Source organism: Prunus dulcis, chromosome 2, assembly GCF_902201215.1.
Source record: "Prunus dulcis chromosome 2, ALMONDv2, whole genome shotgun sequence".
Taxonomy (NCBI): Eukaryota; Viridiplantae; Streptophyta; class Magnoliopsida; order Rosales; family Rosaceae; genus Prunus; species Prunus dulcis.
This window is the reverse complement of record NC_047651.1, coordinates 2,599,305-2,657,002: the sequence shown is the minus strand read 5'-3', so window position 1 is coordinate 2,657,002 and position 57,698 is coordinate 2,599,305. Positions and strand designations below refer to the sequence as shown.

At 35.3% G+C, this 57,698-nt stretch overlaps 2 protein-coding genes and 1 pseudogene across 4 annotated transcripts; 1 reads left to right on the top strand and 2 right to left on the bottom strand.

The window, feature by feature from the left end:
* The first annotated feature begins 13,389 nt into the window (after positions 1 to 13,389).
* Positions 13,390 to 20,384, top strand: LOC117617702 (annotated as a pseudogene).
* A 3,413-nt stretch (positions 20,385 to 23,797) lies between these two features.
* On the bottom strand, positions 23,798 to 36,705 carry LOC117618922 (crossover junction endonuclease MUS81). 2 transcript variants are annotated; one of them, XM_034348694.1, is made up of 15 exons: positions 36,439 to 36,705; positions 34,859 to 34,947; positions 34,689 to 34,767; positions 34,467 to 34,553; positions 34,254 to 34,379; positions 33,395 to 33,629; positions 31,516 to 31,720; positions 31,288 to 31,415; positions 30,323 to 30,471; positions 29,583 to 29,640; positions 28,364 to 28,522; positions 26,746 to 26,825; positions 25,740 to 25,977; positions 25,214 to 25,300; positions 23,798 to 24,031 (listed from the first exon to the last, which is right to left on the bottom strand). In XM_034348694.1, exons 1-15 carry the CDS (start codon positions 36,639 to 36,641, stop codon positions 23,927 to 23,929), a joined length of 2,028 nt encoding a protein of 675 aa, XP_034204585.1. In that variant the 5' UTR covers positions 36,642 to 36,705; the 3' UTR covers positions 23,798 to 23,926. The 2 variants fall into 2 exon arrangements, with proteins under 2 accessions (XP_034204585.1, XP_034204586.1); XM_034348695.1 differs by having other exon boundaries at positions 23,798 to 24,028.
* Positions 36,706 to 48,146: 11,441 nt separating this feature from the next.
* On the bottom strand, positions 48,147 to 50,491 carry LOC117620385 (pentatricopeptide repeat-containing protein At1g05600-like). Of its 2 annotated transcripts, none has more exons than XM_034350569.1 (2): positions 50,199 to 50,491; positions 48,147 to 50,065 (listed from the first exon to the last, which is right to left on the bottom strand). In XM_034350569.1, exon 2 carries the CDS (start codon positions 49,739 to 49,741, stop codon positions 48,230 to 48,232), a length of 1,512 nt encoding a protein of 503 aa, XP_034206460.1. In that variant the 5' UTR covers positions 49,742 to 50,065; positions 50,199 to 50,491; the 3' UTR covers positions 48,147 to 48,229. The 2 variants fall into 2 exon arrangements, with proteins under 2 accessions (XP_034206460.1, XP_034206459.1); XM_034350568.1 differs by having other exon boundaries at positions 50,300 to 50,491.
* Between the last annotated feature and the right edge of the window lie 7,207 nt (positions 50,492 to 57,698).

Sequence of the window (57,698 nt, the reverse complement as noted above, 5' to 3'; positions counted from 1 at the left end):
TTGTGTTGTCATACAACATTTATCCAATGGCCCAATTGGCTTTTAGGTATTTTGTCATTCTTCTTTTAAATTATATTTAAAACCCAATTCTTTATGTCAAAGTTAATTTCATAATTGACTTTTAATTATGAATTATAACTTAACCATTAAGTTACACTTATAGTCTTACTATTTGACTCAGTCAATCATTTTAACTTTGACTTTGACTTTTGACATTTGACTCGTAGTTTCTTTTCTCTTCATTTGTTCCTCTAATCTCATTCAGTGAGCAATCCGTAGGTTCCTTTCAGCAAGGTAGACTCAACTTCTCTAAGTTGACTTGTTAATTAAATTTCACTATTTAATTCTTCCTTAGTGAAGGTCAATTATGATTGAACCTTTCAGGACTTCCAAAAACCATGGTTAACGCCTAGTAGCATGTCATGGTTATCCGAGCTAAATAAGGTGTAGGGAAGAACTTATTCAAATTGGAGTGACTATGCAATTGAATCATTCTCTTATACAATACTTCTTATTCAGATTATTAGATAATACAATCTAATGTCGAATATCCTAATGTGAATTATTCCTTTATATGATTATTCTGGTAAGATTTAAAGACTTCTTCTTTCAAAAATCCACTACTCTGCGTAGAAATTTGATCAATCATATTCTTGGAGTATTATCTCTCCTTACTGAGATTAGAGATCCTTTATTGTATAATTATTTGTTTCCCAGACTTTATTGAGAGTCCTGATAAACACCTTTAGGTCATGTCTTCCACAACACAAATGTATAGTGCCCTCAAAGACAAACAACATAGCCACAAGACATCTATGATGTCTTAGGTCAAAGAATTAGTTTGCACTATTGCAATCTATGAGTTCTAGTTTGACATGTGAGTAAAGACTTTCATTCTAGAACTCATGTATTTGATTGCATTCAGTGTACTTGTTCTCTTACAAGCACCTACACACATATCTTGGTGTCGCTTCACTCAATGACTTGAGACCTCGTCATTCTTTACATTAAGATAAGATACTATGTGTACTGGTCTTAGCAGAATATCAACACCCAGTTAATACTCCTATGACCACGAACATATTTAGGATTAGGGATCATGATAAGTCTCGATGTATACAATCTCATTACATAGTTCTCATGTTCACTTATATCTTCCTAGGACTACAGTTGTTTTACTGTTATGATAATATATCAAATATCATAGTTGAAAACAACTGGTCTTTCCCATTAAGTTATTACAAAAGATGTCCTTAACATTAATTATCATATACTTAGTTGCTTTAAGGGCATACCACTAACAAACAGTACATATATTTTATGTTTTTTTTTTTTTTTTTTTTTTTTTTTGTAAGATGAACAGCCCATATATATATATATATATAGTGAGCTTATATTAAGGGATCCTTGAAATAAGCTTATTTGAGGGACACCCTTGTAGGGCCCATTACACATTGTTTTTCAATGATTCAAACCGTCTAAGTTCTAGATATTCCCTCAAATATCATTTCTCAAAAAATCACTTGAATCTGAAACTATTTGATCAATCAATTAGATGATTGTTATTTTAGTATTTTCTTGAAGCATTCGTCTATTTTGTTGCTTGCGATTAGATGCCTTAATGATTTTTAATTTTTCTGATTTTTTGCAAGGAATATGAATAAAGACTTGAAAAAAAGACGGTTTGGATCGTTGAAAAATTTGTAGGGTATCCTAAGGGAAGCTCTCTATGTATATGTATATATATATATATATATATATATATATATATATACACATAGAGTTTCTATTGAGATATCCCTTAAATAAACTTATTTGAGGGACATCCTTATAGGGCCCACTCCACATTAATTGTATTTCATTAATTCAAACTGTTTATTTTTTAGATATTCATCCAAAGATCATCTTTACAAAAATCACTTGAATCCGATATCATTTGACCGCTCAATTGAGTTATTAAAATTTTGGTACTTTCTTGAAGCACCATATTCATTGATTTTGTAGGACACAATTGGATGTCGAAACAGTTTCCGATTTGTCTAATTTTTGTAAGGATGATCTATGAATGTAGATTGAAAAAATAGATGGTTTGCATCGTTGAAACAAAATTCATAGGGGAGCCTAAATTATTTGAGGGATCCCTCAATAAAAGGGGACTGTATATATATTTTGGTTGCGGTTATTGATGGTTTCAATTCAGATCTCCAATACCGTTTTTACAACGCCACCTAGCACTACTACAAAAAGTGAAAAAGACGACCAGAAAACAACGACGGTCTAAGTGAAAACCGCCGTGGTTTATAAAAAGACGACGGTTCTAAAAACACCGTCGTTTAATACCACCTTAGACAACAAAAAATTGGAGATTCAAATGGCTGTTCAAAAACAACGACGTACCTAATTAAACAACCGACGCCTATTTGAAACAGATTTCCGCAGTGTAAAATCAAAGCCAACAAAGAACGGCGGAAGTTATGAATCGACCGACGTAGAAATTAAAAACGACGATTTCAATAAAAACCGCCGTTTTTACTCATAAAATAACACGACGAGGTTTTCGTATAAGACGCCGTATAATTACAAACAAATCCACGTCTTTAAAATAAAAAAATATCGCCGTATTAAAATAATTTACAACGACGTACAATATAAATATATCGACGTCATTATCATATAGTTCTACGACGTTATCTTTAAATTGTACTATAAAATTTAACGTCGTATTTATTCATTTCATACGTCGTAAATTTAATTTAAACTGTCGTCTTAATATGAATTTTTGTTAACAATTTTTTTCTTTGATTTTCTTATCCTACGCCGGTAGATCTACTTAATGACAAGAATTGAAATAACCACGACGGTTTATATAGAAAACCGCCGACATAATCAGATTTTTCTGAGAACCCAAGGGTTACGAAATCTTAACAGATGGAATTCTGTTCCACATCATAATCTTAACAGATGACACAGATTTGCAATCAGAGAGACAATTTTTTGGAAGTTGATGATGTGTGTGCGTTTGTGTATCTACAAAAATTATACCTAACGTCTTTGCAAATTTGCAATCAGAAAGACAATTTTCAACGACGGTTATATTACACCTAACGACGGTTAAAAAATCAACGTCGCTCAACAAATATATTACGTCGTCTTAGTATTACTTAAGACGACTAAAAACGACGACAGTAAAACAAAAACAGTCGTTGTTCTTATATTCTTATTTTATTTAAATCCACGTCGGTTATATTAAACATAACGACGTTAAATGAAAGGATTCCACGGCGCATAACAAATATTGCGTCGTGTTATTTAAAAACGACGAAGTTATATGTAACCGCCGTATTTCTTTTTTGAAATGGTTTTATATATAAGCAACTTTTCGACTTACACATGCAATGTTTCCAAACCCGATTAAAAATTTCAATCTCCCAGAGAAAACTTTTCGTCTTTTTTCCTGTCAGAGCACTGTCAGAGTATCTCATCGTCTTCCTCTCGTCTTCTTCGTCGTCTCTGAACTTAAACATCGATCGCCTTCCTCTTGCTTTCATTGCACGCAAAAGGTAAACTTTCATTTTCACTATTTTGGTTACTGTTTTGCATGCTCATACGTTTTTTGTTTGAAAAATCTTTTTACTTTTTTTCTGGCCAAAATCATTTTACTTCTTTCCAAGTTTGATAAAATATACAGAAAAAGAGGGAAAGTTTCCAACTTTGAAGACAACTACCTCAACTAAATATGACGACGGTAGTTCTTATTTACGTGGTTAAATATGTAGACCACGACGGTTCGTCAGTCGTTCTAGCGTCGTCTGAAAATTGACAAAGTTGTTTTTAAAATAATAGTCTTTTTTTTACTTGCTTGTTTAATTGCAGGTTTGATTTCTCTGAACAATGGTTTTTGTTTTTCCCTTATTTGATAAAATATAAAGAAAAAGAAACTAGGGTTGGAATCTAATATAGACGACATTATTGTTTTACGTCGTGTGAATGTTAATACCACGACGGTGTATTACTATTGGCGTCGTATGAACATAAATACCACGACGTTATATAAATAATGGTTTTACCACGACGGTGTATTTCTATTGACGTCGTGTGAACATAAATACCACGACGTTATATAAATAATGGTTTTAAACTCGTATGAACATAAATACCACGACGGTTTATTACTATTGACGTCGTTTAAAATCGTATCATACGTCGTATTTTATTAATAACCGTCGCTTGTGTTCTTAATCTTTTCCTGAAATATTTTCATTTGCAGTTTTGTCTGTTAAAATGGTTTCTCAACAACAAACTAAGGATTCTGGCTCCAAGAAGCTTGGAATGGTAGCTCCTCAAGACAAGTCTTCGAAGGAGATGAAGTCTTCGAAGAAGATGAAGTCTTCGAAGAAGATGAAGTTTGCTTCATCATCTGCTGAGACAGAAAGCCAGACAACAATCTCTGATGATTCAAAGACTGGTCGAGGTATGAGCACAATGCCTCGTGTTGTGAAGAGAAAGCTTCAGAAACCGAGGCCAATTGTTGAGTACAATAAAAGGGGGAAAGGTATTGGCCAAGCACATAGTGAAATGCAGTCGTACATTGGTGTCTTGGCACGCTCCCGAGTTCCCCTTGTGGACAAGAAATGGTCCCAAATCCCCAAGGATGTTAAGGAGCAGATATGGGAAGCAGTTGACATGGCTTTTGTCGTAGGTCAAGGGGGGCAAGAAATCTGTTTTAACTTCAGCTGCCAAGAAATGGAAGGATTTCAAGTCTACACTAACGAGGCATTATATCCTTCCATACACCAATGACAAGGAGAAATTAAGCCATCCCCCGGAAACTTATAAATTCATAGAGAAAGCACAATGGGATGCCTTTGTAGCTTCAAGGCTTTCCAAAGATTTTGAGTCTGTGCATTCTCAACATGCACAGATTAGGGAGAAACTCGAGTACAATCATCGATTGTCTCAAAAAGGATATGCTGGATTGGAGGATCAATTGGAGGAAACCATGCCTGGGGTAGAAATTGATCGATCTACCTTATGGAAGAGAGCTAGACAGAACAAACATGGTAACATCCCCGATCCAAAGGTGGCAGAAAAAGCAAAATTAATTGTAAGCCTACTCACTCTGTTTTAAATTTTTATTAAACTGTCAAAAATTCTTATTACGCCTTATGTTATATTTTTTCGTCGTGTGAATGATATTACCACGTCGAAACTTTTTAAAACACGTCGTTAAAGGTCTAAATAGGAATCACTCTGTTTTCTGTAATTATAGCATAAGACTTCGGTGGTTCATTTTCGCGTCGTGTGAATTATATTACCACGTCGAAACTTTTTAAATAACGTCGTTAAAGGTCTAAATAGGAATCACTATGTTTTCAGTAATTATAGCATAAGACGTCGGTGGTTCGTTTTCGCGTCGTGTGAATTATATTATCCGTCGAAAATTTTTAAATAACGTCGTTAAAGGTCTAAATAGGAATCACTATGTTTTCAGTAATTATAGCATAAGAAGTCGGTGCTATAACTACCGTCATGATAAGTTATACTAACGTCGGTTTATATGTTTTTGCGTCGTCTGTGATTATATAATACGTCGTTTGTACATAAATAACTGTCGTGTTTTTTGTATATCTTTGTTTTAGGATGAATTGCAGAAACAAGTCTCGGAAGGCAAAGTCAGAGTAGATGGCAGCAAAGATGTGCTGACCATGGCTTTGGGCCCCGAACATCCTGGCAGATTGAGAGGAGTAGGTGCTGGGATTTCCCCAAGGCAGTATTTCAATTTACCCAAACCACAGAGGGTTAGTTTTGACGACCGTTTGAAGGAGAGTTTAAGAGTTCTCCTTCAAGAAGAGACTAAAAAGATGGAGGCTAAGGCAAAGGAAGAGGCCTTAAGGATGGAGGCTAGAACAAAACAATTGGTAGAGGTTGAGAGGGAGCATTTCCTTAGTCAGCTTTCCCAATTAATTCCTAATTTTGATCCAGGCATGCTTAAACAAAGAATTAGCCAAAGCCCCAAAAATCCTATGTCTGACAAAGCTAGCTGCTCTAGAGGTGAGGTGAAATCCCTCCATTATGAGGATGATAATGCCAAAAATGGGGAACATCAGCAAGAAGAAGAGAAGGAAGAAGAAAAAAGAGATGAAGAGAAGGAAGAAGAAAAAAGAGATGAAGAGAAGGAAGAAGAAAAAAGAGATGAAGAGAAGGAAGAAGAAAAGGAGAAAAAAGATGAAGAAAAGCATGACGACAAGGTATGTTCACATAATTTTGCCTTTTTTATTTGTTTTTCAAAATTTCAGACGTCGTTATTTTTTTTTAAACCGTCGTTTGTTTAAAACGTAGACGGCGGTATTTTTTTAAGACGTAATAAAATATTCATTACGACGGTTTTTCACCGTCGTTTAAATTCTTTTCAGACGACGTGTTTTTCCTTAAACCGTCGCCTTTATTGAATTACCACGTCATCTTTTTTATTTCTTTAAACAGGTTATTGAAGTTGGTGATTATTCAAATATGGAGGCGCCATCTTCTTTAAAAAGCCTTTGTCGTTATGTGGAAACGACACTCCTTCCTGAGGATAAGCCCCTGCAATTTACAATTGATAAGGAGGTGTTTGGTGGTGATCGCGATACCTTCCTCCTGCATGAAGATATTACACAATTTGCAGGCATGGAAGAAATTGGAGCTACTGTGGTGGCTGTATATATGAGGTTCGTAATTCTAAAATAATACGGCGTTGGTTTATATTTCGTCGTCTTAACTTACTAACCACGTCGTTAGTGTGTACCGTCGCGATAATCATATTATAACGTCCTCATCTATTTCAGTACGTCGTGTGAAATATTATAATACGTCGTTTTGTTATACATAACCGTCGTATTTTTTTTTTGTGCTGACTTGTTTATATTATTTTATGTATTTAGGTACTTACACGATGTTTTGAAACAAGCAAATATGTGCAGCATGGTTGGCTTTATCGACCCTGCTACAGTCAGTGCCAACTCTGGCACAATAGCTGACAGATCACGACTGGTAGCAGCTCGACTTCGGAAGACAGACGGTGAACAGATTTTCATGATGCCTTACAATCCAGGGTTAGTCTCCTTAGGATTTTGTTTTATGATTTTCAATAAATGACAGCGTATAAACTAACCACGTCGGTGTTTTATTTTATTGAGTCGTTTGAAACTACTAACCACGTCGGTATTTATTTATCGTCGTGATAAATATATAATGTCGTCGTTTTCTACTTTATTTCGTCGTGTGAACTATTATAATACGTCGTTTTTGTAAATAACCGTCGTTTTTATATTAATTTTGTGCAGCCGTCATTGGATCTTGCTGATTGTAAGAGCAAAGAAGGAGACCGCCTATTTTCTGGATCCTCTGCCAGGTCATCGTGTGGTCGACGAAGAGGCGAAAAACATCGTGAACAGTGCTATAAAAATGTATAATACCCACATAGCCCGAGCTGGACGTAAAAATGTAATTTGAAAAACTCTCTCAGGCACACCAAAGCAACCCAGCAGTGTCGAATGCGGGTATTACGTTATGCGCTTCATGAGGGACATCATCATGGATCCTTCCTTGGGGTTTGAGAATAAGGTAAGAAGAAATTACCTTCATACATTTCACGTCTTTTTTTGTATTATCAACGACGGTCATGTAAAATTACCGTCGTTGAATAGATATACTACGTCGGTTATGAAAAATATCGTCGTCTATGATTGAATTTCTTTTTATTGATAAACCCTAATAGTCATTGTTTATGCAGTATGCCAAGGGAAACCAGGAAGCTTCATACCCCCAAGAAGCCATTGATGAAGTCCGAAATGAATGGGCAGAGTTTGTTTTCCAAATTATTAAACAGGGCAATTATTGAACACTTGATATTTATGTATAATGTACAAATTTTCTCTATAATATGTAATGTAAAAATTTGTTGAGGTTTTCTTAAATTAAAAAAAAAAAACATACAAATTGCGTAACCGACGTGTAATACTTTTCCAACGACCTAATAAAGTCAAAAACCGCCGTATTTTGTTGTTTCGTTTTAAACAAATACGACGTAAAAGGATTGTTAGACGACGTTCTTTGAACAATTGAGTCGATTATGGTTTACAACATCTTCAATTTCTTAAGGGTTCAGAGTAGTACTTTGTAACTACAGCGGTTAAGTCGTGGAATATATATTTTACGTCGTATATTTATATAGCCACCATGGTTTCTCATTTTAACGACGTCATTTTAACGACTTAGTAGTCTATTACAATTTACAACGTCTACAATTTATTAAAACCGACGTGGTTTGTTGTTGTGATAAGAATATTTTATTATTTTCATATCAAAATATTCAAAATAAATATAAATAAATCAGAAAAATGAAAAGTCAACTCCTATGAAGTCATTGATATATTTTCTTCCACATAAACCTTGAAAAAAATCATTTTGAATAACAAAAATTTAAAATGACCATCCAAAACCAAATTGTTTTGATGAGTCATAAAAACACTTCTAGTTTTATGGTTTAGGTTTTAGGGTCTAGGGTTTAGAGATTAGGGTTGTTATTTATTGGGGTTTATTTTTAAAGTATAATTTTTGGGTAGTCTAGGGTATATGTTAGACTTTAAAACCATAAAACCTTTTATAAACTTAATTTTTTAAATTGTATAATTTAGTTTTTAAGGGTTTAGGATATTAATTTTTAACGACGGTGTTTGGGTCGTGGAATAAATATTTTACGTCGTTCAGTAAAATATCCGACATGGTTTCTACTTTAAACGACGTAATTTTAATATGTTAGTCGTCTATTATAATTTACAACGCCTACAATTTATTAACACCGACGTGGTTTGTTGTTGTGATAAGAATATTTTATTATTTTTATATCAAAATATTCAAAATAAATTTAAAAGAAATCAGAAAAATGCAAGGTCAACTCCTATGAAATCATTGATATATTTTCCCCCTAAACCTTGAAAAAATTCATTTTGAATAACAAAAGTTTAAAAAAGTCCTTCCAAAACAAAATTCTTTTGATGAGTCATAAAATCTCTTCTAGTTTTATTGTTTAGGGTTTCGAGTCTAGGGTTTAGAGATTAGGGTTTCTATTTATTGGGGTTTATTTTTAAAGTATAATTTTTGGGTAGTCTATGTTATATGTTAGGCTGTAAAACCATAAAACCTTTTATAAACTGAATTTTTTAAATTGTATAATTTAGTTTTATGGGTTTAGGTTATTAATTTTTAACGACGGTGGTTGGGTCCTGAAATACATATTTTACGTCGTCAATTAAAATATACGACATGGTTTAGGCTTTAAACGACGTCATTTTAATATGTAAGTCGGTTTATATAATTTACAACGTCTTTAATTTCTTAACCCCGACGTGGTTTTTCAGTCGTCGTTATATAAAAATATTCAAAATAAATTTAAAATTAATCCGAAAAATGAAGCTTCAAAATGAACGGCCTTACGAAAAATGAAGTTTACGTCGTGGAATATTAAATTTACGTCGGTCCTTGTACAACTTTCGCCTTGGTTTTTCTTTCGACGTTTTAAAACGCGCGCGCTCTAAAAATTTTTTAGATTTTTTTTAGATTTGGCTCTTATTCTTATACTTCGAACCCTGAAACCTAAAATTTTCAGATTTCGCGCAACATAACATTTCACTCTCTCACTTCTGCTCTAATTAAAAGTTGCACTCTCCAGGCTCCGTCGAATCTGTGAGCTCGTCCAACCTGTAAGTACAAACACTATCTTCCCCTTGTAAATTCATTGAATGATATTAGGTTGTTTTGTTAAAGGGTTTTAGGTATATGCTTTGCGATCTGTTAATAATGTGCTTATAGGTATGGGTTCATGGATTTTCTGTTTAATGGGTTCATGGATTACATTATCTGTTATGTTGAATTGGGAATGGATTTAATTTTGTCGGATCTTTTAATCACCCTATGTTATGTTAAATTGGGAATGGATTTATTGTTTTCATGCTTGGTTTCATGTATATGTTGGTTTCTTGCTTGGTTTCATGTATATGTTGGTTTCTTGCTTGGTTTCATATATATGTTGTGTTCTTAATGGGGTTTGTGTTCTTGAAAATAAACTGAGAGCACGACGAATTTTAAGGCATACGACGACGATTACACGACGGTTTTTTAAACTACCGTCGTTGTATTACTTATACACGACGGTTGTTTCATAAACCGTCGTCTGTATTACTTATAATAGACGACGTATGTTGAAAATCCGTCGTCTGTATTACTTAGGTGATGTGATAATTGACTGTGAGCCATTTACTAGAGGGATGCCAAATGTTGACACATTTGATGAACTGGTGGGTGAGTTAGGTGGTCAAAATATTCGAGATGGGTGTGAAGATATATGGATTGAATGATGCATGCTTATGTAATTGGCAGTGTATGACATTCATTTTATAATATATTGTAATTTGATTTCTTCACTTTCATTATACAGGTTTTGGCCACAAAACAATCAGTGCAAAAAATACTGGATCCAGATTACATCATTATATTCTGCATAAAAAACAACGTCTGTTCAAATAAAACACGACGTTATGGTTAACCATTTATTCAGCATATTTACCGACGCCTTAAAGCAACGTAACAATGAAGAACCACGACGCTATTGTGAAGCAATTATCCAGGATATCACGTCGGGGACGGATTAAGAACCGCCATGTAATCCAAAATAACACGACTCCAATAACATAATACCGACGCCTAAAAATGAGATAAATTATCTGAACATTAATTTGGAACCGACGTGGTTTAATAAACGCGTCGTAAATAATGACGTTGTTTAGAAGTTCAACGTCGTCTACATTAATAAGAACGTCGTGAGTAATGAATACATATAAATACAACGTCGACTATATAAATAACACGACGTTGTTTCGCATTTCAACGTCAACTACATAAATACATACGTCGTAAATAATGACACTGACACCTATATCCACGCCATCATTTTTAGAAAAATCGAAGTGGAAAACTTATTTCACGACGGTCGTTTGGAAATAAACGACGTAGTAGTTATCAATAACGTCGTCTTCTCATGTATTTAAAGATGTCATATTTTTTCTTGTCGTGAAAATTATATTTAACGGCGTAGTGTTTTATTTATCGTCGTTGTATGTCTATCTTGCGGCCTTGTTCTTCTAATATTTGTCATATTTTTCCTTTTTAACGACGGTGATTTGTTTGTGTTGGTCGTCTATTCTCATCCTCGACTATTTTTTAAAACTTATGCAGACTAAACACGTCTGTTTTTTTTTTTTTTCGACGTTGTTTTATTTAACAACGTCTAATATTTATCGTCGTTGTTTGTTTCTGAAAATAGGACTTACAAATTTTGTAATACGACTCTCATATATTAGTAACCGACGTTGTTTGTTTTTTCAACGTCTATTATATAAATACATACGTCGTAAATAATGACACCGACAACTATTTCCACGTCATCTTTTATAGAAAAATCGAAGTGAAAAATGTATTATACGACGGCTGTTTTTATCTAGGCGACGTAGTAGGAATCAATAACGTCGTCTTCTAATGTCCTTAAAGACGTCATATTTTTTGTTGTCGTGAAAATGATATTTAACGGCGTATTATTTTAATTTTCGTTGTTATATGTCTATTTTGCGGCCTTGTTCTGTTAATATATGTCATATTTTTCCTTTTTAACGACGGTTTGTTTAGAGAGTTGGTCGTATATTCTCATCCCCGACTGCTTTTTTCGATCTTTTTGCAGTACAAAGACGTTGTTTTTTATTTGTTGATGACGTTATATATTTTAACAACGACGGTGATTTAGCGTCGTGGTTTATTAGGGAAAAGATGACGGTGGATTCCACGACCGCTGAAAAACTGAATACACGACGGTGATTTAACGTCGTCTTTTTGCTTTTTTGTAGTAGTGTAGGTTCAGTCCAAAAAATAACTACAATTGCAGGTCAACTCGATTGAATCGTCCAATCCGATCACTAAAGGGTCGAGTTGGGTTGAGTTGGCCTAATAATATGCAAGTCTGAGTTTAAAAAATCATAAAACGCTATATATCGGATTGGGACCAAAATTGAACCAACCCAACCCATATCCACCTCTAGACAAAACGGGAACGAATCCGCTGTCTCCAATTTGGTGTCCCTTTTGTGTCCCTTCTCTAATTATTCGACGCATGTCATATAACTTAACAGAAAATTAACTTTGTTAATTTGTTTTATTTTATCATTAAGAAAAATCCTTTAAAAATTATATAAAAAATGCCCGAGATGAAAGTGCAGTGAACTTAAAAACCAATACATCACAAAATGGAAGAGATATGAGACATGAGGAATCACAATCCCTAAGAAGAAGACATCTGAATCACAAAATGAAACCACCTCATCTTTTACGTAACACAAATGCTAGAACGATGAAGAGACTGTTTGATTTACGAGAAAACAAAGGGAAGATACGTGAGTGTTGAAATCAATTTGGAGGATTCTGAGCAAAAAAAGAAAAAAAAAAAACAAGAAATCGATTTGGAGGAGATAACTCCTATTCAACCTCTCAGTTCGCAAAATCAAATGAAATTGAAATCCAAAGAAACAAATCAACCAAAACCCAAAACAAATAACAAGCCAGAACTAAAGGGACACTCCGAAACCAAAATGAAATAAAACCAAGAAGGAATCGACAGTCTGAAAGAACAGAAGCAAACTCCAAAACCCAAAGATAACTCACAAAACAGTAGAAAACAAATAGAAAATTTGGACATCTTTAACAACAAGAAGCTCTCCACAACCAAGATTCATGTCCACGTAGAAACAGCCAAAGGCACCTCACGATCAACTCGCACTTGCTCTATGGGATCGAAGGGGCATTGACTTTGGCCCTTGAAGGCAATGGCCTAGGGTTACTGCTGGGATACGTACGCTCCTTTACTTGGTATTTGCTGAGTTTTTTTATTTTTTTTAATGTCAAAAATAAAAGGAAGTTAACAGAGTTAACTCTCTGTTAAGTTATATAACACATGTCAAATACCTAGAGAAAGGACATGAAAAGGACACCAAATTGGAGACAGCGGATTCGCTCCCAAACAAAACCAACTGTGTCAAGTGGTGGGTTTTTGGGGTCCAAATTCCACCCCTAATAAATATGCACATGTATAATATGGGTAGATTGAAAATAGCGTTATGCTTTCGCACAAAAAAGAGAGACCAACCAAAAAACAAACAAAATTAAAGCCGCAATTGGTTGTTACCGGCCCAGCCGCACCTGCGTGGTATCAACATAACCAAACAACGTTGCGTGAACAAACAACAGTTTTAAAACGTAATGTTCGCCCATGTACACACCTATGACCTGTCTTTCTCTGTTCAAAAGATATCTACAATGGAAACAAAAAGTCACGTTCTTGTCAAACCCTAAATTCTGATATGATATGAAGCCAAGTTTCCAAATTGAATTCATGCGTACTCAAATGGGAAACCAATAAATAAGGAAGAAAATCAGAAGGACAGCGCCATGACCACCAAGGCAAGAAGAAGAACCATCTCTCTATATATAAACCTTGTTTCTTTGCCTTAGAAAATAAACTCAAAATTCCACTTTGATTTGAAAATGGGATCCTCAAGCACTTATTGTGTTGTTCTCAACTTGTCATTCCTTGTGTTCATCTTTTTTCTGGGTTCTTCGTTTGCTTCTTTTTCATCGTCGTCGTCATCCTTGCACCCTTTAGTTTTCAACTCCAAAGTTCAACACCTTAACTACACAGCAATATCTGAGTTTAGGGTTGTGAATAGAAGATTTCTGGCTGAGNTGTCCTCATCCGAGCCCTTATCTGCAAATTAGTATTAACTCAACTTCTTCTGGCCTCGGAGATGAAGAGTTCTTGAGTGTCAATGTTAGTGGTGTCCTCAATCCTTCCAAAGACGATTGGGTCGCCATGATTTCACCTTCTCATTCTGAGTATGAATTCTATATATATAATTGTACACGTTAATTATCTACGAATTTATTCATGCTTTTTTTTTTTTCTTCATATTATTTCAATTTGTTATATATTTTTGGCTATCACATGATATGCAGTGTCTCAAGCTGTCCTTTAAATGGGATTCTCTATGCACAGACTGGCGATCTCAGCAAACTTCCTCTTCTCTGCCATTATCCTGTTAAGGTAAACAAAATTATCGTTTTCATATTACTCATGTCCTTTTTTTTCTTTTTCTTTTTAAAGAAAGAAATAAATATATATCCTTTTTTTCTCTTTGCATGTGGTCCTTTTTTTACATAAAGAAAAAAAAAAAACAGAAAAGTTAGATATATGGTAATGAATTAATGTGAACATCATCGATGCCGAATAATGTGAAATTGGCACCCGACTGATACACACCACTCACTCTCCTCCTTGTATGGCGATATTGGATTCGTTTTAGAAGTTCATCGTCAACTTCTCTGTCCAACTTTTCTTTTTTTCAATTATTTTTGGCATGCGAAACCCGTATTAGCGAAAACCCGGCATAAAAAAAAGTTCTAAATTCTGCAAATGGAAGAGTTATACCAGTGATCATATTCCTATTCCTATAACAGTATTGATATATGTTAGGTTTCAAGAGTGTAGTGTAGTCCTAATTAATAGTTAGGTCCCAAAAGAATTGCCCTTCGGTGGTAACAGAAGTTTTTAAATTGTAATGAATAAAAGCTAAAGAGAAAAAAATATATATATCAAAAATAAAAAAATTTAAGGGCCACATAGTTGGAAAAAGTGGCTGGGCATGGGGCAGCCCATGTTGTCTTTAATGTACGACGTTACTAACAATGTGGCGTTAAGAAACCAGAAACATTTACGTACAAAGCCAACGAAGCACTTGCTTTGACGTTTGACAAAGCATAATCCTATGGGCCTAACAGTTTATTCCGTTTGATTTTAATATCCATATCAATTTCCTGTATATTTTGTTGAGCGGATAATGATGAACCAAACATGTGGATGAGCATGAGTTAGTTGGATAAGTTCTGTGTTCATTTTCAATACAACTGTTTGGATTGTGTTTTCCTCATTATATTTGTTTGTTAGATGGTGGTGATTTTCTCAGCAACTTGATAAACAAAACATTGTGCATGTAGGGTGAGAGTCTTGGGAAAATATTAGTTCGATGCATACTAAACTCTAAACCTTAAACCCCAACTACTTGGCTTTAACAAAAAAAATATATACGTAAGCTTAGATTTCACCATAGTTAGATATTGTTATCCTTTTTAGTATAATTGTCTCTTTAATTTGGAAGTGATTTTGGGAGAGCCAAAAGCAGGTATGGGGAGAAGTACCTCTCATGCTTCTTAATATGTGTTTTTAAACTATTCTAAGGATAAGCACGTGCTATGTCCACAGTGGTAGAGCCATTAAGGGAACAGTGTGGTCCCAGGCCCCACTCCATTTTTTCCAATTTTATTTATATACTATACATTAGATTAGTTTTAGGATATTTATTCTAAAATAAACAATATATTAGGTTCTCATTGTCTATAAATTAACCATAAAACTTCTTGATCTCTTATCTACTTATCTCCCTTAATTTTTTAAAGTTAATTTATGATATTTTGACTAAAAACTCCTAAATTTACAACATTTTTTTTCTTTTTTTCTTTTATTTAACTTAAGCTTTATAAATTTTTTTTATTTCCGTCCTTTTTCATGTATGAGTTCATTGAGTTGGGTACCTTAGTGTTGGGATTTATGAACTTTTTTTTATTCTTCTCTGTGTTGGAATATAAATTATTATAAGTTCAGTCTTTAATAGTGTAGACAAATTATTAAAAATATGAAATTCATGTTTCTAAAAGTAAATAAATAATTCATTAGAATTATGATCGTAACGAATGTATATAATATTATTAATTTATATCAAATGATAGTATGAAGTAGGCCAAAATGAGTGGTTAGTGTCAAATTAACTTCTTAAGTGGTTAGCATTTTAACAATCCTATTCAAATTATTTTTAAAAATTTTGTGAAGGGTCCCCTCTAATGTGAAATCCTGGCTCCGCCACTATCTTCTTTATAAAATCACTTACAACCACTTTGAAATGATTCTCAAACAAGCCCTAAATAACCTGATTAGAGAGTAGGTGAACAATCAATATAATTAAAACAAGAATATCAACTAACTCTTAATTTAGTGATTTTTTTCTTAAAGGTCGGAAGAACTTCCGAGTCCCTCTATCTCACATTGATAAGAATAACAACAAAATAGACTGACCTGTAATATATAATATGTAGTACGTTGACATTTTTTGAAATTGCTGCAGGCAGCATACATAAGCAATGATCCTGACTATCTGAGTTGCAAGAAGAAGGAATGCAAAAAGTATCGGAATGGTCGATGCTTGGTGTCCACTTGTGGTGGTGCATTATCATTTCATGTTGTTAACATCAGAACGGACCTTGAATTTGTGTTGTTTTCTGGTGGATTCGAGGCCCCTTGCATTTTGAAAAGGTCAAGCCCTGTGAGATTTGCCACTCCAAATAAGCCATTATATGGACATCTATCGAGCATAGATTCGACGGGAACATCGGTAACACTCTATATTATTTTCACTATTAATTTTGACATAGCAATAACTTACGTATATTCATAGTCTCGCAACACAATATGAAAAATTGAAAAATAAAATTTTCTCTTTTATGTGATTCTCGTCTTGAACTAATTTAATTAGTTTAGTGTGAAGTCACTTATGAAGGCTGCAAAGTGGTTTTGAGCTTTAAGAACAGCTTAATTTAATTAATAAATTGAAGCAAGTTGATTAAAATGTCTGTTTTCGTATATTTTTCCCATAAAAAAAAGATCGCCGAGATGGTTCTATCAACTTGTGAGATCATAGTTCTAACACAATGAAACATGAATTATGGGTGCAGATACGATTAACGTGGGTCAGTGGTGATCAGAAACCTCAGCAAGTACAATATGGTGACGGAAAAAAACAGACGTCACAAGTTACTACATTTTCACAAGATGACATGCAAAGTCAGTTCCTCAACATCCTATATCCATATATACGTTTCTCGTTAATATATATCTTGATACCTCTATAAAAGATGTGATCAACAATGTGATCATGCAAAATACAAATTCTAAAAGTTACACTAGCTTATTACCCTATGATATGGTTTTCAAGTTGAAGGTCTCCTTGATCTCTAGTTTTTTTTTTTTTTTTTGGTACCTCTTTTGTAAATTGTAGGTTCAGTTCTACCAAGCCCAGCCAAGGACTTCGGATGGCATGACCCAGGCTTCATTCATACAGCAGTAATGACAGGACTTAAGCCTTTATCTAATTTCTCTTATAGATATGGAAGGTATGTATAAACCCCCTATCTAATTTCCACCACAAAACAAATATTTGAAAAAAATAAAAGGAACAGAAAACACCATTCCAAAATTTCAATGAGATGTGGTGCAAGATGGAAGTGCTAAAAGTGTATTTTTTGCATTAGTTATAAAGAGCCTTTTCATCTTTCTTACCAATTCTTCAACACAAAGTGACCTTATGTATGTGGGAATGGAAAATAAATTGCAGTGATTCAGTTGGTTGGAGCAATGAAATCCAATTCCGGACTCCCCCAGCAGGAGGATCTGATAAACTCAAATTTCTCGCATTCGGTGACATGGGAAAGGCTCCTCGTGATGGTTCGACAGAGCATTACATTCAGGTATATATGATACATTTAGTACTGCAATGCAACAACTATATGCTCATCATTCATGCACACCTAAATAATACTTGTGTGGTATGAATAGCCAGGATCCCTCTCAGTAATTCAAGCCATGGCTGAAGAAATAAATTCAGGGCATGTAGACTCTATCTTCCACATTGGAGACATTAGCTACGCCACTGGATTTTTAGTTGAATGGGATTTTTTCCTGCACCAAATAAGTCCCGTAGCTTCTCGAGTTTCTTACATGACAGCTATTGGAAACCATGAGAGGTATGCTCTTTACTACCATAGTGGCAATGCATATTGAAGAAGGGTAATGTTCTCTTACTAGACATCTCAAGTGTTATGTTGTAAAGCTTAATCTAGGCCAATTACATTTGAATAAAGAATCAACTCTATAAATGAACCAGCAGGCGGCTGACCACATAACACACTAAACTTTCAGAAGATTTTCCTTAAGACATATGTTGACACCAAGTTGACCTCACCTAAACCCCACAATGAAATCCCACCAATTAAGGAAGGCCCATGCCCTCTCATATGCCTTCTCCATACCTCCTCCATGCCTAAAATCCCAAATCAAGGGGAGCCATATACCTAAATCCCAAAAGTCATGATGACTTGCCTACTTGTAAGGCGTACATAAGCAAGAGGCAACCAGCAAGCAGAGAAGGCCGGCTTTGCCTCTCCCACTCTAAGGCTCTCTTCTTTTACTAAGGCTTTATGCCTCTCAACTGTACAATGTAAAAGCTCTCTCGTAGTCAAATACATATTCGAAGCTCCACAGTGGATGTAACCTAATTATGGTGAACCATTCAAAATCGTGTACTTGTGTGTGATTGTGTTTTCCATCCCTCATGATGTTTATCCAAATCTATGCATGCATCAACAATATGCTTGACCATGCATTTTTCAGGGACTATATAGACACTGGATCAGTTTACATAACCCCAGATTCAGGTGGAGAATCTGGTGTTCCTTATGAGACCTACTTTCCGATGCCAACCCCGGCAAAGGATAAGCCATGGTATTCCATAGAACAAGCAAGTGTTCACATCACGGTGATATCTACAGAGCATGACTGGTCCCAAAAGTCTGAGCAGGTAAGGATAATTAAGCACTTCTGTAGTGCCTTATATTTATCCAATCTAGCATATGGAATTCTCAGCTTATTTGATGTTTTTCGCTTTGTTACTCTATGCAATGGATGCACTTTACAGTATCAATGGATGAGAAGGGACATGGCTTCTGTTGATCGATCCAAAACTCCTTGGTTGATTTTTATGGGGTAAGTTGTAACTGAAATACCTTCAAGTTTTTGTAGTGTTTGTAACCATTATTTCTGTGTGTTTGTGTGCTTCTGTTTCATTCTACATTGCAGTGATTAAGAAGTGGACTGTGGTAAATTATACACAATTTACAGTTTAAATTATGTTAATCCGATTATTATGTTCAAGATTACAGTAATTTCAATGAGATTCTAGCTATTAAATGAGCCCATGATTTCCACCCCATCTTTTTATGTTGTATTAAATGCTTGTGACTTCTTCAAATGTTGCAGGCATAGACCCATGTATACCTCCGCAGATGGACTCTTCAGTGTTGATCCAAAATTTGTTTTTGAAGTGGAACCATTACTGCTTCAAAGCAAAGTAATTAACATCCCTCGCTAGCTAGTTTGATTATTTTTCTGTTTTTTTTTTTCATTGTTCATCTTCTCTGTGTCTTTTACTTATTTCGACGTGGAGAAAATAGAAGAGTTTCTCTTCCAAAAAAAATAAATAATATCTCTTGGATTCGTCATGTGTCAAATTGGTTCTTTCTTGTTTCTTTCTAACATTGCTCTGGAAAATTGAACTAGGTTGATTTGGTCCTATTTGGTCATGTCCATAACTACGAGCGAACCTGCTCACTTTATAGGAGTCAATGCAAGGGATTGCCTGTTAAAGATGAAAATGGGATCGACACATACGATCATAGCAACTACAGTGCCCCAGTGCATGCAGTAATTGGTATGGCTGGCTTTACCTTGGACAAGTTTCCAACTGGTGTAAGTATCTCTCTCTACAACTATATACGTACACATGTACTTAAGCGAAGCTCCTGATATGTTGCATCCCTCTTTCTCAGACAAAAATGAAACAGAAAAAAAAATAGTTCTTTCATTGTTCTTTACATGGAATTGGATTTTGATCGTTCAGGTAAATAATCCTTGGAGCTTATCGAGGATTTCCCAATTTGGTTATCTCAGAGGATATGCCACAAAGAAGGAGATGAAATTAGAGGTCAGTGTGACAGTATGTGACCTTTGAGTTTCGTACTACAGAACATATATATGGAGAGAATTTTTTCATATACATATTATACTTAGTTCGTGTTCATCAGAAACACTCGGCTTAGCTTGAACTTCGGCAGACCTTGATGTTCTCTAAATTTCTTTCATTTTGCAGTTCGTGAACGCAGATACAAGAAAAGTTGAGGACAGGTTCCGCATTACAAAAGCAAGCTCATCTAATTAGAAACATGTAATTTAAATATATAGATGAGTTACTTCTATCTGTAAGCATTCAAGAGGTAAATGGTAGTTTTAAGTTTTAACCTTGACAATGTTAGTTGATTGATTACCTTCTCTTTTCTTTAAAATAAAATAAAAAATTGCATGTCCCTTATGGTGGCCTAATTTTGGGCCTTCTTGGTCCTACTCATTTATGCTTCAATGTGTCACATGTGTCTAAAGTCCTATGGTCCAATTCTTTATTCCTCAAGTTATGTGGGATCCAATTAATGCTCAATAACTTTAATTGATTAAATTAAACCATTCTAATTTGCTTAATTTGTTTAATGACATTATTAATTAAGTCATTAACTTGTCTCACAAGTATTGGTACCAGTCAACCATTCTTGACTGTATCAAGTGTTGGGTCAACGATTGACCTTTGACTTTGACTTTGACCAAGCCACAAAATCCTTTTTTCTTGTCTAATTCTTAATCCAATCCTTTTCGGTGTACGTTCTTATAGGTTCTGATTAGCAAGGCAATGGGTAAGTCCGACTTCTTCTAAATCAATTACGAATTATATTTCTCCATACAATTCTCCGCTATTGGTGAAGGCTAATTGTAATTATGCCTTAAGGACTTTCATAAACCATGGTTGACACTGAGGAGTATGTCATGGCTACCCAAGCTAAATAGAATTCATTGGAGAACCTAGTTAGTTTGTGATTGCAATGCAATTCAGTCCTTTCTAAAACAATACTTTATGTCACATTATTGTGATAAGGTTAACTCGTGTCAAATCCCTAATGTGACATTTTCAAGTTATATGATTCACTTGGATCTGATTGTAAACATTCTTGTTTCAATTCTCATCCTATATTTTGGCCAAAGATTCAACGAATCATATCTCTAGAGTATTCTCCCTTTTTACTAAGAGTAGAGATTCCTTATTATACATTCACATGCCTCTGGGAACTTGCCGGATATCCCGATGAGCACCTTTATGTCATATCTTTTAATGTGACTGTATAGTGTTCTCAAAGATAAATGACTCGTCCACAATACAACTGTGATGTCTTAGGTCTGAGGACTAATTTGCATTATCACAACTTAGAATTACTTGTTTGACACTTATGAGTAAAACTACCATACATTTATCTCATAAAACATAAAGAGGTCAAACATCATATTACCATAATACGAATAGTCATATATATATATATATATATATATATATATATATATATATAAGCAACCTAGTGGTTTTATCATACAAACTATACGACTATGTTCTAAAACATTAAGATAGTAAATAAGTACTTTATACATTACCAAATATACTAAATAAGTTCATAATACTATTAAGACCTCCATGAGGTGAACAAAATAAACATGCTAAATGATCCAAATCTCAGCAGATCATCCTTCATGAGCATCCTACTTGTTCCCAATCTCTGGAGCAACATCAGCTACAATAGATCAAATATTGTTATCAAACTCAAGTAATGTATAAACAATTGTTTAGAGTTAAACAGCAAAGTGATAAGCCTAGCAGTTCCTCTTCCAATGTCCATCTTTGCCGCAATGAAAACATGAAGGACTAATCACAATTAGCCTTCGCCACTAGGGAGAATTGTATAAAGGTATACAATTGACATTCAGTTTAGAAGTAATCATTCTTACCCATGGCCTTGCTAATTAGAATTTATAAAATCACACACGGAAAAGGTATGGATCGAGAATTGAAAAGAGAATAAATGATTTTGCGGCTTGGTCAAAGTCAAAGGTCAAACCATTGACCCGAGACTTGACGCGGTCAACACAAGGTTGACTAGAACCAATGCTTGTTAGACAAGTTAGTGATTTAATTTGTTAAGGCATTCAATCAATTAAACTAATTAGATTAATTTAATGAATTAATTAAAGTTATGAAACTTTAGTTTTGGTTCTATATGACTTAAACATTAAAGAAAAATGGACCTTATAGACTTAGGCAAAGTGTGGTAGACCAAAGAAGCCCAAAAAGGCCAAGAGATGGGGGTGCAACACATGTGTTCTCTTTAGTGGCACATGTGACAATATGTCTATATAATTATAGTCATAGCACAACACCTCCTTCGGGTTTTCAAGTTGGCCATTTAGTAAGAGAGGAAACATCAAACCTCCCTCCCAATCACTACCTTGGCCGCCCCATAGAGAAGAAACGCTAGCACCTCTCCTTCTCTTGGTTCCTTATTGTCTCATTCTCATTCTACCTCAGTGAAGATACTTTGGGGAGGCATAATCATATTGTGCCTATTGGAGAACAAGGTGGAGAATCAACAACTAAGGGACAACTCCCTCTACTTGAATACCATTTTGGGATTCAAGATACGCTCCAAAGATAACCTCACTTTCGACATTCTCTCTAATATGTGATATTAGTGTCAAATGTGCAAACTTTCATAAACCTACAAAGATTGGGACCTAGGTTGAAACTTGCATGAATCTCTAGGCTTTTCTTGCTTCCACCTTTATTTGATTTCATATTTGATATGCATAGGCTAAATAATTTATTCTCTTATAGCTTCTAGATAGAAATCCCTGCACCTAATTTTCCCTTCATCCAATTCCAGAAGAAATCAGTAGCGAAATTATTAGAAGGTGTAAGGGTCTTCCTTTAGCTGCAAATTCAGTTGGGGTTTTGTTGTGTGGTAAAAGAAATTATGATGAGTGCGATGACATACTGAAGAGTGAAATATGGGACTTGCAAGATGAGGATGGCATTCTTCCGGCTCTGAGATTAAGTTATCATCATCTTCCTTCACATCTATTTTGCATATTGTCCCATTTTTCCCAAAGCTTACGAATTGGAATATCATAACTAGCTTATGATAAATTTTAAAAAAAAATTGAGCTTTAATTCCTATTTCCACATAAAAACAAACAGAAAGGAAAACATGTGAGAATCAAGAGACGATTCTTCTCTCCACCCTAATAAAAACACTTCAACTTCTTCTAATATTTATTTCTCGTGTGTGCCTTTTAGTTGACAGGCAAAGGGAATTGCCTAGCGAGAAACTTTTATAAGCTTTGGTCCTACAAGAATAATGCTTTCTTGTGTACCTTTGTTCAAATAGAGCAATGGCGAAAGGGGAGGAGGGGGAGAAAGATGACTGAGGAGGAAGACAGGGGTCAACTTGTATCCCTAGGTTTTCATTTTTATTTATTATTATTACCCTTATTATTTTGTAGATTAGGACTCAAAAGGGTTGTTTTGGTAAAACAAGGAGTATGGATGAGGGTGTAAACTACTAGTAACATGTGCCCTTACATTATATCCAATGGCTTTTATTAAAGAGTTCCTCCAAAGTCCTCATTTTTAGGTCCTTAGGCGAGCGGGACTGATACACTTTCTTTATATTTTTTGCTTGGAAAAATTTAAATCTAAAACCCAACCCGTTCCATACTAAAGAGCCAAAATGCAGCTCACCCACCACAATTGAATATACAAGATTGCACGGACTGTGCAGAACAAGCAGAAGATTGTGCCTTTCCTAAGAGTGCAATTGAAGTCAAACGACATTCAGTTCAGAAACGTTGTACAGCAAGCTATTTTTTATAACAATGAACTGGACATGTTATTTACATTGAAAGATTGGTAGCTTACAAGAGCACTCTTCCATTAAAAAATTAAAAAATTAACAAAAAATTGAAATAGGAGATATGAAACAATCAGTTGCCCCAAACCAAGTGAAATATATTCTTACTAGCACCCGCATTGACGGCATTGTTACTCTGGGTTCTAAGCATCTCTTCTTGTGCACGGACATCGCCCTCCTAGTCAATAAAATATGATTAAACTTGAGTGAGTACAACCGAAGTGCCAAAAACGGCTCGGCTCATTTCACCACCCATTATACAGCATAAATTATTTTAACAAGTTTTTAAAAAATAAAATTTTAAAAAGAAGATTGTATAGGTAAATAGATCAATGCCATTATATCATTATATCATTGTTATATAAGAATGGTGACATACCCAAACAGGTCTCAAGGAACATTTCAAGATTTTCTATTCAACAATAAGGAGAAAAGAAAAATCAACAATAGATTCCAACATCAATAGAATCTCATGAGTCATGCATCCCAGGACATTGCGCATGTGTGAAAAATATTTTACTTTTCCTGTTTTAACATCCCACTTGTAACACATAAAAAGGCATAGCAACACACTTTAAAAAACAATAAACAATAAACAATAAACAAAAAAAGAATATAACAGCTCCTGCGTTGCATCTAATGGCTACTTGCAACTCTCACCCCTAGAAAGTCAAATATTTTATCCATCCATATGACAATTATGATTCCAAATGAAAAGATTGGGATAATCTTAACCATACAATACCAACATATAATTTCAAACACTACACAAAACATGATGGACTGAAATAATTTTGTATGAGATCTCAGAATTCTTCAAACAAACCCTATATCTTTAACCGCTTTCAGAGAGTACCTTCGTTTGAAGACTCATCAAATATAGTTATTTCGCTTAAATGTTATGCAATATAACCAAAGCTTTTGAATCACTCTGTGGCACTCAACAAGATGGAACAATAAAAAACAGTTGACCCTATTTGCACCCGCCTTTAATCACTCCCCAAATTTCAAAAATCCCATATTTTTTTCCTTTTCATTTAGTTTTAAAAAAATGAAAATATTATATTTTTCCTCCCTCCCCTGTGATCATGGCACAGGCAGTGTTGACACTTTTTTAAAAAAACTAAAGTTTAAAGAAATCTTAAAAATAGAAAACTAATGAAGGTAAAATGGAAAATTATAATACCTAGAAATTTCTTCTTTTCTTGTTTTCATGTTTATCTATAGATCAGTGACCATGTTGGATGTCCAAGACATTAGGGTTGATTTTTTCACATTCTCCAAGGGTGGGGCACCCACAGTTGGTTAAAACAGATATTGCCTAACACATTTAAAATTCCAACCCAAGGGAAGGACTTACAAGTAGAGAGTAGGCACAGGCAAGAGATAAAAGCGTTGGGTACAAATCCAGAACAGCTATGGCAACGTCCTCAGTTACCTGGGGGACCTGCATACATGATTGAAGAAGTGTGTAAAGTTTGTTCACCATTTTCTCACTATCCTAGTTCTCAAAATTAAGCAATAACTCAGCTATGTCATATATACTGTTTCAAAAGAGATCAGGAACCATTTACCCAATTTTTCATCCAAAATGCCATTCACGTACTATGTTCAATGGAGTTTTTATGCTAAAAAGGACATGCAGAAGGGGAAATTTTTTCACTTACCTTCATAGAAATGCACCTTTTAATTTACTAGGTTCTATAAATCCATATATATACACATATATCCAAAAGGAGAAAAAAAAACAATGCATGACCCATAGAAATTAATTTTATCCATAATTCTATTTTTAATGGAACATAGTTTGTTACATACCAATAGTAGACCCAAGACTGCTTGTCAAATAAGGGATGGTAATCCTTTCTCTCAAAAACATTACATACCTGCATGAGCTGAATGGCAAAAACGTCACTGACTGTCATTTTATCCAGGTCTTGGCACCTTTTAACAAATTCATCAAAAGGAGGACAAACCCCAGCACGTATACATTGTTCCTCAGAGAATTCTGAATTGTAATACTGAGTTATTGCTTGAGTAAGATACACATACTTCTTCAATGTATCAGCCAAGCCAATGGTTCTCTGAACATCAAATCCCTCCAAAATCTCAGTTGTGAAACAGCTGCACAATATGAGATTTATAACTGTTGAAGATGGATTCAAAAATAATAATAATTACTCTTCGCAAATCGTTAGGACATCAGTATTAGGATTATTCTATTATTTATATTCCGTTATCACCCAAAGGAATTTGAGATGTGCAACATCATGGATGGTAATCTTAAAAAACTAGAAAGACAAATTGAAACTGGAAACGAAAGGATCCTAGAATGTCAAATGATGTTTAAAACTAACATCTACAAAGAAGGTGCAAATATATGACACTTTCTTATAAGAGTTTCACATCTAAAACCTATTGAATAACTAAATTGTTACAGCACCCTTACACAAGCTTACAGAGCATGGAATATCTGCCAGGGGGCAAAGGTGATCTTACTTGCACCACATAGGGCAATGAGCAAGGTTTTATGTTGAATATTCTTTTTGAAGGCTATTTGATGCCTAAAGGTTGGAAATTAGGGTTCCAAAAGTATAGCAAAGTGGTTTTGTTTGGATGGAAAGTCTAATTCTGGGGCTGTTATAAGAGATGTGTGCCCTTGAACAGTACCAAACTCTGGATGACTTATGGTCTTACAGGCAAACTATTACTACACTGATGCAGGTTGTACTGAAACAGATGGTTAGGAAAAAATCATCACTGAAAATACTTATGACTGATATACATATTGCAAGGTTCATTTCCTAGTTTAACCAAGATGATTTGATTTAAAATTGTTTATGGTAAGTAGTAGTAAATGTAGCTTTAAAGAATATTCACAGAAATGCTTACGCTGTTTTAATGCTTTCTACTGCTTCTGAAGTATTTGGATCACCTTCCACAAGATATATCAGTTTCTTCAGCCCGCACCTCTAACAATATGCAATTGAAGTACCAAACATGTCAGAATAACGTGCAAAGTGATATATTTTAACAGTAAATCCAAAATTCTCAGGCAACCAGAACCATCAAATGCATTTAAAGGCTCACTTGAAGAAATAAATTTCTTTAGTAGACATGAGACAAAAGAGCCTAACATGAGTAGGCAGAAGCAACCCAACAACAGAGAAACACAAATCAACAATTGTTCTTTTTCATTATATTGCACATAAAGAAGAATGTAATGAATGCATCTCTCAATCAGTTATAATGATTCAAACAAAAGCTATGGAGTGAATCATGCCATCCTCGCACAGGATGATACTTTATTCTCATTCAAGCACATGAAAAACCCTATAAAGTCCAGAATATTCAAACATTAAAAGCATGATTTCTTTAAGTGTATTAACATAACGCGATATAAGGCATCAATGCATTGCAACAAAGTCTGCAAAACAGATAAATTCAATCTCAATTAATGTACCCTACCAAGTAACTAAACCAATCAGCAAATTTAGCATTCATAAGCAAAGCCAAACTAAATAGTAATCCCAGTTTGCAGCAATAAATTCATGTTAAAAAGGAAACTGATGCTCCTGTAAGACATGAACCCAGCATGGGAGGTCATAACAAACATTGCCCCAGAAAATACTACTTTTCAATAGTTCTTGCTCAAAACTCTATCGCATGCGTTTTCTTTAAACTAGGAATGCTTCCCATCATTTCACTTTTTTTCTTCATACCCAATATGATGCTATCAATGTGCATAAAACCTTTTAATCCATTTACTTTAAACAAGAAAACATATGATTATTTTCAACACCTACCAAACAACATCATCTACAAAGACTGGGAAAATAAAAGTAACATAGATGCGTACCAAGAATAGGCAAGTGGATCTGGCCTAAACCTTTCAGGCACCAAATTGCTTGCCCGAGTACATGTATAAAGACATATATGGCTGATTCCCTAAAAAACTAAATTGGATGCAAACAACGAATTCTGCAAGTACATCTGGCCTTAAATTTCAGACACCAAATGGCTGGCCTAAGTACATCTATCGAAGATATATGGTTAGGTTTATCAATTCTTCATCCTTGGGTTGCATATACTCAACTTATGACAGGAGCAAACAAAAATGTTACAAAAATCCCCAACAAGGGATAATCATGTCACGTTGAATATAATAATATCCATACATGAAGGGAGAAAAGAATCAGAGCAATCACCAATAGCAATATGTTTTCACTTTTCCGTCTTCTTCGCAAGAAAAGATTTCAGTCTTTTATTCTGATATTCTTCATTTCATAGTATAACATGTAAAATTAGTAATTTAATATTTAGCAACAAAATGCACTACAGGCAGATTGATATTAAAAGGTAAAGGTAAAGGTAAAGCAGGAGAAACGCCAAGTTTTCACAGTAAAACTGTCAAATAATAAGCATACAAACAACAGATGAAAGATATAATAGCAAACTTCGTATAACTGATACAAGTAAAACATATAGTCTTTCCAATACGAATCAATACCAAGAGTCTCAATTTCTGATCCCTGTAACGGTTGTCTCTAATTGAACTGCGCAAGTCATCGACATTCTTCCTCTCAACAATAAAATCAAGTACATATTCGCTCTCAAGATGCTTATGGCGAGCTATCCAGATTCCATCTCCAACTGGTAACCTCCTAACCTGTAGAAGAGTCAGTTCGTTAATTGTAGTTTGCAGATAGTTTGCAGTAAATGGAGAAGATATTAAAGCAACAATTTGGACAAGTACCTCTCAAGCTAGTAAGCCAAAATTAATCACAATGTAAAGTAACAATTAGAAAACTCACCACATTATTCTAGACATCTACATGTGATGTCATTTAGGTCAATAATCACAACAATTTGAGATTCAAAGCAGCAACCATACTTAAAGAAGACTACGACAAACCCAAAACATAATGAACCTAAGAGTGAAAATGTCCTTGGAGCCAAATACTTTAAAAAGAGTTCTTAAAATCCCAGCTGAATTTTATGAATATCAGCCAAAAAAACCCCAACTTGAGCTCGGAATTAATGCAATTGAATTATTTAGCAAAAAGTAAAACCAATATGCATAATGGACTATAAGATGGGAAGCAAATGTTCTCAAGTCTATCACTATCACATCATGCATTGCAACAGAACAATATGAAGAGACATTGAGTAAAGTGCTACATAGAGGAAACTGAAATCCCAAGGTGGATTCTTGCTCAGTAGAGGATAGTGGAAGAGACCAAAGTACCCCAATTGCTAGACTCACACGTTTCTAAAACAACATACTCTAAAGTCTAACCCCAGGGTAGCATAGATGCAGGTAGTCCCCAAACCAAAAGGTTTCAAGCATAAGAACGACAAATGCCTGTAAATAACTCAGAGGCAAGCAATAATATTATTGACAGTTCTCTACAGGTATATAATCTACAAGAGAAGAACAAAATCCACAGAACCAGTACATTTAAAAAAATTATTTAACCCGTAAATTAATAGGGATAAAACAAAGGTTTCCTCATTTTATTTAAAAGTTCAAGCCTACTGAATCATGAAGAAGCAAAATATGCCAAACACTACACAAACAAACAAAAAGGTAATAAAAGAAAGCACCACAAACTGCCATTGATATGTGAAACCAATACAGACAAATGATATACAACAGTACAAATTCTAGTTAATGTTCAATGTAAACCACTAGAAGAACTAACATATAAAAGACTACAAGAACTCACCTCTATTTTGATTTTGAATTGAGAACGAACATTCTCAATAATTCTCCTAGACCGCGATCTAAAATCACAATGCATATACAATTAATCACAGTAGTTAAAAACACCAGCAAAAGCTCAATGTATAACAAACTAGTCCTACACTGCATTCTCAAGGACATGGAAAAAAATTAAAATTAAAAAATTGTAGTAATAATTGTCATATTACCAATTCTTTGTATAAAACTAAAAACAAAAAATCATAAAAATCAAAAAAGCCCCAAAACCAACAGCAGCCGCAGCTCCTCCCTCTGATGACGGCGAATAGCCAACCGCCAATCCCCCTCCTCTCTCTTTCAACCTTGCCACCGATTTCAGATCTGAAGGTGGCAATGTCGCCAGCCACCCTAGCCACCAATGCAGTAGGGGATAGTGAGAATAAGAGAAACAGAAAGGAGGGGAGTGGCAACTGCTGAGTCCTGTCTGGGACTAGCCACAGTCAAAGTGAGGAGCCACCAAAGGTGGGGATGAGCTTGCTGTCGGGTTGGGGGGTCAGGCTATTTTTTTCCAGTTTTGTAAGGGGTCAAATGGGGAGTTTGGGGACAAAGCCTATTGAGCAAACAATAGGATTCATAAAGAATTTCCCAGATAATTATTGGCATAACCACAAAACTGTTTCGGTGTCAAGACAGAATAACAACTATCTTTAACTAGCTTCATCATTTAAAAAAGTATGGCAGATGTAAAAATCATAAGTTACTGACCCCTGAGTAGCAAATTGTTCTCGATCATCCAATACCAAGATTACTTCATATGCATCCTCAAATCTCTCCCCAAAGCTTAGAGGTGGTATGGATAAAACACTCAAACTTGCTTCATAATTTTCCGAAGTAGGCTTTGGCACAGGATGACTCTAGGAAAGCCAACAAGTCAATGAGCAACATATAACAGTATACTGGAAAAGATGACTTTTGATTGTAAGAAAAAATGTCTACAACCATCTGCCCCCTAAAGTATTATTTGTAGTAAAAGTCTCATATAAACACAATTTTAGTGCGTTCAATTTGACATGATATTTTCAGAGCTAAATCCATTCAACGAAAGCCACAAATATTTAAAAACAATTACCCGACGAATCTAAGCCTCATGTAAATTTGAGGTTCTGCACTATAGGCATATTTTGGCAGAAGCACTGAGGTAGCCTCACTGAAATTTTCTTTGAAAAAAAGAAAACACAAACAAAAATGAAAGCAGTCAAATAAAATTAACCTTAGTTTTTTTTTTTTTTTTTTTTAATGCACTATTTATTATAACATTTGGAAAATAAGATCTGGTGTACTTTAAACTGAGAAGAACATCACATTTTTGTTAACAAGAAAAGGAAAAGCCAAACCATCAATTTTCTCTGTACAAATTTTCCCCAAGAGTCATTTTCAAATGTTTTATATTATATTTTAACAAAATAATTGTCTATCAAATTTTAATAAATATATCTGTTTCATTTATGTAATTGAATGGTTACTTATTTTCACAACTTATTCGTTTTACTTAATGACTCCTCTTTCAGCTTCAAAGGCTGGAAAAAAATGGGGGTAGATGGTTCAAATTCCATGATTCTATCCCCATTATGCAGTACTTGGTACATGACATATGTATCAGTCAAATATGCAAGATATGCCCCTGGAATAGTGTTATCATCGTATTTAAACCGAATTGACACATCACATACAGAGGATGAACAAGCTCTGAACGTAAAAGACTTTGATACTGGCTCGTCAGAATTAATCTTCGCCACATGTCCACCATCGCAAGAAGAGGTGGTCAGCCTATTCTCACTCATTACACAATCTTTATGACCTGAGCAATTATAATGAGCTTTATAAGAAAGGGGGTTTAGATGGTTTTGGAGAATTGGAGCATCTCACTATGACTTAGCATCTTTACAGAGAAAGCTTACCATCTGCAACCGTGTAAGTGATTGGTTCTGCACGAAGATCTTTCCTTAAAGTCTGAGACTTCAAATGCAAACCATAAACTTCTTCTTCGCGAAGACGACACAGAACGGATGGCCATAGTGAAGACATTTCCTTGCCAAGGGAACTTTCTGAAACTTCAGTAAAAGCCTGAACAATCTGTTCCTTAGAATACCCCATGGGCATAAACTATAGAAGGAGAAAATGAATCAAGACAAAATATTGACCTAGAAAAGAGCAAATAATTATAACATGCACTTCAAAGTGCTATGACCAGGTGCACAAGAAGCAAAACAATGTAACATTTCATGTATTTCTATATAGTTCACGCTCAATGAAAAAAAAATTTAAATGAAAGGAAAAGCAAGAGAGATATCAACTGAAGCTTATGGATATCGTCTCAAAAATACTTGGTTATGAAGTTGAATAGAAACTGGACATGATATTTCCCCAAAAAGATAAATTTAAAAGAAAACTTCAGGGCTCAATCTGTAACAATTTCTATTTGTTTTTGTTTTTTAAGTTTTAAACAAAATTGGGAAGGAGAAGTGAAGAAAGATGTGAAAGAGAGGGGAGAAATATATAGAATTATGTACACTTCTTCGTTTTGTCATGACCTCTCTCATTTCTCATCTATCTCCTTTCTTCCATGCTTTTCTTCACTATCTCTTTTACAAAACAGAGTTTTAAATAAATTTTTAAAAAATGTAAATATAAATATGAGAATATAAAATATAAAAACTGGAAACCAGAAACAAAAACTTACAGAACAGGGCCTCAATAATGTGCCTGTTTTATTAAGTTGAGGTTATTGAGCTTGAAATACATCATTGGGCTTGTTTCTATATGGATGATTAAGCTTTTGAGATCAACTATTACCTAAAATGATGGGTTTATATGTCAATCAATTCTACTGTTTGAACCTATTGACTCTTGTTTCTGGTAGAGTGACATTTTGCTTAATCAACTCACCAATGTTCTTACTATACCCTTAACCCTAATCCTATCCTTTTATTTTCCTAAGCATTAGGTGGAAACCCTTCAGATGTGGATGAGCAATGTCTGGGGCCCCTAGGTTGGTTGGCTCAGGTGAAAACCATATTTGGTTGGCTTCGGTTCCACAGCAAGTCTAGAGACATCAAATAAGATGACAACACATAGAAAAACCTTTTTTGAGAAATAAAAAAATAGGGTCGACTTCCATAATTTCACAAAAATGGTTATGGAATGCCAGCCCTGAACCCTGTTAACAAAGCTAAAGGAAGCCAACTCGGGTAGGTCGAGTCAGGCAGACAATTTTCGGTCTCATTAATATTATTCCCACCCCTAGAAATAAGTTGTTTATGTTTATTTGTAATTCAACTGAAAATATTCCCACAGAGATGTCTATGAAATTAGATGGTTAAAAGATGAACATATAGAAATAAAAGGCATCCACTAAGAACAAATACACAAGAACATCGGGGGGTGGGGGGGGAGAGAGGGGTGTGTCTTATTAACTTTGTTTTTCTGCAACAAAATATTCATTTGATTGACAATCTGAAAGATAGGCAAACAACGTAAAAATCAAACTCCATCCAGGATGTAGATGACCAGAACAAAATCTCCTCTTTCAAATCCAATATCAATATCAATTTATAATCAAGTGGAACCACAGCCCATGGCATGACTGGATATTGAGGGAGAAAGAAAACTCATATTAAAGGGTTGGTATCAGCTGAACTGAGCAACTAAGACCACACACTTTAATTAATATGCTTAACCTTGGAAAGGAGTGTGTTCAGAAAATAATATAAAAATCAACTGATTATTGTTCCCAGTCCACAATTCAAGATAAACATTAAAAGCTAGCTAGATATGTACCTTGTCAAGGTATTCCCGTGGAATATCAAACGGTTTCTCCTGCCTACTTAGATTAGTGGGCAGCAATGTCACCTCTGTGGCTGAGCCCGGATGAGCAAGTCCCTGATGTGAAATATTGTCCACATTCAGAACAGAAGGCCCTTTGGCATTAGCAGATTGTTCTACAGGCTCTGCCAAACCAGACCTCATGAGACATTCACGTGCAGCTTCCTTACCTTCTTCAGTAAGCATGTACCTACAGTGTCGGCATGCATTACACATCTGTTAATGTGCAAATGCAATCAAAGTGAAACTTGACAACTTCCAGGAACTGCTTGATGTAATACTTGATTTCGCAGAATTTGGTACAGACAAGTACAAACTCATATTGAAACTAACCATATCACAAACAAGGTTCCAGAACTTGCATTCATATATTAGCTAAAGCCTCTTATCAAATGTTATTTACCTAAAAAGAAAATATTTGCCCTTTGCCCATGTGCCAATGGACAAGACATTCTTCTATTAAATGGCAAGAATTAAGTACTACAACTCATCAATGATTCTAATAAATTCCACATCATAGTCTACTTGTGAATCATCATTCACATCAAAGTATACCTTTCCTACTGTATTTTCTTAATGGGGAATGATTTTGTAAGCAATTCAACTTTCATAAAGACACTTTGATTTATTTATTACTCCTGAAACAATCGAAACATTTCCACGTAAAATTGTAAAAAGTGCATAAGGCTAGAGATTTTGCCATTCAAATTTACAAGTTTTGGGGAAGAAAAACAATATAAGATACTTACATAGTTCCTTGTTAGCATAAAGTAAAACCAAATAAATATATATGAAGAAGAAAAAAAAGCCATACTTTGCGGGGCAACTTGATTTCACAACCAGTCCCTTGGTTATCAATGTTGTCATGCAGGACCATCCACTATACCATTCCTTTGCAGAACTCGCAAAGTGTCCAAGTTTTCCCTTTCCCTTCTCTGGCCTAAGAACAAACCAGGTCTCAGAACATCACAATTAAACACAAATGACAAAGAAATTTGCGAAACTGATATAATGAATCACAACATACATAATTGGCACACGAGAAAGTCCACTTGCTTCGGCTGCATCAATAAGCTCCTGTTTACGCATAAATTCATTCCCATTTTCAGTTCCCCTGAAAAACTTATCATTAACTCCAACTTCCAAAAATTTGATAAAGCACATTCAATTAAAGCTGTGAGTGAGTGCTTACTTAGTTAAATAACATTCCAGTTTACCTGTAAAGTGTGATAATAACATTCCAGTTTACCTGTAAAGTGTGATCAATAATGCATATGCCACAGAATTCTTTTGTGGAAGATAGCGCCTGCTTCCTTTGTTTCTCTTACCTAAAACACATGCATATTTGACAGCAAAACGAATCAATTTAACATTAAATCAAGTACAGAGAATGTAAAGCTAATGAATTATTAAAAGTACCCTTTTTTGTTAAGTGTTCTGGTTCAGAACTGCTTGAACCGGTCTCAAAAAACCCTTGCATAAGCCTCAGAATCCACTTCCCCACACCCCTGCACCAACATATGAATGGTGCATGTCATTCCAATAAAATAAATCATGAAATTGCAAACCCGTAAACAGCTTCCAAAATAATCAAGACATTTTTTATTCTTCTAGACAAGTAATAATAACTCGATATCATTTTTTTAGTTTCCAATGTGAAGACCTCTTCCTGAAAATGATATGAATTAGATTCAATTTTCTCATTCCATTCTTATTATTTCAGCTCCCTACAAGGTATGAATAAGCACGGAGACAGAAATGCAAGGATGTACGGGCTATAGCCCATTCTAAATTTTTGTAAATGCAGTAGAAATCTCTATTTCTATTGCAATTTCTTACACCCAGAGAAATTCAAAATTATTGTTGACAGGAAAAATGGAGTACATTATCATCGCATACACACATCTACTCTGTTTTACATACTAATAATAATCATGCTTTATTTTTTGTCCGAAAAGTTTTCTCCAAGAGCAAGGCAATGCCAACTTGCTAATATACATGTAAAAAAAATATGGCCAAAAATGTTATCTTAAAATAAATTAAACACATTTTCTAAATTTGCTGCAGTGACATTAGCCGTCTTGCAAACAATGCAAACGTTTCTATTTTTTAAAGGTCCCTTAATTTCTTGCTCTTCCCACCCTCTCTCATCCATTCTACCCCCTTTTTCATTCATTTCCCACTGTCACTTCTATTTTTAAGTAATTAAGAAAACTAAAACCTGGACGCAAAGAATATTACAAAATGGACCTAAGATTTTATAGTGTTATGGAAAATGCATAGAATAGGTATAGTTAGTTTTTAGAGTATATAATTTCTGCTTTTAAATGAAATTCATCATATTGTTTGAACTTTTTTTAGGAACGTATAATTTCAAAGAAATAAACTAGACTTCACTGAAATTTCCACAATTTTTCACTTTGGAAAAAAAATATTAGTTCCTAATGTAAGTCCAGCCCTGTCAATTTTAAAATCCTGGATCCATCCCTAGGTAAGAGAAAAGAATGAAATTTTGTCTTAACCACAATTTTTCCACAGCCAAACAGAGGAAACTTCACATTGATTATACTACTGTAACCAAAACAAAACAAAAAAATTCTTGGTAAGACTTGTTTGGCATATCAACAATAAACTCTCAATAAAATATTTTAAAAAATCAAGAAATTAACAATAAGCGGAAGTTACATAACCTCAAGAATATCTTATTCCACAAAAGTACATAAGCTCCTGTGAAAAAAAAATTACAGTTCAACTTCAATCACTATACCTTGGCAGAGTGAACAAAATTAAACAAAATATATGATCAAACCCACTAAAACCAAAATTATAACTTCAGCATCATAAATTGTCCATAAAACTAAATAAAAATTCTTTAATTGGTTAAGATTATAAACCTCACAATTGACAATCTTCCGTTCCAAGAATGACCAAAATTAAACCCTGATTAAATATAAATGCAAACTTTCTAGAGAAATCAAAACAGAGCTTATAAAACTCACTTGATATGGGAAAACTCTTTAAGGGTTTTAATAGGGTTCTTGGAGTTGCAGACATTGGAGTAAGCCTTAGAAAGAGTCATTTCGATGTTCTCGGAGATGCCTTTAGGCTTTTGCTCGGCCATTTCCTGCCACTTGCGTAGCATGTACGCTGCGAGCTCTTCGTTCTCCGGGCACTTGCTCACCATGCGCTTCTGCTGCTCCATTGAATTGGGATTTTGGGGTTTTCGGAGAGAAGGATGGGCGTTGAGGGTGGGAGGAGGACCGAGGAGGGAGCTTGAAATTGAAATTGTGGCATTCTTGTGAAAAGACCGATGTGTCCTCTTTACCAAACGGCATGGCGGTGGCGCGATGTAACTAAATTGTTTTGGTTTCAAAATTGGGTTAAATCACATTTTCTCCTCTTTTTGACCCACTAATGAACTAAATGGTCCCTCAACTATCGCTCCAGTATCATTTTGGTCTATTAACTAAAATTTTCAATTCAAACGTCCTTAAACTTTTTATTGTGCACCAAGTTGGTCCTTCTGTGACAAAGTCCGTCACTTTCGATCACGCGATGGCCACGTGACTAAGCGTTGAAGGGTATAAACGACTTTTTGAGAAGCCCTATCGTTCATAACCAAAATCCCTCCAAAATACCTCAATTTTTTGAGAAGCCTTCTCATTACCCACGATTACCATCGAGTGAAAGGGATTCTAATGAGAGTTGCTGAATTGGTCGATGTTGTAGTAGTGTGCGAGTCATTGAATTGGTGAAGTTAGTGTGTAATTTCAGTGTTAGTTTTGAAGTTCGAATTTGGGAGTTTGGGTTAGGGTTTGATTTTGGGGATTTTAGAGATTTTGGGAAATTCACTAGTTGCTGATAATGGAGTACGAATTCTGTTAGGGTGGAAAAACTCCCAAATACGGTAAGGGCTTCTATAATGCATTTTATGTTGTTTTTGTTTGGAAATGGATGAAATGGATGAGTTGTCCTTGTCTGGAACTGTGGTTTCTTTATAAAGATTCCTTTTTCTGTGTTTATGTTTGGCTCTTTGGTTGTTTTATGTTTAAAGTAAAGGTAAAGGAATCATTTTCTTGTATATGGATGTGGATTTGGCTTTTGCTACATTTACTGTAGAGTGTAAGCTTTATGTCTGTGGTACCTTGGTTGTGGTTCCTGTATGTTGAATATGGTGTTTTTTTTAAACGGCTGAGGTCCCTTGATTATCTGGTTCACACCCAACTCAGTAATAGTTGCCCTTGTTGTCGTTAGCATTAACAACAAAACTATGACTTTAGAATAACATATTGTTGTTTCAATTTTGTAGCTAACAATGGAATGTGCACTCTAGAATTACATCATGGGGGCTGCTTTGAAAATGGGGTTTATAAGAAGGGTAAGGTCTATTATTTGGACAATATTATAGAGGATTTTCTGTCCTTGTTAGATTTACTGAAAATTGGAAGAGGTCTTGGGTATGAGGTTGACATTTCTCAAGTTGAGCAACATTTGGAAATTATGTGTAAAAATCCTGAGGGTGGGCTGGAGCTTGTTACATCAGATGTTACAGTGGTTGAAATGGTTGGTCAAATACCATCCAATAAGGTTATTGTGTTATACTATGTGAGATTGAAGACTATGAGTATGATGCAAATGCATAGAATTGTGATGGGAATTTGACTCAGAATTACCAAGTGAACCAGGTGGATTATATTGAAGTTGAAGATGAGGAGACTTTTGAGAATGTTGGGACAAAAGTGGCAAATGAAGATGCTGTCAAAGAGGTACCAAATGAAGATGCAAGGGCAGAATTACCAAATGAAGATATAGGGGCACATTTCACTATTGATAATGAAGGGGCAGAATTGCCAAATGAAGATATAGGGGCACATTTCACTATTGATAATGAAGGGGCAGAATTACCAAATGAAGATATAGGGGCACATGTGACAATTGATAATGAAGGGGCAAAATCGCCAAATGAAGATGAGGATGCAGATTCAGAAATTAAAGACAGTGATTATGAGTTCAGTGAAAATGAGGCAGAGGATAGGCCAACTGTGGGAGAGAATATAGTAGATGAGGGGACTAGTTATGGTGCTCTAGGAGAGGTGTCATCAGATGGTGCTGACACGTCAGAATTTGACAGTGGAAGTGGGACTGATTCTGAGGGTAATGGTAGAAGAAAGATAAAACTGCCAAAGTTTAAGCAGTATAGAAGAGATGTGGATTTGAAAAATCTTGAGTTTAGATTGGGAATGAAGTTTGCAAACAAAAAACTACTGATAGAGGCTATCAAGGAGCTTGCAATTATAGAGGGTAGGTAGTGAAATTGAAAAAAGATGACAACATACGAGTTCAGGCTAAATGTGTGAAAGGGTGTTCTTTCCAGGTATATGGATCAAAGATTAGTAGAGAGGAAGGGACATTTGCTATAAAAACTTTGAGCCTAGAACATCAGTGTGGAAGAGGGGACAAGCTTAGGCATACTACATCAAAATGGCTTTGTGACAGATATGCAAACAAGTTGAAGCGCAACTCAGACTTTGATCTGATATCATTTCAACAAGATGTGTTGGAAGATTACAAAATAAATGTCACCAAACTTCAAGTTTATAGGGCGAACAGGCTAGCCAGAGATTTAAATGAAGGTACTTTCAAAGAACAATATGCTAGATTGTGGGATTATGTAGAAGAATTGAAAACTGCAAACAAGGGTAGTACAGTGAAGATTAAAACTCAGATTGTGAAGGGTGAGACAGTGTTTCAAATGATATATGTGTGCTTGGCTGCCTGTAAGAAGGGATTTTTAGAAGGTTGCAGACCTGTTATTGGTGTTAATGGCTGCCATTTGAAAGGGCCTTATCCTGGACAGATCTTGACGGCTGTTGGGGTGGATGGGAACAATGGTTATTTCCCAGTAGCTTATGCAGTGGTTGATATTGAGAGTAAAGACTCTTGGATTTGGTTTTTCAATCTTCTTATTGAAGATTTAGGGATTACAAATGGAAAAGCTTGGGTAGTGATTAGTGACAAACAAAAGGGACTTGTACCTGCCATTGAGAGAGTACTTCCAACTGCAGAGCACAGGATGTGTGTGAGACACCTGTACAGTAACTTTAGGGCATCACATATTGGTCTTGCTCTGAAACATATATTATGGGCTGCAGCAAGAGCTACAATTGTGCCTTGGTGGGAGGCAGAAATGGAGAAGATGAAAAATGAGGATGAGGAAGCATGGAAGTGGTTGAAGAAGAGACCTGCAAAAAATTGGAGCAGATCTCACTTCGAATCACATTTTAAATGTGATCTTTTGTTGAATAATCTATGTGAAAGTTTCAATGCAGCCATACTAGATGCAAGGGATAAGACAATTTTGAGTTGCTTGGAGAGGATTGTATGTGATGCTTAGGATGGCTAGTAGGAGGTCTGCATGTCAGAATTGGAGATACTCTGTTGGGCCTAGGATCTTCAAGATAATTGAGAAGAACAAGCTAGGTTCATCACAATGCATTCCTAGATTGGCTGGTGAGAAATTGTATCAAGTGAGCCACATTTATGGTGGAGAATTTGTTGTAGACCTTAGAGCAAAGACATGCTCTTGTAGGAGGTGGAATTTATGTGGAATACCATGTCCCCATGCAATCTCAGCAATATTTCAAAGATGTGAAAACCCAATTGCTTATGTGGATGATTGTTATAAACTAAAGACTTATATGAAGGCTTATGAACCTGTGATTCACCCAATCCCTTCAATGGACCAATGGAGTAAATGTGGTCTTCCTCCAATTAAACCTCCACTTTATAAGCAACAACCGGGTAGGCCTAAAAGAGTTAGGACGAAGGAGCCTGGTGAGGTTGAAATACCAGCCCCCATCCCACCAAACCCTATGCCTCCAAATTATATTGCCCCACCAGCCAAGCTTAGAAGGGTTTTCATTCAAATAAGATGTCGTGGATGCGGTCAAAAAGGCCATAATAGAGCAACATGTGACAGACAAAACAATGAAACCCAACAGGTATGACTGTTAAACACCTTGTTTAGTTCTATGTTATGGCGTACTTACATTAATAATTTTGTTATACATTTGCAGGTTCATGCATCTTCAACCCAAATGGAGCAAGGTTCTTCTTCTAACACAGTAAGAGAGAGAGGCATAAGCAGAGGGAGAGGCATAAGTAGAGGAAGAGGAAATGTTGCTCAAGCTACTGCTGACCCTAATTCTCTACAAAGTGTAAGCTTTGGTTGTTCTTGTGGTTTTAAATTGCAAAAGTCATTAGGAAGCTGAAATCTTTAATTTTTTTTAGATGGCAAGAGGTAATGGAGAAGGAGGCAGAGGCATAAGTAGAGGAAGAGGCAATATTGCTCAAGCCCTGTTTACCCAAATTCACAAGAAAGTGTAAGCTTTATTTTCTAAATTTTTTCAATTTTTTATTGCTTATGTCATTGAAAAACAATAAAGATCAGTAACTTTTCTAGGTGACAAAAGGTAATGGACAAGGAGTCTTACCATCTTCACATATTGGCTTAGGAAGAGGTTTACCATCTTCAAAGCTAAGTGCAATTAGAGGAAGAGGCTTAGGAAGAGGCATAAGTGGAGGAAGAGGCTTAGGAAGAGGAAGAGGCTTACCATCTTCACGATCAACTGTAGGTTTTTGTCATTTGGTTCATTTCTTACTCATTTCACTAATTGCCAATTTTTCAACTGTTATACACCTGACATTACTACATTGTTTAGGTGGCAAGAGGAAGGGGACAAGGAGAACCAGCTTTGGACAACATTTCCCATGATAATAACATGGCCTCAATATAGGGGAAATTATTGCTAAAGTTGTCCTATTTTGTGTATTTTGAGATATGTAATTTTCTGGCCAAAGGGATTTTATGACAAAAGGGACTGATTTTGACTTTTGACTTGTAATTGGTTTTGAGTTTGAAGGGCTAAAACTCTGTAATTGCTTGGCTATTTTAGGTTAGGTACTTTTTTGGGCAGGAGGATTTTGTGTACTTTGTGTAATTGGTTTTGAGCTAGAACAGCTCAAACTGTGTAATTGGTTGTCTGTTTTGGCTTATGTACTTTGCCAGGCAGGTGCATTTTGTAATTGGAATTCTGTAATTGGTCTAACTGGTCTTTAGTTTCATGGGCTCAAACTCTGTAATTGGAATTTGAATGTTTTTATGGATGTTTATTTTGTAAATTACCTGTGTGGTCAACAATGGAATGGCTTTTACTTTGTTGTACTCAATGGAATGACATCTCCCAGATATTCAAATAACCTCAATTCAAGAACATTCAATGCACACTATTGCACATTTCAAAACAGTAATGCACATTTCAGAACCATTACATTCAAAAGGACCAAACCCCATAACAATTACAGCTTCCCACTCATCAGAAATGTTATAAACAAACCCCAAGACAAAATCAAGGAAACCCACATTATCAATTGTCTTTGCCCATGACCCCATTCCAAAACCTTTTTTTCCTGAACCATTTCTTTCCATTTCTGCTGCAGTTCTTTCTTTTTTGTTTCCACAACTCTCAATTGTTCTTCCTTTGCTCTACCTTCCTCCTCCATTGCTCTAAGTCTTAGAAGCACACCAGAGACCACTTGTTTTCCTCTTGGACAAGTTTCATTATCCACCCACTCGAAATAATGTACACCTCTTCTGCTATTCTGGCAAATCAAATCTTACCCAATTTCAGACCTCGTCAAGCAATTACAAATGGAAAAGAACAACTTTTGCAACCCAAATAATAACTTACCCAATTTTTATCACAAGCATCGAACCTTCTTCCTGGGTTCAAATCTGTCCATGAAGTCCGACGAATTATCTTCGTCCCACAGGCGCAGTACCGACTTGTCCCACTTGATGTCGTTAAAATCTCTGACGTTGAAATCTCCGACATTGCAAACCTTGGGTTCTAATTTGGGGGTTTTGGTGGAGCTTCTAACAGAAATGGGAGCAACGTATTAAATGTCGATATTTTCGCCGATAATATCGCGATATGAACTTTCAAAAATTAAACATGTAAACTCACTCACCCTCTGCACATGCTGGGGCTCGAACCCAGCCCCCTTCCGAAAATTGCAGCTTCTTAACCACCACACTGGTCATAAGTTTGTGATTATAATCTATGTAATCTAATATATATAATACACTACTTGCGAGCTTTTTTTCAAGTTTCAACTTTTCAACTACTCACCACATTTCAACTTACTCATTCACCCCACCATTCAACCACACACCTAACTAATTAGTTGTAGTCATATTTCTATACATATAGTTAGGTAATCCTATTTCTATATATACAAATAAAATCAAATGGTCCCATGCCGTCTCTTGTTTCTCAACATCTCTCCAAAACAAAACATAATGCTCATATTTTTCTCAACATCTATCAACCTCAATTTCCCCACAAGTTCATAGTAAGTTATTCTCATTCATTATTGTTATTTAATTTGCATGTTTATTATTATCTATTCCAAATTTAAGGGTGGTATTATATTTTAAATTGTGTCAATTACTTACTTAGTCAATGACATGTGGTTTTTAATTTTTCTATTCTTTATTTGGTCACTTACATGTGTATTTATTGTCTCTAAATTCATTATTAAAGACTTTATATGCTTCCATCACATTTTGTTACACTTGTTTCATTATTGTTTTCTTGTTGGTTCATGCATATTCTATTTGGCCTTTACACAAAGAGTTTCATATTTAAGGTAAGTTTACAAACTTATATATATGTTATTGTAATTTATACAACAACAAAAAATTTGTGTGAACTGGTGCATGTGATATGAGAACCAAATAATACTTGCATGTTAATTCTTTGAAGTAATTAAGTAATGTTGTATAATTATTCTCTAGGATAATTTTAATATGTTTAATGTTATTTATTATTTTATTACTGAATTGGATTATTATTCATTATTAGGTTTTATTATTCAATATTATTTTCGTAATTACTTAAATTCCTACAATCATTTTCCTTGCTTCCTATTTAATTCTTCCGTAGAATAACTTTATTATTTAGGTTCTCTTATATAACCGTCACTATTATATTTTTTGGCCAAAAATAATTACATAATTTCTATGACAAATAAATATAGGTACGTTTAAGATGTCTAGTGGAGTTGTTAAACGTGATCCAGCTTGGGAACATGGAGACCCAATAGACGGAAACAAAAATGGCTCAATTTGCAAATATTGTGGTCGGGTAATGAAGAGTGGTGGAGTGACACGACTTAAGTATCATCTTAGTGGATTAGATCCAGGAAATAATGTCCAACGATGCGATAGTGTTCCCCCAGAAGTGAAGGCATTCATCACCACATTGTTAAAAAATAAACAACACCAGAAGGAAAAGAAAACACATGGAATGGAAAATATTCGAGCTGGACTACGAGGAGAAGTCATTGGCCAAGCAGTTGACAGTGATGATGATGACGATGAGGATGAATATGATGATGACATGGGACCTGAAGAGCGACGCAATTTTAAACAAGCATTACGTGCCTCCAAACAGTCAGCATGGGAAAGAGAACACCTCCACAAACTTCCTAATAGAGCACAAGTTTCCGGGACAAGTGGTGGTGCACAGATAAGACGGGGAGCAAGTGTTAGGGAATCACAACCAACACCACCAATGGCCCCAAGTTTATATAAATCATCCAAAGCACGCCAAAAGAGTGTTTGGAGTTATTTCACTGGAGGTAATGTGAAGGAGGAATGGGGCGTCTAATTAGCAAGTTCTTTATCTATGACAATGTCCCTGCTGAGAAGGCATCATCACATCATTTCAAAAATATGGTATTGGGATGTCAACAGGCCAGTGTTGGAGTACAACCTCCTACTTCCTATGAGGTAAGTAGTAACTATGATTATACTCATAACCAACCATTTCCCTACCCTTCATATCTCATTCCTCTTGGGAAGGAATCGAGCAGCTCATGGAAAGAATCTGAGACTCAATCTTCAAATGATTTTGCTCATTGACAGCGTCAACCAATCTCGGATCCATATGGGTGGCATGTTAACAATTACATGCAAAATTATTTTGGGGATTTATCATTCGATGACTACTCTTCACAATACACTTACTCTACACATAGAGATGATGAAGATAGTGAAAGTTTTGAACCTCATAGGAACTCTATGTGGTATTAAGTCATTTATGTATTTACCATGCAATGTATAAAATGTAAAATATTGTAGTAAATCATTATATATAAATGATTGTGGTGTGTTTAATCTTCTTTCATTAATTACTACATATTTTCTACACTCACAGTGTTTGTCAGCTCGCTATATAATCAACTTAAATTAGTTAAATCCATCATGCAATGCATTTCCTTCCAATTTTTTGTGATAAACTAATAGATAATTGACTAAATAAGCATCCTCCAAAGTTTCAATAAAAATTTCCAAGTTTTTCTTACAATTTCCGTGGTTTTTATTCAATTTTTATTGATATCGATAATATCCTGATATTTCCATCGAAATTTCCGTGTTTTTGGACTATCGATATTTCCGATATCACTGATATTTTAGACCTTGAATGGAAGGGAATGCGATACTACAGTGGCTTGGTCGTTTTAGAATAGGATACTCACCTAAAAATACGGTTTTGTCCCTCGATTTAACGGAATAATACACAGACTTTGACGGAAGGACGATTTTGGTACAAAATAAAAAGTTTAAGGACGTTTGAATTGAAAATTTTAGTTGATGGACGAAAATGATACTAAAGCAATAGTTGGGGGACCATTTAAGTCATTAACCCGAAAATGAAATTCAAGGGCGGTGTAAGGTTCCATTTTCACCGTTATTTTCGCATGTGTCGTGAACTATTTCCCACGTTTGGATTCACAAAATATAATTTCTCATTTATAAGCTCAAATTTTCATGAACCAAACAAAATCATAATGTTTGATTAAAAACATGTCAATTTGATATACATTGTTGAAATTATTATTTTTTAATTATTGAGCCATTCTCCAATTGATTGTTCTAGTGGAGAAAAATAATTTGGATTAATTTATACAGATATTAGAATATTGAAACTCCTAAAATAAATGTCGTTATTATTTCAAGGTTTTTTTAAATAAAAATATTTAGAAAAATGTGATATATTGCATTCATAATTTAGGCATCAAGATCGTCACTTGCAAGGGCCAATATAAATAGCCACATAAGGTTAATACAAATATGAAAGTACTGTAATCACAAAAGGGTTAGTCCAAATATGGAGGAATCCACCAGTATCAACAAGTGCACAATGTGTATCTCCACTCATAGCCATACATGACCAAATAAATTTCGAATAAAAGCCACAAGCCTAGACAACTACACAGAGATCTTAGCGCACAAAACTATAACTGCAACTACAACCTTTAAACTGTCACAAATAAAATCTAAAATTATTTTTTTTTAAAAAAATTGTTTTTTCTCAATTTTTGTTTATCGATAGTTTTAGAGCATTATCCATTACTTTTGAGTTTTTACTTTTCCAAAGTTATTACCCGTATAAAGAATTTAGCATTTCACATTTAATACTTGTATTGTACACGTACATATGTATTTTTCATATTTAATACACTTGGTTTTAAAAAAAATTTAAATCTATAAAGTATAAATATCGAAACTAGCAAATTAATATCTATCAAGTAAAACTAATGCAAATAGAAGGGTCGTTTTTTTTAATAATTTTTTTTAAATAAATAGTATAGCTAGCAACTATACTCTTTGAGTATATATATATATATATAGAGTTATTCTTTCATTCAGATGTTCATTTGTTATTATCGTGCATGTCATTTTAAATAGGGAGGAAAGCAGGGTGGGTAGTAGAAAATACATGTCCTTCGTATGATAATAATGTCCGAACGTCCGCATAGAAGAATTTATATATATAAATTCTATATATACAGAGAGCTTCAGTTAAGGGATCCCTCAAATAAGTTATTTGAGGGACACCTTTATTGGGCCCACTATGTACTGTATTTCACTAAATCCAAATCTTCTATTTTGTAGATATTCATTCAAAGATCATCTCTACAAAAATTCATTTGAATCCGATATCATTTGACCATTCAATTGAATTATTGAAATTTTAGTACTTTATTGAAGTACCGTATTTATTGATTTTGTAGGACATAATTAGATGTCAAAACGGTTTCCGATTCATCTATTTTTTTGTCCTTGATGTAACTGACTTGATCTAGGACAACTTAGATGGTACATAGGAGTTTTTAGATAAGTTCTTTGCGATTTATTCTCTCAAGATTGTTTCAGCTCTAGAGCTGACTCTAGTCAGTGGGAAGCTATGGCTCTCTATGTACTTTTTCAATTGATCTAATAAAATACTATCGTTTGTTTGGTAGAAGAAAAATAATGATTACAATTTTATCTTTTTTGTAAAGTTACTAAAATGGAAAGGCTTATTTATGTACATATCCTTTGTGCTTTCAAAGTTGTCTCATATTACCACATGTTCTTTGAAATGTCTCAAAATACCACCTATACTTTTAATAACTGTCTCGCGTTACCTATTCCGTCAGTATTAAGAGACGTTCCGTTACATGATGGGTTTAGTGAGTAATTTAGGGCCTATGTTGGTGGTGGGTGGAGATTTTTGAGAGACAAATCTTTTGGAGGCTGTTGTGATGAGTGGGTGAGGCTTGGTTGTGGGTTCAAAGGTTGAGAGGGTGAAGAGGAGGAGGGTGATGAAGACCAAAAGGGCACAGATGGAAATTATGGATTGGGCTTTGGACAGAAGGAGATTATTGGAATTGGTTCGTCTAAAAATTGTGCATGTTTTTTATGAAGAAGAAGAAGAAGAGATGGGGAAGAGGAGAATGAAGAAGAGAAAAGCCTCTTACTTTTGTCAACAATGGCTGTGCCATTGTCTTTTGGAAAGAAGACTAGAAGCAAACCCATGCCCCAAGAAGTGGGGGCCATATCACGTAACGGAATGTCTCCTAATACAGATGGAATAAGTAACGTGAGACAATTATTAAAAGTGTATGTGGTAGACGTTTCAAAGAGCATATAGTAATCTGAGACAACTTTGAAAGCACAGAAGACATGTACATAAATAAGCCAAATGTAAAAAAGAAAGGCAACAGTATAACCTCATCCGAAAAGAAAAAAAAAAGCAACAGTATACTGTGTACTGATCTCATTTGGTTTTCTTTAGAAAGGCTCAAGTGTGAACAAACCTGATATTCTGCTTTATTTACTTTTGGGCTTTTGCTTGTACGTTTGGCTTCAATGAAATGGAGGGATAAATTTACATTAAAAAAAGAAGAAGAAAAAGGTAGAAAGACACCAAACAAATTTGGGGAGGATAGTAGGAAAGCTAATTGAATGAAATGAAATGAACCCTTACAATGCTACCCAAAAATATGGACACTTCAATTGAAAAAGTGACATGGTTTTCGTTATAAATTTTGGTGTAATCAACTATTTAAATATGAAATTTTTTAAGTAAATTTAGGTTTTAGCCACAAAAAACTTTTACTTTTGGAAAAAGCCAAAGTTTTTTCAAAAAAGACATAAAAACCTCTCAACTTGCAAATCAAAGACATGCAAATGTAAAGGATTCCTTAGGAAATTCAAAAATAAATAAGGGCAATTTTGTCCATTTTGGCTTCTTTTAAAAAATTTATCTCTCCTTTGGGTTTTTCCAAAATCTCCCCAATTTTTATACCCAAATGATGAAAAATGCATAAATAAGAGGGGGCAAAAAAGTGTACAAAGCATGTTAACCATTTTCAACTGGTCTAACTACACAGAAATCAAGAACTCTTTAGCCTCTTATAGGCGTCGGAGCAAACCTCAATGTTGGCCATGTTACAACACACAGATGCCACCAATGAGCTCCATACAGAATATTCCGGTAGCATAGCCCGACTTGTCATCTCCTCCAACCACATAACAGCTTCATATTGCTTGCCCACTGAGCAAAGGCCAGTAATAACTCTATTGTAAGTCTCAGCACAAGGCCAATGTGACTTGATCAACATCTCCTGCAATACTCTGCTTGCTTCAAGAAATCTACTCTCCCCACAAAGCCCATCGACCAAAATGCCATACGTTTTCTTGTCTGCAACACAACCCACCTGCTTTTCCATCTTCTTCAGATACAAAATGGCCAAAACAGACTGCCCTTCGCTACAAAGGCCTCTTACCACAACACTATACACTCTTACAGTTGGAACACAGTTTGCCTCCACCATCTCCTTTTCAATCACCTCCACTGCTTCAACAACTTTCCTTTCCCTACACAATGCGGCTGCCTTTGCTTCAAAGACCAAAGCTGTTGGCCTAAAGCCTCTGTCTTGCATTTCTTTCAGTACTTTGTCAGCCTCACCAATCTTATTTTCATTGTAGAGATCGATTGCCATAGCACTGTAACTAGCCAAACTGGGTATCCCACCTCCGACCAGAGCTTCATTGATCAAACGCTTAATGCCTTCCGTGTCTTCGCCATTACCATAATGGCTGAGATCAAGATTGTGGCGAAACCGCTTAGGGGCCTTGAGCCCCTTCCTTAATATCTTACCAAGAATCTCCACAGCACCTTCAACCTGCCCATTATCACACAAGGCATCTAACAAGGTTCTGTAAATCACAACATCTTCACCACAACCCTTCTGAGAAATCCTCCAAAACATTGAATACAACAAATGGGTTGCCTCGTTCAGCCTCTTATCTTTGCACAACCCTCTCATTAGTATCCGGTAACTTTCCCTATCCGGATTGCAACTTTGATAATCCATCTCTTGGAAAACTTGCAGTGCAATATCCGAACGACCCTTTTGGCACAAAGCAAGCATAAGCAAATTCAAGGACCGAACCCGAGAGCTCACTTCCCATCCACAACAATGCTCCATGAAAATACGATGAGCTGCTTCAAGCTTGGACTCTTTCACCATAATCTCCAAAAGGGTATTGAAAGACTGCGTCCAATTCACACAGTTGAACTGTGAAATGTTCTTGAAAAGAGACACTGCCTCGTCCAGCAACCCAGCTCTTGCATAGGTCTTAATTACAGAAACAAAAACTGAATCTTTGCATTCACAGGAGTCGTTTTTCATCTCATTAATTACTTCCTTCATCTCATTGATTCGGCCTGAGTTTCCGAGTATGCTGATCATGTTGGCATAAACTGGACCGTTGTGACGGTAATTGGGGTATTTGCATTTAGCTTCACTGAAAATTTGGAGAGCTGTTAATGGGTTTTTCTGCTTTCGTATAATCTGAGAGAGGTGCGTGGGTGTTAGAAGCCTCGGCCATCTTATACTCATGGTGATCCAATATTGACCACTGTCACTCTGTGATCTTGCACTACGCCAGAAGCCTGCATTCTCTGAGCGTCAAAGAGATGAAGCGCAACAATGAAGGATTCCTATTAAGAGGCATGAAGCCAGCAGCAGGATGATCTGGCCCTTTTGCTACAGTTGCAGGCCCTGCATCAACCCGCTTAGTTGTTGAAGATGAGGATTGGCAGCAAGCTAATTTGGGAGCTCCTTTGGCATCTTATTGAACAAAACAACGATTAGCTGTTCTCTGCCACACAGCCCTTGCTTCTGCTGCTGCCATCAACTTCCTATTCGTTTGCACATTTTACTCTGCCAAAGGAGAATATGCTACTCTTTTAACACCCAAAACCCATTAGAGAAGGAAACATGAGAAAATGCAAAACAATTATTCTGCAGAAGAATCCAAGATAGATTTCAAATCATAGTTGCCTAATTCGCTCACCCCCTACGAATTTCGATCAGGATTGAGCGTACCCAATCGCGGTACGGTATCGATCTGGAACGAAAGATTTAACGACTCAGTTCCAGAGGCGAGAACAGTACCTGATAGACGACGTCGCTGCTACAGAACAGTAACTGACCGCCGACAGCAGACGAGCAATCGAGGGCACATGAGGGACTAGGAAGAGTGCTATAGCTGATGAGCCCACGTTTGATTCTTGGTCTCTTGGCATAAGGGGAAGGAAGATTTTGGGTTCGGAGAGGATACTTTTAGACGAATGGATTCCAAGAGCGTCTTTTGGTTGGATTGATTTTTTCTTTTTTAAAGTTTTTGTTTTTGTAATTAATATTTTTTACAGTAAAAATAATGGGAAATTGACACAGATAATCACAAAAGATAAACCATAATCAAATATACTCACACTATAAATTTCAATCAGAAATACTCACTTCGTAACATGAAAGTACCTAATTGCCCTCCATATAAATATATCTGTATTGACTCTTTATCCCCAAAAATTCATTTTCTGAAACTCAATTTCTCCCAACTCTTCTCCTCTCTCGCACTCTCCCAAATCTTGCTCAGCCATGACTTCATAGAAAACAGAGAGAGTAACAGCCATGGCGACGACGTCGGTGGATTCTCCAAAGTCTGACCCGGACACTGACACTGAGCTCGACCAATCTAAACCTTAACCCTAATCCTAATTCTTCAAACCCGTTAGTCCCCGCCTGCTCCAATGGCCCTGCTGTCTGCCTTCTCAAGGTTGCCGGAGACTCCACTGGCAGGGCATTCATGGGCTCCATTTGTAGCTATTCTCTCTCTCTCTCTCTCTCTCTCTCTCTCTCTCTCTCTCTCTCTCTCTCTCTATATATATATATATATATATGTATACATGCTTATGGAGTGCTATGATTTAATTGCTTAATTGTGGTGTTTCTATATGGGAATTTGAGTGGTGCTGATATAGAATTTTGAGTGTTTGACAAAATATGATTTTCGTTTATAGTGTTTTGGGCTTTGCGAAAGGGAGTGAATTTTCTCTTTCTGACTAACGAGGTATTGGAGTTTTTGGTGGGTTTTGTTTAGTGCTGCTAATGGTTGAGGCATGCTAGTGTCTTGAGATGTGAAAATGTGGTTTTCTCTAATGGTTGAGGTATGCTAGTCTTTTGTATTTTTCAGTTTGTATCATGTGGGTTTCTGTTAAATATTGATATAGTGATTCTTAATATGCTTTCGGATATGTTTTGTACTGAAATTCTTTATATGAAGTGTATGAATTTTGAATTCAAAATTGTTGCATTTGCCTTATCAAAACCTGATATGGATGCAAATAGGTGTTATTGTGGTTGATTTTGTTATATATGTTTGTGAGTATTGTTTGTTGTGGGTTCCAAATTTTAAAAGTGCTATATTTTGTTATATATGTGTTTGTTTGGTTTTTGGAAATTTTGAGTTGGCTGCCTTTAGTTTGATTGTGTTGGTTTTCTTTTGGTATGCAAGCATACTTGAAAATCTGTAGCCTTTTTAGAAGCCTCCAACTCAGTCTCTGCAGCATAAACCCATAAATAAGCATATATCTTGTAGCTGACTGCAAAGTCAGAGCCTTTTCTTATTTTTGTGGCATCAGATCAGCCTGTGAATGTTGTAGCACTAGAATATCAGATAGTTTAATTCAATCGGAAGATTCTATCAGATAGTGTTTTGGGCCTCGTGGAAGGGAGTGAATTTTCTCTTTCTGACTAACGAGCTGTTGGAGTTTTTGGTGGGGTTTGTTTAGTGTTGCTAATGGTTGAGGTATGCTAGTGTATTGAGATGTGAAATTGTGGTTTTCTCTAATGGTTGAGGTATGCTAGTCTTTTGTATTTTTCAGTTCGTATCATGATTCATGTGGATTTCTGTTCAGTATTGATATAGTGATTCTTAATATGCTTTCGGATATGTTTTTTGCTGAAATTCTTTATATGAAATGTATGAATTTTGAATTAGAATTTGTTGCATTTGCCTTATTAAAACCTGATATGGATGCAAATAGGTCTTGTTGTGATTGTTTTTGTTATTTATCAGAACATGGGAAAGCTGAAAATAGGTATCTTCATGAGATTCTTGACCAAAATTTGAAGTATTGCAAGAGCATTAAGTAGACCTCCCCTGATATGGCTTGTTATAAACTGTAACATATGGATCTGATTTCCTTGTTCTAAAGGTGCCCCTGTAGATTATTTGTTTCAATCATGATTTTCTTACGGCTATATAGAAACATAGGATTGGTTTGTTTTTATTTTATCAGGAATTGTTTGTTGCATCCATTTGTTTTTTAGAAAATGGAGAATATTGTACTGCTTCAGAAACTTTTGTTGTTCTGTTCACTATTGCCTTGTTTAGGAAGCTTATAAATTACATGTGGAGTTTCTTGAGTCAGACAATTCCACATTGCCCCATTTTTTTGCCAAACCACTATCTGAAGATTTTTTAATGGTTCTTTTTGTTCCTAATCATGTTCCGGTAATATCACTTTGTACAGTGATAGATACTTCTCTTCAATCTTATCGGATTGGAATGCAGCTGTTATTTTCGTTTCATTTTTCTGTGTATCTGTTATGGATGTTGTAGCTGTATCTGGTTTTGTGTTGCTGTTATGGATGTTGTTTGGTTACATTGATTAAGTTCACCCTTTGAGGTGTTTTGATGTCTAGTTATGTCCCTCTTATTTTGTTTGACAGTTTCTTTGTGCTTTATGTGTTCCACTTTTTGTGATTTTCTCTTGTTGGTGTTCTAGGTTAGGAAGCTCTTTGCCAATTAGTCTGAGTTTCTTAGGTCTTTTAGTTTTTGATTGCGGTCCTCTTGTCTAAGTTTCTATTTTGTTTTTTTGTTTTTTGTATTTGTTTCTCCGTTTTGCTAGTTTCTTGTTTTGCTATCTCTTTTGCAGGGCTGACTTGCAGGATTCATTTTTTTTTCATGACAGTTTGACCTAGATTTTTGGCTTCTGGAATATTGTTGTCATTGAGAACCATCATCAATTTGGAGTGGGACAACATTCCATTCAGTTACAGGAAGTGTATTGTAATTATAAGGAAAAATACATGTAATTGAGGAACTATATATTTTAGCCATCATTTAATGAAATTGAGTTCAATTTACTTGAATCTGTTCTTTTTATGTATTCGCAAGTGTGTGTGCATTGGAAAAATACTTTTACTTATATTATACATTGAAAAGAGAACATTAAGATGGACTATTGGAGTTTTTGTATTGTCACTGTATAGCCTCCTATTGCTTTAGTTATGACTTTTGCTTTAGTATTGCAACTGTATTGCCACAATTGTCTTTGTGTTGCCATTGTATTGTGGCAACTAAGGCAAGTGGATATCTATCGTCGTGAAGGTTGCAATGAATTGCAAATAAGCCAAGCTTATCACTATCTTCGTGAAGGTGAGGAATTGAGCTTCTATGAAATTCTCTTGCGAGCCTGACATCGGAGAGAGGTTATGATTGGTGCTGTCATCATGATTGGTTACCGTTTACACCCCTATACTGTCAAAATTAAGAGTGGGAATGTTGAGTTCTTGTATTGTCATCGTATTGCTGCCCTATTGCTCTTGCATTGCCATGGTATTGACATTGTAGTGTCGTGGTATTGCCTAGTTTTTGCTACATATTTTTTGCATTAATTGGTTTGAGAGTTTTTTTTTGCACTAATTGGTTTGTCTTTTTTTGCACAATATGTAGGCAATACAAGCCATATATGGGGGCAATACCGACACAATATAAGCTATATACAGGGGCAATGCAACCACATATACGAGGCCTTGATGGAATCACATCCTTAGGGGTGGCAATTTCGGATACGACCCGATAAAAAAAAAAAGGTCAATTTCGGGTCAACCCGTTCTGACCCGTTTAATAAACGGGTGGGTTTCGGGTCAACTCGCTAACCCGCTATAATACCTATCTAACCCGTTTATTAAACAGGTCATGTCACGGGTCGTGTCAACCCGTGTACAACCCGCTAACCCACTAAAAAATAAAGACAAATGGAGACTTCAACACACACACAAGGGGTTTCGAACTCCTACTATCTTCATTTCTCTCAAACACCTTATCCACCATGCTACAAACAATTTTGTGATTTTATAGTATACCTTTTGATATTTATAATATTTCTTTTTCTTTTGTGTTTTCCTTTCTTTTCGGTCTCTCTTCTCCTCTTCTTTTTTTTTTCTTTTTTTTTCCTTCTTTCTTCTTTCTCCCTTTTTTTTTCTTCTCTCTTTTCCTTTCCTCTTCTCTCCTTTTTTTTTTTCTTCTTTCTTTTCTTTCTCTTTAGTTTTCTCTCATCTCTCTTTTTTCTTTCTTTCTTTCCTTCAATCTTCTCTCTCTCTCTCTCTCTCTCTCTCTCTCTCTCTCTCTCTCTCTCTCTATTTTTCTTTCTTTCTTTTCCTTCTCTCTTCTCTCATCTCTCTATCTTCTTTTTTTCTTTCTTTTCCTTATATTTTCTCTACTCTCTCTGTTTTTTTTAATTTAAATTTTTTCGGTTGTGAGTTTTGTAACATGCATGTTATTATTTATGAACCCGTTACACGACTCGAAACCCGCACGATAAAAGACGACCCGAACCCGACACGACACATTTATTAAATGGGTTGAGTTCGGGTTGAGCATTCTTGGCAGGTTTATTATTCCGACACGACACGACCCATTGCCAGCCCTTACACTCCTATACATTCAAAATTAAAGAGTTTATATTAATTTTTCCTCAAAAAATGACAAGCTCTAAATTGGCAATAAACATACAATACAATGGCAATAAAAGGCAATAAATGGTTATACACTGACAATGAACAGACTTGAAAAACAGATATATGAGGGCAATACAGTAGCAATACACAAACAATAAAGGGCTATACATATGCAATACATATGTCATGTCATTTGCCAATTAAATCAATAATTTGGTTACATTTGTATATATTTTTTCTTCTTTGTAAGAGGAAACGATGAAACTATGGAAACTAGAGATTGACAAATTTCCCTTTAACTTGACTTTCACAAATTGATGAACTAACAATATTATCTCATTAAATCTTAAGATATACAGAAGAAAGTGGTGGCAAAAAACAAAAAATTTGCATGTCCTCTTGGTTTAACACATTTTATATCTATCAGCAAAATTCCAGGACATCTCCTCTTACACCCTAATTTAAGCTGAAAGCAATTTCCTCCCCAAAAGAACACTGCAACTTGAAACGACATTCTTCCATCTGTATAAAAGGATAAAAAATGCATATTAGAATCAAATAATGCAATCACAAGGGAAACAAAAACATAACATTCAATCACAACTGAAACCAATTTTAAAACAGAAATCAATACCGTCGTTGGAACCGAGTCAGCTTCATTCGCAATCAACTCCATCTGCAGAACCTGGTTGAACTTCACACCTATCTCCCTACAGCATTAAATTGCTAAGCATAATCCAAGGCAAATAAAAACAACCAACAACTATGTTTGGCATAACCGAAAGGAAAAACAAATTCTAACATCTTAGGCATTGATCACTGACATTCAGGAAGTAGCCAGCCATCAACAAGGAAGATGAGTATCCAGTTCAAGATAATAAAAATTTAGAACTCTAAACAAATATTATGCACAAGAAAGACTAGATAGACCCATTTGCTGTATTCTGAGATGAGAAAGAAAAGCTACACAGCTCATTCTCATCAGATTGCATCCTAGTAAGTAATAAGCAACCAACAACCTGGATAAGTCAAAGCATACAAAGAAGGCTCATTTGAATTTAATTATTATCTGATTTCATGTAGAAGACAGTTTCTACACACCCCACATACTGAATTTTTGAAATTATGTGAAAATACAAAGAAGCCAAATTGATGAAGGCTCTCAACGACAACAATCTTCCATAAGGCAAAAATTTAGGTCCAACTGTCATTTAAAAAAAAATGTCAAATATCTCAAAAGAAATAAATATTACAAAAAATGGACAAGGTATTGGAGCAAAGAACCATCCAATATGAAAATATGGCAGGGAAAGATTATCCCAAAAATTTGAAGAGATAGAAGTCCATGGAGATGCCCGAAAGCGAACCATCCACCACAGATAATCTATCTCCTCACCTTTTACATTCTCAAATATCCTTCTACTCTTCCTAGAACCCTACCCTTCTTTCTTCCACCAAAAAAATATGGCTCTTGCAACTATAGCCACACACTCAGCCTAAATGACCCAACACATAGCCTATCTGACAGCCTTAACCACAGTATGGGGTTTTAGCAAGCCAAAAAAAAAAACAATTCTCACAAATTCCAGATTTTCAATTATATTAAAATACAAAAATAAACACAAGACTAATGTTCAAGGCTGATAGAATCTTCCGATTGAATTAAACTATCTGATATTCTAGTGCTACAACATTCACAGGCTGATCTGATGCCACAAAAATAAGAAAAGGCTCTGACTTTGCAGTCAGCTACAAGATATATGTTTATTTATGGGTTTATGCTGCAGAGACTGAGTTGGAGGCTTCTAAAAAGGCTACAGATTTTCAAGTATGCTTGCATACCAAAAGAAAACCAACACAATCAAACTAAAGGCAGCCAACTCAAAATTTCCAAAAACCAAACAAACACATATATAACAAAATATAGCACTTTTAAAATTTGGAACCCACAACAAACAATACTCACAAACATATATAACAAAATCAACCACAATAACACCTATTTGCATCCATATCAGGTTTTGATAAGGCAAATGCAACAATTTTGAATTCAAAATTCATACACTTCATATAAAGAATTTCAGTACAAAACATATCCGAAAGCATATTAAGAATCACTATATCAATATTTAACAGAAACCCACATGATACAAACTGAAAAATAAAAAAGACTAGCATACCTCAACCATTAGAGAAAACCACATTTTCACATCTCAAGACACTAGCATGCCTCAACCATTAGCAGCACTAAACAAAACCCACCAAAAACTCCAATACCTCGTTAGTCAGAAAGAGAAAATTCACTCCCTTTCGCAAAGCCCAAAACACTATAAACGAAAATCATATTTTGTCAAACACTCAAAATTCTATATCAGCACCACTCAAATTCCCATATAGAAACACCACAATTAAGCAATTAAATCATAGCACTCCATAAGCATGTATACATATATATATATATATATATATATATAGAGAGAGAGAGAGAGAGAGAGAGAGAGAGAGAGGGAGAGAGAGAGAGAGAGAGAGAGAATAGCTACAAATGGAGCCCATGAATGCCCTGCCAGTGGAGTCTCCGGCAACCTTGAGAAGGCAGACAGCAGGGCCATCGGAGCAGGGGGGGACTAACGGGTTTGAAGAATTAGGATTAGGGTTAAGGTTTAGATTGGTCGAGCTCAGTGTCAGTGTCCGGGTCAGACTTTGGAGAATCCACCGACGTCGTCGCCATGGCTGTTCCTCTCTCTGTTTTCTATGAAGTCATGGC

What these genes read in the sequence shown, in the direction of transcription:
- LOC117620385 (XM_034350569.1), bottom strand. Translation starts at nt 49,741, where the DNA reads ATGAGTATAAGATGGCCGAGGCTTCTAACACCCACGCACCTCTCTCAG.
- LOC117618922 (XM_034348694.1), bottom strand. Translation starts at nt 36,641, where the DNA reads ATGGAGCAGCAGAAGCGCATGGTGAGCAAGTGCCCGGAGAACGAAGAG. An exon ending in AATTCAAAATCAAAATAGAG is followed by an intron (nt 28,523 to 29,582) that starts GTGAGTTCTTGT and finishes ACTCTTCTACAG; the next exon opens with GTTAGGAGGTTACCAGTTGG. An exon ending in GTAGAAAGCATTAAAACAGC is followed by an intron (nt 25,978 to 26,745) that starts GTAAGCATTTCT and finishes CATATTGTGCAG; the next exon opens with CTGTTTCACAACTGAGATTT.